The 56485-nt window shown below is 36.8% G+C and overlaps 2 protein-coding genes across 2 annotated transcripts in view; both read right to left on the reverse strand.

Moving 5' to 3' along the window:
• Positions 1 to 3774: 3774 nt before the first annotated feature.
• On the reverse strand, positions 3775 to 38970 carry LOC149778367 (peptidoglycan recognition protein 3-like). The gene is made up of 13 exons (XM_089938328.1): positions 38864 to 38970; positions 37792 to 38016; positions 37027 to 37096; positions 36267 to 36461; positions 33750 to 33863; positions 27065 to 27267; positions 19373 to 19437; positions 18849 to 18933; positions 11794 to 12018; positions 11019 to 11085; positions 10493 to 10687; positions 8144 to 8257; positions 3775 to 4066 (listed from the first exon to the last, which is right to left on the reverse strand). The coding sequence occupies exons 2-13, from the start codon at positions 38014 to 38016 to the stop codon at positions 3852 to 3854; spliced, it is 1773 nt and encodes a 590-aa protein (XP_089794454.1). The 5' UTR covers positions 38864 to 38970; the 3' UTR covers positions 3775 to 3851.
• Positions 38971 to 47041: 8071 nt separating this feature from the next.
• The window catches only part of LOC149778368 (peptidoglycan-recognition protein SC2-like), a 10884-nt gene continuing 1440 nt past the window's right edge, over positions 47042 to 56485 (reverse strand). Inside the window, exons 2-5 of the mRNA XM_089938468.1 lie at positions 52010 to 52091; positions 51430 to 51624; positions 50976 to 51089; positions 47042 to 47340 (exon numbers count right to left, since the gene is read on the reverse strand). Of these exons, the coding sequence (XP_089794594.1) occupies positions 47126 to 47340; positions 50976 to 51089; positions 51430 to 51624; positions 52010 to 52091 (606 nt within the window). The 3' untranslated portion in view covers positions 47042 to 47125. The remainder of the gene's footprint in view (positions 47341 to 50975; positions 51090 to 51429; positions 51625 to 52009; positions 52092 to 56485) is intronic.

Here is a 56485-nt window from a genome sequence, read left to right on the forward strand (position 1 = left end):
GACCCACGATTTATTCCCATGTTAAATTCCCCTTGTACGTAGAGTGGCCCACGATTTTTCTCCATGTTAAATTTCCCTTGTACGTAGAGTGGCCCAGGGGTCTCTGTAATGCTAATTCCCATTGTACGTAGGGTGGCCCCTTTCACTACTTACATAGACCCTATACAGACCCAGGGTGATTAATGTTAAATTTACATAGACCCTATACAGACCCAGGTTAAGTCTGTAATGCTAATTCCCATAGACCCTATATCGACCCACGATTTTTCTCCATGTTAAATTTACATAGACCCTATATCGACCCAGGGGTGTTTTTAATGCTAATTCCCATAGACCCTATAGTGCCCCACTTCACTACTAACCTGATTTGTATGTGATGTGGGAACGCGCATTTCCTTTGCCAGTTCTATTTCTTTTATTTTAACTTGACATTCCATCTCTTCTTTCTCTCTTTGCATTTGCATTCGTATCTCTCTTACTCCCTCTCTCTCTCTCTTCCTTATCTTATTGCATTGTTTTCTCCTCTTTTTGTAACTGCAATTGTTATTTTTGTAACTGCAATTGTTATTTTTGTAACTGCATTTTGTCTTTCGTGGTTAGAGTGTCCACGTCGGATGCGGGAGGTTGTTGGTTCGATCCCTGGCCCAGTCATACCAAAGACTTACACAAATAGTACTAACAGTTGCCTCGCTTGACGCTCAGCATTAAGAGGTTAGTGTTAGGATTGGTCGGGCTGGTGTCAGGTTAATGTGACAGGGTGGAACATCGTGCTACATGTCTGCGGCATGGTGCCCCAGTACTAGACATCATTATAAACTGCCACACTGCAGACATCGTAACGATATGACTGAAAAATTGTTAAAGCTACTTTAAAAAGTCTAAATCACACAAATATAGATACACGCACACACATTTTGTCGTTCTCTCTGTCTTTCTTCCCTATATACTTGCATTAGCATTTGTTTCTCTCTCTCCTCTTTCTCCAGTTGTAACTGCATTTGTTTCTTTTCTTTCTGTAACTGCATTTTTTTCTCTCTTTCTGAAGTTCAAGCTTTTTTAACTCCAATTCCATCTTGTACTTTAATTTTAATTCCTTTACTTTTATGTCAGAGTCTGGTACAGACTTACTAATCGAAACCAAAGCACTGTATTCTAAAACACTATTTTCTATCAAATACTGGACCAAAATATTTTTTATTTCTTGCTTCGTTACGGAAGCTTTTGCCTCAGAAAGAGCATATTATATTTTTGCAAGTTGAATCAATCTATCTTTTGAAAAACATTCCAATGGTTACTGGGTAGGATTTCAGGGAAAGATTTCCTTTTTTGCTGACGTTGTAAAAAAAAAAACTGTTGATTTCACTAAAGATTAAAAAGAATTGATAACTACTGCTTGGGATTTTGAAAAAATCAATAACTAGGGAATTGAAATTTCAGTAAACAAACGTTTCTGCAATATTTTAGCCAAAGTTCATATATCCAAAGGACGCGCAACCCAATTTTCTTTGCTACGTGTATAGGCTCTTACAAAACGCAACAACAAAATAGTGAAGACAACAAGCTTTGTAAATTTAACAAATAATTTATTTCCCTAGAAAAACAAGGTAAAAATGAGAAAATGAACTTTTTGGTCTTACGAATTATATCCAAAAATAATCCAAGAACAATCCAAGAGTTAAAAAATAGAAGTCCTAGTAATAAAACGTCCTAATAAAACTGAGTCCGAATCCCGATGAAATCTAAAATTTAAGTTGATGGCCTATTCAGTAGTCAGCGTCGTGCTGATGTGTCTACCGTTCTTTGTTGAATCTCAGAAAATATTTCCAGTGTTTGATTGCTGTGTAAATTTCGATAACTGTCCTTGTCCAAGTACTTATTTACCGCATTAGTATTTCCAAGGAAAATAATCATTTTTCTTTAAAATAAAATGAAATAAATAGCTCCCAAACTGGTCACAACATGAAGCACTTGAACTCTTCAAGTGTTAAGGCACTAATGAATATTCTTTCTCAAAACGTCAATAATAAATCTAGTTACAACGCAAGGTTTGTAGGTAGGTAGGTATGCATGTTTGCACTTGATAGAATGTAAACATCAGACAATATAAAAGTAATGTCCACCAATATCAAGGCTCACTTCGATAGCATTCATAGTTTTAATTCTATGTCGCGTCCTACAATTTGGACGTGATTTTATTTTTTTAAAGTTGGTTCTGGATCCATGAACTGTGACGCACCATCAGGGACACCGTTGCCACCTTCATCAGCTGTTTATGATATACTGAAGAATCGTTTATAGCTCAGAAAGTTTTGAGTACTATGGATCCCTCATTTGTTGATGACTGATAGAAGAAAACAAAAACAGCGTTCGGGTTGCAACTGCCAAACTGATGCTTATCACATAAAATATGAATGACCAGAGACTTTTGGTGACAAAACATGGATATTTCGAAACCCGACTAAAAAAAATAATAACATTTGGATCGGAGTAAACGAGCAGAGATCACAAATCGCGTGGCACTGTAAAGAGAGTTTTATATACAACTGTTTTCGATGCAAAAATCCAGTTCATACAGGTAAATTTGTTTCCACTATTAACAATGCGCATTTGTATGTTATTAATATGTTGTCACAACGTTATGGAACACTAGCCAACCAGATATCCGCACACCGATTCAGAGGAATCATATATTTTAAAATGTTTGAATATATTATTGTGACTTCATTCTTTCTTCAAACTGACCGATACACAGGATAACACCTGACATATCCACAGGTATGCAATTGATGTAACATATGTAAATAACATTGATGTGACAATGTCGGAAAAGGAAAACACTTCTACTTCTGTTCAATGAATAGATTGTATAATCCAACCACTTTAAGAACACACGCCGACTGATATACTTGAATAAAGTTTACGGATAAAGTCATATCACACTCTCATGATGTGGTTACACTAACCCACAGTGGACGATCCATTTTGTGGAAGACCATTGTCTCTAATTGGCAAGAGGGGGATGGTTTCTTAATGGGGGCCCTGAGTGACCGAGTGGTCTAAAGCGCTCACCGTTACGGATCATCGCCATCTCACCTCTGCCTGCGTGGGTTCCATTCTCGGGCTCGGTCAATGTGGGTACGTGAGAAAGATTGCCCGTAGCTTCTTGTGAGTGGTTGGTTCTTTCTGGGGTTTTCCCGGGTTCTTTCCTCCACCATTTACACTGGCTACCATGTATAGCCTATCTTGTGCTTAAAAATGGTGTTAAACTCTATAACAACTTCCATCATGCCATAATTTTTTGCACTGCGATAAAATGACATTACAAACTATGCCCACGAAGGAAAATAGGTACATTCTTCTACTATGTATATACCTTTTGTTTTTATGTTGAACATTGCTGCCGTGTGAAAAGTCAACGAACGTCTTCCGCTTTAGGGCATGCTCATTTAACTTTTTTTTCCTTCAGTTTATTATGGGTAATTTATATTGGGAAATTGAACACAAGTGTTATTGAATGAATCATGTTTCAACTCGTATTTTGAACGATGTGAAATCATCGAGAACAGTATAAATATGAAATGTCTGAGTTTGATATTTTAGAACGTAATGAAAATAAGACTAGGAATATTTGTCAAGATTATGTTGATGAGCTATAATACGATACCTGAAATAGTCTGCATATTCCAGAACCAGTGTTTTCGGGAACAACAATGATCTCTCTCTCTCTCTCTCTCTCTCGTAACCAAAAAGAACAATCCGTCTTATCGTACTTAGTGAATTCCTAAACTCCTTTATTCGTCATGGTCAATCTTATTAACTTTTGGACATGATTAGTTCACATCTGGCGTAAATTATGCGTTATGTTTGCTGAAGTGTGGCCAGTGCTGGATAAGGTCATACAGTTTTGTTCCCGGACATGCTGTCTGGCCCACATCACGATGCCCATGGAGAATATAGCTGCTTGAAATCTTGTGATGAGCCACGCCACATGCAATCAATTCCTTAATGACAGTTAGAGTAGCGTTGTTCGGCGCGTGATCCATGAAATTTCCTATGACGCAAATTCCTGAAATAAATTTGAAGAAGTTAGAGACCAAACTTTGCTGCTGGAATGGCAAGAACAGACGATACATGAAACATTGTAAGAAATCCGGTATAAGGGGTCATTCATTAATGGTTGATCTAAGGAATAATATATCAATATGTGATCACTCTTGCTATACTGTGATTTAATTATCATTTTAATAGTCAGGCAGACTATATTTCAGTTTCATTATGTCAATGTTGAAATGGCATACTTTTTAATTACATATTTTTCGTTAAGTCATGATTGCACTCCAGTTTGTTGCCTCCATTTACCATTCAGTTGAACTACAAATAAAGAGAGTTTAATTTCCGAGGGATGACAATGTTGCAGTAGTTTCAATTTAATCTGAATGTACCACTATAAATATTCACGTCTTGTTTTGTTTAATTATTGTGTGTTGGCTCTTATCCATGATTATATGTTATGTATATAACATATTATCATGGATAAGATATTCTGTGGTTAACTGTGGTTAGTAATCGGGTTTAGAGCCTACGTGAATAATGTCCTATTATTCTGTAAACAACATATTACATAGTTAATATGTCTCTATGATTTCAGATTATGTATTAGATTCGTTATTAATTGGAGGTAAACATTTTTACAGATGTTGAAATCAAGGTCTAGCTTTAGAACTTATGAATGTTCTAGAAGCAGGTTGTTTAGGAATTTGATTCGAAAATTACCAGCATCCTGGCTCTGTGATTGTGTCTTAGCTTACTATATTTATGTTCCTTACCTAAAAATACTCATATCTGTCCTAACATCAGTCTTTAGAGGAATCACTTTTAGTTGTGTTTCAGTTATATTTGATGGGAATTATTTTAAATTATTCGCTGGAATCTCAAAGTACTCAATATTGTCAGTCTAAAAAACTATTTGGGGCTTTATGTGAATTCATTCAAGGGCATTTTGGATTCTATAATTGTAATAATAACAAGGCAGTTGGCACATTAGCATATTCGAGGCTATTGGCACATCAGCATGTTCAATATTGAAATTTATTCGGAACACCACTGCAATTTTTTTATAACTCTGTACATTTGGATTTGTCATAGAACGGCTGTGACTATTTTAGGATATCATTCACTGTAGGTTATTTGATGAATTTGACAAAACTTGTTGGTTCTCGCTCTTTTCTTTTCCTTTCGCTAAGAGCATTAAGTCGTTAAAACACACAGATTGTTTTATATGAATATCGTTTTTAATGCAGGTTTAAAGCATCTTGACCCGGTATATGTATTACACGCAAAGTGAGCTCACTAATTTTCACAATTTGAAAGAAAACCTGAAATTTGAAAAAATTGTAAGATGAATTTTATTGATTTATTACATATTTTGCTTAGCTGGACGCAACACTAAATACAAATAAATAATTTCAAATGCACAAGATTTACATTCGTATTCGTATAATAAGTAAACGTCGCAAGAAGACTGAATTTGCTACAAATATTCAAACTAATTAAGACTTATCACTTTTCGTTAAGTGAATCACGTGATCGAGGAGAACAGAAGTTAAAATTGTATCTATTTCGTCAAATTATACTGCTAACTTACCTTGTTAAAACTGAAGGAAATCATAAAAAATTACTCTTTAGTTTTTTAAACTGCGGCAAGGCATTTGATCATTGTAATCTGCACATAAAACACCCAAATTGCCTGCTTACTCCTGACAGTCTAATATCACAGGGGATACTACCAAGAAAAGTAATTAAGTTTAATAGTACAGGGAATACTACAAAGCAAAGTAATTAAGTCTAATAACACAGGGGATACTACCAAGCAATGTAATTAAGTCAAACAGTACAGGAGATACTACTAGCCAAAGTAATTAAGTCTAAAAGCAGAGGAGATACTACTAAGCAAAGTAATTAAGTCAAACAGTACAGGAGATACTACTAGCCAAAGTAATTAAGTCTAAAAGCAGAGGAGATACTACTAGGCAAAGTGGGCCCCGAGTGGCCGAGTGGTTTAAAGCGCTCTCTGTTACAGATCACTGCCATCTCATCTCTGTCTGCGTGGGTTTGAGTCTAGGATTCGGCCAATGTGGGTAAGTGAGAAAGCTTGCCAGAAGCTCCTCGTGGGTCGGTGGTCTTTACCAGGGTTTACCCGGGTTCTTCCTCCACCATTAATACTGGCCGCCATGCATAGCCTATCGTGTGCTGAAAAATGACGTTAAACCCCACAACAACAACAACTTGTCAAAGTAATTAAGTCTAATATCACAGGGGATACTATTTGGCTAAGTAATTAAGTCTAATATCAAAAGGCATACTACTAGGCAAATTAATTAAGTCTAATATCACAAGGGATACTACCAAACAAAGTAATTAAGTCGAATAATACAGTGGATACTACCAAGCAAATGAATTAAGTCTAATATCACAGGGGATACTACCAAACAAAGTAATTAAGCCCAATAGTACAGGGGATACTATCAAGCAAAGTATTTAAGTCTAATATCACAGGGGATACTACCAAGCAAAGTAATTAAGTCTAATAATACAAGGGATACTACCAAGCAAAGTAATTAAGTCAAATAGTACAGGGGATACTACCAAGCAAATTAAGTCTAATAGTACAGGGGATACTACTACGCAAGGTAACTTTGTGTAACTGAAACCTCCTGATTTGGATTGTTTTTACTAGGACCTTTTTAATCAGACGAGTGTCGTATCCAGATATATAATAAAAATATCGTGGAAAATGTTTTAAATATTTATAAATTACATTACACTTTTGTTGCGCGGAACCCCTGCATTTTCAAGTTAAGTGATCACGATATCTTACTTTATATATTTCAAAGATAGATTCATTTTTGTACCTGCTTCAACTTGCGCGACTTCACAAGTAGGCGAGGAATGCATGTCTAACCGTTTCCCTACGACTGCTTCGTTAGTAACCCATTTGTCACAGATATGATACATATTGTAGAAATGTAATGCATGCTGTCTTCATTAGTAAACGTTATTTGGTAGCTCGTTTATTGCTGCATTTACCCGTGCCTCTGTCTAGTGGAATTTGCCTTTAGAAAGAATAATAATTTTGGCATGGACTTATGATTCCAGAGCAGTATCATGGGGTTTTTAATTTTAGACAACAAATTGAAGCTGGAAAAGGGGTAGATTAGGGGTAACAGTCAAAATTAGGTGGTTGATGAATGTGGGGAAAACATTTTCAAAAATCGATCAACTGAGGTCATAGATAAGGAATGTGAAATCTACAGTTTATGATACACAATTTATTGATTTTACCAAGGAGATATCCATTAGTCTTTAAATATTATGAAAAAGCTGTGGAAGTCGTCTTCTAAACGGATGAAAAACGAATAAAACGCTCAGCCAGTAGCATTCAAAACTTTACGAAAAACGCAGAACCAGTAGCCTTAAAAATATATGAAAAAATGCTTTGGCCAATGGTCTTCAAAACTAAGTATATATTAATCGTTTCTTTAGTTGTCATCAAACGTTTGTGACAAACGCCGAGTCAGTATACGAAAACAATCTGAGCCAGTAGCCTTCAAAAGTATATGGACAAATACGCTGGGCCAGTCGTCTTCAGAAATGATTGAACGTTGAATCAGTGGCTGGCAACAAATGATCTGTACTAATTCTAAGTCTTTGTTCATTTTGTACTGCTTTACTATTTACCTTTGCCTACTTGAAATTAAATCATACACTTTGTTTTGTCACTAATGTTATATGTCAATTTCTATGAGAAGCGTCAATGTTTATTAAAGCAACCGAAGCGTAATGACATTAATGACAAGTGTTGTAAAAAGAAAAAAAAAAACACACAAAAAAACACCTCACTTATATCACCCATTTCTTCTGGCTCAGTTAAAGTAATCAGTGTCAAATGTCTTATGAACGAAAACTAATCATGTTTCGTCTGACTAAAACTTCATCTCAGACAATAACTTAAATACCTGTACAAAAATATTATTTATGTATATTTCGTATTGTATAAAGGTTCTGCGTATAAATTGTCATGTATTCGCATCCCACTAGACTTTAGAGAAAGTCACATGCCATTCACATATAGACCAAATCTTACCTAGACCAACACTATTGTAGTTGTATGTATGTGCACCGATTTCATCCCACCCTCTGCCTTCATACACATGGGCGTCCTCCCCGACGATGAAACTGTAGCCGATATCTGACCAATCTGTAACATTCGTGCAAATTAAATATGAATAAAGGAAGCTCTTGTCTGGATGTATTGTGGTTACTAGTCAAAGTGTTCGAACACGAATCCATTCCAGAACAGCGGTCTCTTCTCCCACCTTTTGTGCGTAGAAACCTGAGATCTTGATTTCTCATAAGAGACATTAAGATTTTCCATCCATGATCTAAAGAGGATATTCTAATAATCACATCAAGTATAAGAATCATGAGTACTCAATTGCGATCATGAAATTTGTTTGCGGGTTGCTATTTGTTTTCTAAAAGTCAGATAAACCGGTTCACTTTGGATTCATCAGCATATCCTGCATTATATCTGATTATGACAAACTCAGACAGGAAAATTTGTGTTCCCAGTAAAAGAAAATACGGAAATTTGGAGGTTTAAATGTGATCATTAGAACAGAAGGGATGGGCAAAGCTCTTTAATCAAACTGCCTCTGCGCAATATAAGCCTTTCAAATTTATACTGTACCTATTGTCGGCTGGTCTAGTTTTCTAGTATCACCGGCTGCTTCCTCTCTATTGATAACACAATCGCGCAAGTAACTGAACGGTTTGTATAAAAGTGCTATGATTTCCTTGTATTAATCTGGAGTTCGCCAGTTTGACTTGTGATGTAATGTGATGTGATGTGATGTGATTTGGATTTTTAACGTAGCTTTAACAGTATTCAGTCATATCGCTACGATGTCTGCAATGTGGCTGTTTATAGTGATGTCTAGCACTGGGGCATAATGCCGCAGACATGTAGCATGATGTCCCACCCAGTCATATTATCCTGACACCAGGCCGACCAGTCCTAACACTAACCTCTTAATGCTGAGCGCCTAGCGATGAAGCTGTTAGTACAATTTTTGTAAGTCTTTGGTATGACTCGGCCGGGGATCGAACCCACGACCTCCCGCACCAAAGGCGGACGCTCTAACCACTAGGCCACCAGAGTGGTCGCCAGTTGGACATGACTCGAAGGTTAAATATTCTTACATCTACAGTTTGTCCTGTGATTGGCCGATTTCGACCATTTCGAATCAGAGGAAATTTAAAAAACACCCCGACAGAGTGTCGAACGAGGAAACTCATATAATGTAATGTTCGTGATTTAAATCGTGTACAAGACAAACTATGCAGAAAACTTTGACCAATGTAAAATTTGTATTGAAAGAAATATGATCTTCACATGAACGTGAATCGATGAAGAATTTATCCGCGGAGTTTGTCACCTTGCTCCAGCCCCAAAATTTAGTTTGAGGATCAGATGTGAAACATTCCATTTTATCGAAACAATTTATAATCATAGATGGTAACATCTGCTCCCAAAATTATGGACGAGTACTTGATAACTGTATTTGGTTTGTAATTGCTAGCCATTTACCATAAATCTTCAAATATTCTATAAGAAAATATGCTGTTAATACAATCCAAGTAGTTGAGCAGTATAAATGTGAAAATCAAACAATCAACTTAAATCTATGTGTTGACGTGCATAGGGTCCAGATTTAACATCGTCTGTGTCCGGCATTGACTCAAATGTAAAATCCACAATCAAATATAAATACTCCATTCGAAATTATACCTGGAACAGGAACTTAGAACTGTATTTACTTAACTTCGGACTATATTCAAAATCTAAATAAGCCAATCTCACAACGTGTGAAACAAGTGTTAAAATCACTGGATGCTGCCACAAAGTATTAAAACAAGTACCTTCAATTACTATACTGAAATAAGAATTTCTAATGCACTCATGTTATCATAGTAAAATTCAAAAGGTTATGTCATACATTATCCACATACGTCGCTACACTATAGCCCCATCATAGTGGACATACATTAAGAAGGAAAGAACCACCAATGTTCATTTTGACATTTGAAATTTACATTAATAAATATCTCCTGATAATTCACGTAAATCTCCAATTCTTATTTATAAAAAGTACTGAAATCGTAAAACGTGATGACACTTGCTAAAAGAACAAAAAACATATTTGGATGACCTTCGATGAATTCGTAAGAGATTCCACATATTCAATTCACTAAACACTATTATTTGTTTTCAAGCGACGTAAATTTATAAAATTTTAGTGACAAAGCTTTATATGCGATGAGGTGAAATAGCGTGAATCATAGTAGTACGGTAGAGTTATCTGAGTGAAATAACAAATGTTGATGATAAGACCTTTTTTAAAATTTGTGTCACAAACTAATTATTACTTACGGTGGCCGTCCATGTGATAATTTTGATAAGAGCGTACTTTTGCAATGCAATCAGTCTTGTTATGACAACCAGGAGAAGCCCCGTGGTGTATGAAGACGTATTTAGGGGTCGCCGGAAGGTGTCCCGAGTGGCTTGTTGGGGCCCTGGCTCCCCATTCGGCACGGGTTACGATATGTGGGCAGCCGCTCAGCTGAACTGATGTTTTGATATGTGAACAAAAGATTGCCGTTTAATAATAGAGTCAGTGATGCCCAGATATTACGATAGAAGAAAATCACTTTTTAATTTTTATCGTTTTGTTTCTTCTTTTACCTTAAACGTTTATCACAATATTTGGTTTTTAGGATTCGTATGAGATTATTTCATACGTTGGTTTTTGTCTCTTCTATATGGTATACATATTTACGACAAAGTATGTGACTCTGAAATTATATCTATTACAAAGCAATTTACTTCCACGACCTAGTACTTGTTAGTGAAAGAAAACACGGATTACTTTCAAGATTAGTTCAAGTGTTTGACTTACCTGCTCTTCTATGTTTATCTAAGTTGCAAAGTTTAATGTTCACATAGCTTTTGGAAATCCACGCTTTCTGTAACAAAACATTTACTGTTTAGAAGAGTGTTGTAAAAGCATAAACATTAAGATAGATACAACGTGGAATAAAATATAATTTTGTACATGGACAAAATGAATACATACTGATAATACCATATTTCCTACTGATACACAGAAATTTTCCAGTTTGTAATATGTTAAAAACTAAATTCCTTTATCTAAGGCGATGTTAAAGACAATGGACATCATTTTCTACGGCTTGTTGTTTAATTTAAGGCCCATACGAATCTGAAGTAAGCCAGCATGTCGACGATTCTTACGCTAACGAAGTTTAAAGCACATAAAACATTCGTGAACAATGATGGAAAAACCGGTTTAGGAGAAGAACCAAAGATGAAATTGCTAAGAGATTTATTTACATTAAAACTCGTTTCAAAGGACAGTCTACAACTAACACGCTGTTATTACTTTGTATTTACACATGAGTAGAGCATTCCTATCTGAACAAGTTACTATCTTTCACTGTCTATTCATACTTACGTGTGTGGTCATATACGAAATGGCAAAACATATGGTGCTTGATATTACGATGGAAAAGTTCATTTCTGTATGACTCAATATTGATATTTGTTTTATTACTTTTTAATTAAGTGTATAGAAATAAACAAAAATGTTTTATTTGTATTTCTATTTACATATATTTCGTTTGGCTGTTCAATCTTGACAACAATTCATCATTTACCTGTCCATTATAATCAACGCTCGCCCATGTAATTCCATCTAACCCAATCTCGTCATGATCGTGGTATGTAAGGCAGTCTCCAACTGAGAGTGATGTTAGAGCGTGACTAGTAAGACTGGGTCCAGATAAGACATTTAAAGGGATGTCGGCACATGCGCATTGTCCAGCATAAACCTCTTCCGTGCACGCGAGGAAAGCAAAACACGCCAAAAACAGTGAATTCATCTGGAAAATTAAACTATAGGCTCCTTACATTTGTATATTTTAAGACCGTTCAAATTTTCCGTCCGTCGTTTTTATGTTATCTAATATTTCATATTTCGTCTAAATTTTTAAAGTTGTGATTATCAACGTGAACCTGACATCAAGTTGGTTCTTCTACAATGATGTTATTATCAACAGAAACCGTATATAAAGTTGATTCTTCTACAATGATATTATTATCAATAGAAACCTGACATCAAGTTGGTTCTTCTACAATGATGTTATTATCAACAGAAACCGTATATCAAGTTGATTCTTCTACAATGATATTATTATCAATAGAAACCTTATATCAAGTTGGTTCTTCTACAATGATGTTATTATCAACAGAAACCTTATATCAAGTTGATTCTTCTACAGTGATGTAATTATCATCAGAAACGCAAGACATTGATCCTATATCAACAATGATGTAATTATCAACAGAATCTCATGAGCAGCTGTGCTGCAAAAAGGAGTATCATCAAACATACCTTTCGCAAATGTCCGATTTGAACAAATGGACTTGGAATTATCAGAGACAGTGTCAAACGTTAGGCATGATCATTCTGATAGAAAGGTCATACAAATGACCCATCACAACACGTCAGTCATAGGATAACATATCTCTTGACATTTAACCAGAGCTAAATGCTACGAAGCTCAATGTATTCTTACCAGATATTACGTTAAAATAAGAAAGAAGTGACAAAATGTGAACATTGTGTATATACAATAGACCAAAAAGGTAGATCGATAAATGGATGCGGTATATTATTAGTACTCTTGCAACAACAAGAACCACAACAACTACTACTACTATCAATGTAAACAGTGATGAAAAAACGATAATCATATCTTTCTTGTGAGCAGAATCGCAATTACAGAATGATAATTACAATCACGAAGGGTTATGAATTTTTGTTTTAATATATCCTGTTGGAGTCGGAACATATTCATCATATTTTGCTCACAAATGCATTGGATTGTGGTTTGGGGTAGTGAAGGAGAATATCAAAGATAAAGCTAACAGGGGTCTGGTGTGACGGGTTGTTATGCCGCCACTGTGGTTGATGTATTATGGTTGGGGTGGGGTGCTCCCAATATTTTATTTAGATTATTATAGACGTCCCACCCAGGCTCGATTTTGGTTGGAAGTTAAATTAGTGAAAGATAGATGTAAAGCTCCGAACTCCCAGTCAGCAATACCGACGGTTCAATGATTGAATATACAAAAGAGTGAAATTCAATGAATAACAATTTAATTACAATTCACTAGTCAAATGATTAAAATTTCCCAAGTACTCTCATTACGATCTACCCTGTGATAGTCTATTGCATCACCTGATCAGTAGTGTGAGATATGTTGCCACCTGTCCTTGTATTCTTCTCATTTGTGTATTCTTCTCACCTTTACCTCCAAATCCTTCTCCTCTTCCTCCCGGCTTTCTCCAAATTCTTTCTCCTCCTCGACTTCTCAATACCCCTCTTTCTTCTCCACTTTCTACTCCTCGACTCCTTTTCCGCTTTCTCGTCGACTCTCTCCACCAACTAGATTTGTCGAATCCGACTGCTCTGCTAGTCACACTTCCGTATCCCTTCTTAGAGACTCGAGGCTCAACTGAACCGGAAGTTCTGTCCCCCAAAAGCTTCCTGTGAAAATACAAGGACTGTACAATAGTTTCCTTAGCCCTCTCATCTCACACTACCCCCAGCCTATCATCAGATAACGGCTATTAACTTTCTTCAGTCACGCATTAATTCACATCGAAATGCTCATACGTTTTAGTATGGTAAATAAAATAATAATAATAAAATAATAAAAGCACGGTATCCATTACTTCTCAGACATCAATCAATAAATTGAGTCACATCATTACATATTCGTACTCCCATTATCTTAAACAATGTCACAACAATCAGACGCATTTCTGTACATTACAACTCATACAAAGTGCACAAATATTCACATATCCATGCTCTGATATATCCATACATCTATATTAACTAACCTTACACACTTCAACTATTTTCCAAATTCACAATTCAAGCATGTGTAAATTTTAACATATCACATGAATAAATGTACTAGTTGACTACGAAGTAACCTATAGCGAATGAAAAAATTAATTCTGACCACAAGTTAACGATCAACAAGATTCCCTACATAATACTCAAATACGCTTGTATATGAACGCTACAAAGGTACTTCTATGTACTAAACGATCCTAGTAATGAAGTATACATACTACACATAATTACAATTACAATGCCTTAATATTCTACAAAAATCGAACAAATAACTTACTGACCTTTATGAAGCATTGTCTTTCATTAGAATGTCCTCTCTAAGTTTTACCACCAAATTACGAGTGGCTTCCTTGGAGTAACCCTATTTTGCTCAGCATTCTTCCCAGGTGAGACTAAATTTTTGCTTGCTAGTTAGAAGTTATAAATCGGATCAAAATTGTTATCACACTTCTATCTCAATTCCTATTGGGTGTCGCTTTAACCCGATCCAATCAAACTTAGGGGACAATGCCCTTCTCGCTGTCTGTCCACGTGGGGACGGATTTAGAACACGCCCCGGTCCCTCGCAGGTTCCTCTGATCTTAGGACTAAGCTGTAACACATAGGTATGATGTCGCGCGATCCAACACCTGTGCCGATTCAAGATGTCGGGTCTTCTCTCTATTCACTGTAACCTAGCGTAAGAGATTAACTCTAGCCTGCGGCAATGTTTAGACACCAAACCATGGCTTTTCATAATACCTTAATTTATACACGACTTACGAAATGGGGCTGAGCAAAAGCGACATGCGGCAAAGTCATTTAGTTTTGAAAGGATGATTAAAAGGTACAGTTTCGGCAACTGATACTATCTACTGCTACCATGTAGACATTATTTCAGAACTAAATTAGGTTTCTAATGGAATATAAAACACCTCTGGGTATTCGCAGGTCACGTGTGAAGTTAATATTGGTCCGAAGCTATCTTATAAAAGATATTTGTTTATCTTTAATAGCGTTTCTATTTAAAGACAACAGATTTGAACCAGACTAATCCGTATCCACGGCAGGTTCTCCCTCTCTTCTCGTGGGTGTATATGTATTCTTGATATGCTATTCCTGTTGCATTCTCTGAGTAAAAAATATTTCTGCTAGTGAAATTGTTTTTCTAATTCCTTGTCAAATAAAGAAAATAATAATGCAAATCAGAAATTCATATGACACGACGAAAAAGGTTCCATTTTCTTTACGATATCTTAGTGGCATCTGGATTGTGTTTGCCCTACAAACCATCACGAAAATATCTTACTTTAAAGGTACATTCAGCTTAGAAGTCTATCGTTTATATATATATATATATATATATATATATATATATATATATATATATATATATATATATATATATATATATATATACACTTAACGGTGGTCAGCATAATAACCCCCACCCCGCTTCATCACACTCACTCTCGATCAACATCAACATTACGCTTAGAACACAACAATAATCACCGCAGCGATGGAAATGTACAACATAACTATTGGACTGAAATAGTTTACTGTGACAAAAAGACATAAATAAGGCTTACATAGTTCTTTTGTTTTCCCCAGTAGACAACGACATAGCTTGTCGCCCACATCACAATATCCATGGCGAACATAACTGCTAGTTTTTGTGATTATTTGCACGCTTTTTCGCGTTGATAATGGTGTGTTACCGCCACATTATCTACAAAATGCACACAAAAGTACATTCCTGAAAGAGATGACTGGGCAATATAAAGATTTGCGAGAATAAATCGAGAAAGAAAATGTTGACATATTTTAATAAGATTGTGTTAAATATATGCAATCATACAGTTTATTCATGTTAGCTTTGTTAATTTTGATATCGTCGAATGCTAGTTTTTATTTGTATCGTTATCATGTGTGTTGTTACACTGGAATTAAATATGGTTAAAAGGAGTATAGACAATTATATGTTGTATTGCCTTGAATCAAACTCACATCAATTGTATTTTGTCCGATCTTTATTAACAATATTGACGCAGCATGTTTTACTATAATAGTGTTTTCTTGTCCTGTGCTACCATCCACAAAATAATGACGATCCGGCAGCAGGAAGTGGTGTCGTTTTGTAATTTGGCTTGTTATTTAATATCAAATTTCATCTTTTCCGTTATGTAAATTCAGGACATAAAAAGTTACTTAATTAAATAACAATATGACCATTCATTAATAGTTGTTGACATCATTGATCCATTTTTATTCATAAATAGTTTTGTATTGGGCATTTAGAGTCGAAAAATAGTTGTATTCGCTGGAAAACGTCTATATTCAGGTACACAGTTAAGAGACACTCAGTGGAGAACACGGTCATTTAGATGTCGCCTAATGGTTGGATTCACTGAAAGATCAACATTTGTGCTTATGGTCGTTTGTGATCTTGCTAAATGGTTGTATTCACTAGGAAATATCTGGCATCAAGCAGATTATGCATTACATTTGCGGAAATGGTCATTTAGATGTTGCAGAATGGTTACATTCACTGGGCCGTCAACATTAATACCAGTTATGATCAGACATTTATATGGAGTTGCATCCTTGAACATTTAGATTCGGCCAAATGATAATATACAATGGGGAACGTAATCATTTATGGCACTGATGTATTTTCTGTAGCATTTTAGATCCGGCAAATAAAGAGGATTCGTAGGTTATTGCATTTATATGGAAGATATGAAAGATTTTCTCTGAGTAGTACTGCACGACCCTTTTATTACATACTCATTCTGTTTTTCTATCGAAGGCTTGATTATAAAAAACACTATAATAAACAAATTAATTGAATTCGTGCTGTATTCCAAAATAAGTACACAACCAAAGTGTTATCAATACACAGTAATAATTGTATTAATGAGCACCACCCAGCGTCATTTGAACTTCGTCTTAGTTTAAATTCTCGTTTTGGTCTACTTGAAATTAAAATTAAAGCCATATTGTGAATGAATGAGCATTGAAACAACTTTTCCAGCTGGTTTGGAATGGTTTTATTTTGATTTTTGTTGATCCAACGCAATGCTGCTTTTCTGCTTGTGATGGAATCGATTTACTTGGTCAATTCCGAATTATTTGCGTGTGATTTGAGCATTTAAATCATCTGCACCCGTATTTATTTTCTGTCGTTTATTGTCTAGAATCATAATGGTGGGAAAATATGTATTCTTTTAATTTGTATTGTCAAGAAATTATATTCTGAGGAAATTCAACATGCATGAAGGTAAGGATATTTATTGCCATTCTTATTACCAGCTAAAGAAGACGTATATTTATGCCCTGTCATTTGCATGCTTTTTGTTATGGAGCCCCAACTATGATCTTTATGGCTTCTATCGGTTGTCTAACCTGAAATCAAAATATTTGAACGGGGAGACTTGCAAAGCCGATGATGTGTGGCAGTCCATTTATTCAGCGGAAACAATGCTGCTTCTTCGTCTTGGCTTATGGTCCTGATAACCTCACCTTCTTAACAAAACCATGAGCTGCATTTATGTCTCTAATTTAGTGTTCTGTCTGACTTGTAAAATGGCACGTCTGTGATAGATACACCTACGTGATAGCACCTGGCCGCAATATAGGTTGCTATGCTATTCGTATTTACTCTAGAGAGCAGAGGTCATAGTCTGAATCATTCCTTTTGCAAAAAGTTATTAATATTTCAAATAAATAACTCTTTAAATGATCAGAATGGTATTTTCAATTACTGCGTCTCATATGTTTGCATTGAACATTGATAAAATTGCGTTCATACGTTTGCTCTTTTGAAAGTTCCATTTGTGGACGAAACAGCTTGTTTAGTTCATCCACAAACAACTTTAATAAATCAAATTCTAATGTATCTATTACAAGAGCTTACAATGTTTCTTGCAGAGTAGTTCCTAATGCACGGTACTATTGTTAGACAAACATGCAATGCAGTATGAATCTGAGCAGTATGGAAAAATACTGACATTTCCGACAGTGCAAAGTTAATGGAAATATAAATGAGCATAGAGTAATATTTGGTTATTGAACCTAGATAATAATTATTGTGGAATAAACATAGGCTGTGAAGATCTTAATACAGAATCATTGTTATGGGATATATGCCATTTTAAGGAAAGTAGAGACAATGATACGGAATTAGTAACTGCATGCAACATTAGCAATGTTGAAATAAATTTATGTGTATTTTCGACATGCTCAGATTACGTCGTTTATTCCATGCAACAATCAAATAATATCATAAAACCTAATTGGTACAATTACTGCCATATATACGAGATTGAAACTAGGTCTCCCAATACACGAACCAAACAAGGGACTTAACTTTTAAAAAAAAACAACTAATATTAGACCTGGTGATACAGTTGTATGATACGCTTATCAGGATAATGTAAAAACATGTACAGACTTAACTGCAAGTTTTTCTGCTGTTTAAAAACACTAACATCATCGAGGATTATGTTAAACGGAAAAATGGGCCAATGTGCTACACACATTTTGATAAATGTTTATTGATTTAAATCTTGATTTCATAATCATATAATTTATAACGACCGAGGTAGTATACCAATGATTCAGCATAATCCGCAATATATTGAGAATCCGCAGTCTCGAATATTACTTGTTTGTCTGCTCTCTATCGATTTAAATTTTAACGATTGTTTATAAGCACGAGGTTTATCTCCAAAAACGATTTTTGGCAGGCGGTTGTAATATGTACATTTACAGCTCCACTGATTACTTATATTACTGACAACATTTAGAACTGTCAGATCAAGAATCAGAGCACCAAGTCCACCAGACAACACGAAATAGTCATCATAATCATCCGAATCCCATCTGTTTAATGAAAGTAATCATCAGAACAAAATTGCGTGTGAAATGTTCTTATTAGAGAATTTATCTTTTCGTTAAGTTGTGTGGGTATGTGGTTTGGAATTTTAACTTAGTTATAATAATATTTCAGTCATATGGCTACAATGTCTGCAGTGTGGCAGTTCATAGTCATGTCCAGCACTGATGCATCATGCCGCATGCATGTGGTATCATGTCCTACCCAGTCGCATTGCCCTGATTCCAGGCCAACCAGTCCCAAAACTAACATCTTAATACTAAGCGCCAAGCTAGTACCATTTTGATAAGTTTGGTATTACTCAGCTGGGGTTCCAACAGGCAATTTACCGCATCCGAGACGGATGCTGTAACTACTTAGGCCACCGGAGCGATCGTTAAGTTTTGTTTACTCATATCTATATTTATATTTATTAAATATACAGACGTGTCACCTGTGCTAAGGTAAGCACCAACTCCACCAGTCACACCTACAAAACCATGAATGTGTTCCTAGAAAGACAAAAACCAAGGACTATCATTAAATTTAGTTTGGTTGTTACCATTGTTTAGTTTCTTACCATCAGCAACTGTTCTTGAATATTTGATTGTCACTTTGTATTTTTCTCTTTCACTTTTGAAAGTCCAATGAATAGCAAACATTGTTGGTTGACAAAAAACAAAAAAAAGCAAATGCTAATGATATTATCAATAATCGCTACACCATCTCTATAAGAATAAACAGTTTTTTATAAATGTTGTTCGAAAATGTTTGTATATTGTTTATTCTTTCATTCCTAATACAAGAAACTATTTTTGTCGGTGGTCGATTTATTATGCACTGTAGTGCTGCTCCAGTGCAAATTTATATTGATTTACATCAATGTAAAATATATATATTATTTTCAATTCTCTAAATATAACGTTTAAGCACACACTTCCTTTCAATCCTGATACTGACATTCTAAAAATGATTATCATTATCAATTGTCCATCCCATGATAGCACAATAGTATTTAAATAGTTGTCCCAATTGCATCAATAATTTTGAAAATGCCGTTTATCAACGTATTCTTGTCGCTGTTTCCTAGTTCGCATATGGATTTCCTATATTTCTTATCATATACTTTTTCATTTAAAAACCGGATGCTATAGTTATTTATCAAACAAAAGTGGTCTGCGTTTGTTTTCTCCTTTTATAACAAGAAGCCAATCTCTGTCTAGAATGGTCACATGCATAAAAATCAGTACGATTTTGAGATCACCAAATTTGACTATAAACGTATGACTTTATTTTGTAATATCACCGTAGCAAAGACTTTATGTGCTTTTTATCGTTGATTTTCAAATCCAGTCACCTATTAACGTGCCTACAGATTCTCAGAATATTTTCCGTTAACAAGTTACTAAAATCATTGAGTGCGCATGTTCATGATCTAAGATACTTGCGAGTTGATGATCCTCCATGTTGAAGTCGTCATTTTATTATCGCCTACAGGATTTTGGATTAGTCCCCTCGTCGACCACGTTTATAAAATTTATGACCACGTATGTGGTCACGTGATTAGTTGTGATAATCTCAGGATGTTATCTACTGTACGTAATTTCCGAAACATAGCTACTTATATTAACTGTTTATATAATTAATGGGAATATATGGATATATGGTTTATTGGTCTGTGATCCAGAGAAGTAAACAAACTATGAATGTTGTTAAATCGTTGTTTAAATCACTATAGTAAACATCATAAAGTAAAATCATATGAAAAGGGCAAAAATGCACCCAATTTCATTAACTAAGAAGGAGATATCAAAATTTATATTTTTTGAATAAAATCGATATATAATACGATAATTTTTAAAATCATGCCTCTTGTTGTATTGACAACAAAATATTAATAGATTATCTTTGGCTTGTTATCTAATGTTGTCCGATAACATGTTTAAAATGTTGGTTCTATCCATTTCATGAATTTGCCTTTTTTGGAGTCCAGAAAAGTTTAATTTATAATTTGAGAACCACATAGTACAATTAAACATTTCATTACTTGTTATATCTCTTAGATAATTCCTTTGTGAAATATATATGGCATTTCATTTTGTATTAACATATTACTAGATATACATACTTCGCTTGATTTTGTTACAGCTTAAAGAGAACCAAAAAGTAATAGAAAGAATGAAAAAGGTAAACTCATGCTTCAAGAGCAAATACGATAATAATAAAAAAGAAACAGAATGTTCAAGAGTAGGCTTAAAGGGGAAATTTTCTATTAATGTAGACGTAATTGACAATATTTCCAACAAATTAATGATCTTTTCCCCAAAATAAAGGCTCAAAATATTGAGTATGCATTCTAGAAACAAAAGGCCTGTGTAAACGTTACCAAGGTTAACAACAATTGTAATTCATTTAAGAATGAACGACTGCTAAATCTAACGGCTTGGTCTAATTTACTCAAACAGTGCATTATATGGCAGGAGTATGGACAATGTTTGAAATCAGGTTTCTAGTTAAATGTGCAACTGATCTGAGGCCACAGTTTAATTCGAGGAAATTTGTGTACAATGATTTGGTTGGTATCAACATTATAAAATACATTAAATAAATCAATGCCTGCCGATTTTGTCAACTTCAATATCAGAAAGCCTATATTATAATCATCTGAAAACACAATATTGTAATAATATGACTTGCACTTATGTTCCTCGTCTTTATGGTGACGTATTCATCAACATGACAAAATATTCACCTATACAATGAAAACAAGTACTCGTGCTACTCATAACAGTAAAGTGTGTGACCAATTTGACGACGATGGAGAAGGAAACATCATTTACGTGTTTGCTTCCCTCTCATAAAAATGTACGTAAAGAAAATGTCCAAAGCAACTTCTAAACTAAAACTAAATCACGACCTTGAGAAAAATTGCATTTGAAGCAAGATACGAAACAAAGGGATACAACAACCTTGGATGCATTGAACAAATAAAACACGTTCCCTTGACTGGATGGCAAAAAGCAAACAGTTGATAGTATAAGCCAATTATCACGAGGTCTCTACGAGATAGAATAACTTGATACTTAAAGCATGCATAATTTTGCACGGTATTAAGGAATTAAAGTGCGAACCAAGTCCTTTCCGAGTTCTAAACGCTTGTTTTCTTTATCATTATATTTCTAAATACAGATTGATTTGATTGTAATTCATGTTCTCTCTTGAATTGTTTCACTCTCTAATTCTTGTATTTTATCTGCAGTTTGGGTTAGTAGTGATACTATTTATTTTATTAGTCACTTCTGATAAACAATTTGGCTTGTTTATGCGTCATTTTCCCGGTAATTTTTTTTCCTGATAGTACATATTAGAGTATTATATATCTATATTGTGTTCTTGTTTAGGCGTATCACCGCAGATTACATATGAACTATAATTAGGTGTTTATAACTTTTAAAATAGTAATAATCAACATGTTGACGAGTTTGGACTCATTTCCCATTGGACGATTGAGTCAGGTTGGTTCTTTACGACAAGAGGTATTGTGAAATATGTCACGTGTTAATTTTGCGACATAGATCGAGTAGGAAAATATAGCGATGCAGAGCCATTATGGTGTGTATAAGAGCGAGAAGAGGTGGACATTTAACTCATTCCTATTTCCATAAATAAATTATGTCATGGCAGATATAGGATAAAAGATGAATCATCTTCAGTAGTTGTTGCAGGACAACGACCTGTAGGTGCAAAGTAGGATAACATTGTAGGAGTAGCAGGAGGACACGAAGGAGGAATGTTTGAAAAAAGGAGACGGATTCTTGCTAACTAGAAGATTTTAACTCTACGTGTCCTTGCAGTTCAACTACGGACTGAGAGTGTTGAAACTCAGAGGGATGAAAATGTTGCAGTAGTGTTGGAAGTAGTAGTATCAGTATTAGAAGTAGTAGTATTTGTTGATGCTGCCATTGCTGCTGTTCTTGAAGTATAATTATTATCATATCCGAAAAAGTGGCATGATAATGTTGAGGTAAGTAGTAGTACTAGTGGAAATGTGATGTTGAAGTAAGTAGTAGTACTAGTGGAAATGTGATGTTGAGGTAAGTAGTAGTACTAGTGGAAATGTGATGTTGAGGTAAGTAGTAGTACTAGTGGAAATGTGATGTTGAGGTAAGTAGTAGTACTAGTGGAAATGTGATGTTGAAGTAAGTAGTAGTATTCGTATTATGATGGTGTGGTCAGTAGAATTAGTAGTAGTAGCATTATCATGGTGAGGTATGATGCGAAGTCAGTAACAATAGTAGTAGTATGATGGTGTGGTCAGTAGAAGTTGTAGTAGTAGTATGATAGTAAAGTCAGTGGCAGTAGTGGCATTGTGCTGTTGAAGTTAGTAGCAGTAGTGGCATTATGATGGTGAAGTCAGTGGTAGTGGTGACATGATGGTGAAGTCAGTGGTAGTAGTGACATTATGATGGTGAAGTCAGTGGTAGTGGTGACATTATGATGGTGAAGTCAGTGGTAGGGGTGACATTATGATGGTGAAGTCAGTGGTAGTGGTGACATTATGATGGTGAAGTCAGTGGTAGTGGTGACATTATGATGGTGAAGTCAGTGGTAGTGGTGACATTATGATGGTGAAGTCAGTGGTAGTGGTGATATTATGATGGTGAAGTCAGTGGTAGTGGTGACATTATGATGGTGAAGTCAGTGGTAGTGGTGACATTATGATGGTGAAGTCAGTGGTAGTAGTGACATTATGATGGTGAAGTCAGTGGTAATAGTGACATTATGATGGTGAAGTCAGTAGTAGTAGTTGCGTTATGATTATGAAGAAAGTAGTAGTAGTTGCATTATGATGGTGAAGTAAGTAGTAATAGTGACATTATGATGGTGAAGTCAGTAATAATAGTGGAATAAAGATGGTGTAGTAGTAGTGGAATTATGACGGTGAAGCTTTTAGTAGTAGTTGCATTATGTTGGTGAATTTAGTAGTAGTAATGACATTATATTGCTAAATTCAGTAGTAGTGGTGGCATTATTTTGGTGAATTCAGTAGAGTAGTCGAATTGTGATGGTTAATTCAGTACTAATGATTGAATTACATTGATGAGTTTAGTATTAATGGTGGCATTATGTTGGTGAAATCAGTGGTTGTAGTGGCATTGTGTTGGTGAAGTCAGTAGTGGTAGTGGCATTGTGTTGGTGAAGTCAGTAGTGGTAGTGGCATTGTGTTGGTGAAGTCAGTAGTGGTAGTGACATTGTGTTGGTGAAGTCAGTAGTGGTAGTGGCATTGTGTTGGTGAAGTCAGTAGTGGTAGTGGCATTGTGTTGGTGAAGTCAGTAGTGGTAGTGGCATTGTGTTGGTGAAGTCAGTAGTGGTAGTGGCATTGTGTTGGTGAAGTCAGTAGTGGTAGTGGCATTGTGTTGGTGAAGTCAGTAGTGGTAGTGACATTGTGTTGGTGAAGTCAGTAGTGGTAGTGGCATTGTGTTGGTGAAGTCAGTAGTGGTAGTGACATTGTGTTGGTGAAGTCAGTAGTGGTAGTGGCATTGTGTTGGTGAAGTCAGTAGTGGTAGTGGCATTGTGTTGGTGAAGTCAGTAGTGGTAGTGGCATTGTGTTGGTGAAGTCAGTAGTGGTAGTGGCATTGTGTTGGTGAAATCAATAGTGGTAGTGGCATTGTGTTGGTGAAGTCATTAGTGGTAGTGACATTGTGTTGGTGAAGTCAGTAGTGGTAGTGGCATTGTGTTAATGAAGTAAGTAGTGGTAGTGACATTGTGTTGGTGAAGTCAGTAGTGGTAGTGACATTGTGTTGGTGAAGTCAGTAGTGGTAGTGACATTGTGTTGGTGAAGTCAGTAGTGGTAGTGGCATTGTGTTAATGAAGTCAGTAGTGGTAGTGACATTGTGTTGGTGAAGTCAGTAGTGGTAGTGGCATTGTGTTAATGAAGTCAGTAGTGGTAGTGACATTGTGTTGGTGAAGTCAGTAGTGGTAGTGGCATTGTGTTGGTGAAGTCAGTAGTGGTAGTGACATTGTGTTGGTGAAGTCAGTAGTGGTAGTGACATTGTGTTGGTGAAGTCAGTAGTGGTAGTGGCATTGTGTTAATGAAGTCAGTAGTGGTAGTGACATTGTGTTGGTGAAGTCAGTAGTGGTAGTGGCATTGTGTTAATGAAGTCAGTAGTGGTAGTGACATTGTGTTGGTGAAGTCAGTAGTGGTAGTGGCATTGTGTTGGTGAAGTCAGTAGTGGTAGTGACATTGTGTTGGTGAAGTCAGTAGTGGTAGTGACATTGTGTTGGTGAAGTCAGTAGTGGTAGTGGCATTGTGTTAATGAAGTCAGTAGTGGTAGTGACATTGTGTTGGTGAAGTCAGTAGTGGTAGTGGCATTGTGTTAATGAAGTCAGTAGTGGTAGTGACATTGTGTTGGTGAAGTCAGTAGTGGTAGTGGCATTGTGTTGGTGAAGTCAGTAGTGGTAGTGACATTGTGTTGGTGAAGTCAGTGGCATTGTGTTGGTGAAGTCAGTAGTGGTAGTGGCATTGTGTTGGTGAAGTCAGTAGTGGTAGTGGCATTGTGTTGGTGAAGTCAGTAGTGGTAGTGGCATTGTGTTGGTGAAGTCAGTAGTGGTAGTGGCATTGTGTTGGTGAAGTCAGTAGTGGTAGTGGCATTGTGTTGGTGAAGTCAGTAGTGGTAGTGGCATTGTGTTGGTGAAATCAGTAGTGGTAGTGACATTGTGTTAGTGAAATCAGTAGTGGTAGTGGCATTGTGTTGGTGAAATCAGTAGTGGTAGTGTTATTGTGTTGGTGAAATCAGTAGTGGTAGTGGCATTGTGTTGGTGAAATCAATAGTGGTAGTGGCATTGTGTTGGTGAAGTCAGTAGTGGTAGTGGCATTGTGTTGGTGAAGTCAGTAGTGGTAGTGGCATTGTGTTGGTGAAGTCAGTAGTGGTAGTGGCATTGTGTTAATGAAGTCAGTAGTGGTAGTGACATTGTGTTGGTGAAGTCAGTAGTGGTAGTGGCATTGTGTTGGTGAAGTCAGTAGTGGTAGTGACATTGTGTTGGTGAAGTCAGTGGCATTGTGTTGGTGAAGTCAGTAGTGGTAGTGGCATTGTGTTGGTGAAGTCAGTAGTGGTAGTGGCATTGTGTTGGTGAAGTCAGTAGTGGTAGTGGCATTGTGTTGGTGAAGTCAGTAGTGGTAGTGGCATTGTGTTGGTGAAGTCAGTAGTGGTAGTGGCATTGTGTTGGTGAAATCAGTAGTGGTAGTGACATTGTGTTGGTGAAATCAGTAGTGGTAGTGGCATTGTGTTGGTGAAATCAGTAGTGGTAGTGTTATTGTGTTGGTGAAATCAGTAGTGGTAGTGGCATTGTGTTGGTGAAATCAATAGTGGTAGTGGCATTGTGTTGGTGAAGTCAGTAGTGGTAGTGGCATTGTGTTGGTGAAGTCAGTAGTGGTAGTGGCATTGTGTTGGTGAAGTCAGTAGTGGTAGTGGCATTGTGTTGGTGAAGTCAGTAGTGGTAGTGGCATTGTGTTGGTGAAATCAGTAGTGGTAGTGGCATTGTGTTGGTGAAATCAGTAGTGGTAGTGGCATTGTGTTGGTGAAGTCAGTAGTGGTAGTGGCATTGTGTTAATGAAGTCAGTACTGGTTGTGTTATTGTGTTGGTGAAGTCAGTAGTGGTAGTGGCATTGTGTTGTGAAGAACATTGCTTGACTAATATTACATCTACTTCTAAATTATTATTATTATTATTATCATCATCATCATCATCATAACCACCATCATCATTATTATTATTATTATTAACATTATTATTATTATTATTATTAATACGAAAAAAACTACATACTAGGTCAGGCACAGTTTAATATCTTATAAATAAAGGTAGAACTACTTACATTTAATCTTTAATTAAAATTTTGTGCCGAAGATTTTTCATATTATTCTTGTAGCAAATTAAGAGCATAGCAGATTTATCCATTCACTCCTTAGTAGGGAGCAGTGGACCCCAATAACCCCCCCCCCCCCAATGTGACTGCAAAGTACAATCCATTTTATTATATTGCATGCAGGTCTTGGCCCACTTTATTGGATAGTCATTTTAAATTTTGATTACTTCTGATCATAATTAATGAGATTCCAGCAAGACTTATCCTTGATGTCTGCTGTAGTGGGGCCATGCCTGGATGAGGTCATACAGCTTGTTACCAGGACATTCTGTCTGGCCTACGTCACGATGACCATGGAGAATATAGGTGCTAGAGATTTTGTGATTGGCCACACCACATGCAATCAGCTGCTTCACTGCATTTAGAGCAGCGTCATTTGGCACGTGATCCATGAAGTTTCCGATCATGCAAAATCCTGAAAGAGATATCCAGAAGTAGGTTTATGCTCAAATCAGAAGTAGGGTGGGACAGAAATATTCCAGGCTATCAGTCTGACCTAATAATAATTCAACAACACGTTGCTACTATTGAGAGTCTGAGGTTATTTTTCCCTAAAAATAATGTCGATCTTGCATTTTAGCGGCGCGTGATTTGATTTGATTTATCATTCTGTTTAGTCTGTTAATAGTTAATCTTGCTTTGCAGAAACCAAGCGGTTAAGGTTGTGAGAGAATAATTCATCTCGTGTTAACTTTATATGGTAAAACAGCATCTATTATTAGGCAGAAAATTGTGAAGTGGTTAAATTAAACTGGAATAATTTTCATTAAACATATTCATGATTAATACTCAACCACCGCATATTAATTATAATTATCATCCTCAGTTGATTGCATAAAAATAAGTTTTTGAACCCAGGATCTCAGCTGATGTTTCGTCCTTTGTGCAAAAGAGCAGCCCCTTTTTACGTCTGAATCAAAGGCACCAGCGTCGAGTGCCCCTTTTCACGTTCTCGGGGATCACGTTCTTGTCCACGTCGTCAAGGATCAGCATTTACTCTTCTTCAGATATGTCTTTGTCGAGTAGCATCTGGTGGGGGGGGGGGGGGCATAATTATGTTGAGCTTGACCCCAGCCGCGACACAGATTTTGATTTTTCTCGTTGATTTTGGCCTTTACGAGCAACCGGCTGGCATCCAAGTTGTTTAGAGAAAACGAGCAGCAGCCATAAGTAATTATTTTGATACAATACCGGTGGAGAAAATGACGTCCTCACCCATCTCCAAGGACACAGCTGTAACGGCGCCATTTTGTTTATCGACCTAACAAGTACTTCTGTAGATATCCTGGTTCGTTTAGCCGTCCCTCGCAGAGCGTCCTCTACCTCCAAGATTCTTTACAGTCGAGGTGCGCGTACGAGTCATAGGTATACGATGAGCAGCGTGGACTGGAGTTTTAATGGCTTGGCGAAGGGGGGCGTTTTGTTGATTCTGTGGCAGCGCACATAGCACTTCTAGCCCTCGATGCTTTCATTGACAGTTATCGCCCCAGCTATTACAGGGTTGCTTAAACCATCAAGCCGTCTAACTTAGGCCTTATCAATTGAGCTTTTGTAGCGAGACATACGAGGAATCTTTTGATGCGTGAATGCGTAATTATTCTCACGTGACATTGGCTAGCCTTCATGTGATCGAGAAGGCCCCCTGACCGATGTCTATCTGGCCCGAGGCCTCATCTCGCCCCAGCTGACTCCGAATTATCGAACGAATCTTCAGTTTTGTTGGGGCTGCGCGGGTTCTGATTGTGTTGGCTAAATGTAGTTTATGCCACGAAGGCGCGTATACGTTTAGTCTTCCATACCCTTACCCTTCTTACCCTGCGTCGAATATCGACGCCTAGCTGGTTTTGAAGCTTTCGGGTTGGGTCCGCATACCTCCATCCACCCACAGCGAGTTCGCCGCCCACAGCTCTTTAGTCGTAGCGCCCGGGAGTTGGTCTGAACAGAAGCAGACGCCGCGACTATGCTAGTGTTGAAGATGCAACAGTTCGGTGTTGGAGTTAGCGATAAAATCCCAAATAGTTTTAGCATCGTAGATCCACAGATAAATAAGATCCAAAATGCTTCTACAATGATGAATTATTCAGATAGGGTACTAACACGGGAATTAGAATGCAATTTGCATTAAGACAAAGTATTACATAAGATACGACACTGGAAATGTTAGGTGTTAGTCTACTGATTTCTATACTAACTGGTTACAATTTTACGACACCTGAAGATGTCAGCAAAAATGACCAATATATTGGTCTTTTCATTTCATAAAATTGCAGTTTATTTACTTAACTAACTATCGTCTTACCGCTAGTAAAACCCAAACTGACTTTCAGCAAAAGCATGTAGCTTATTTACTTTTGATTGCTGATCTTAACCGGCAATATAATGTAAACGGAATACTGCTACATATTTACCCATTTAAAATGTTTTTCTTCCTCTTTAACTTTGGCTTACCTCTTTATGTCCGTCGTACATAAAAACTTGCAGAAATGCAGCAAGCTCTATTTGCTGTATTTCCGTTTATGGCGGTTGCAGCCTCAACAAATTATGTATTATACTCTGTCTCGTTGTTCAATATCTTAACAGGTTTAATTTATAGACTTTGTCAAAATACATGTTATGATGTAAATACATAGCACATTTTTGGTTCACTAATATCATTTATGTTGAATACAGAGTCAGGAAAGTGGCCAGTATCAAGCACAACGTTTGTCTTTGCTTTAATTATTTACCCATACTCTTTGACTTTGTAATATTTGCACGACTGATCTAAGGAATTCTGTCTTTTCACTCTCTAGCTTCCTTTCGACTCTATTGATGTCGGAAAGAGTGGGCTGGTGTATGCACATTTAATTTTACAATCTCATCAAACAACGTAATAATAAAAAAAACCAGTGTTTTCATTCCCTTTCTTTCTGATAATTGTTTTTTTGTTGTTGTTGTTGTTTTAGAGTTTAACGCGATTTTTCAGCACACGATAGGCTATACATAGTGGCCAGTCTTAATGGTGGAGGAAGAACCCGGAAAAACACCGGAAAGAACCACCGACCCACGAGAAGCTAATGGCAAGCTTTCTCACAAATTCCAATATTAGCCGAATCAGAGACTCTAACCCACGCAGGCAGAGGTGAGATGACAGTGATCCGTAACGGAGAGCGCTTTAGACCAATCGGACAATCGCCCCCCCCCCCCCCCCCGATAATAACTTGTACCTAACTTCTACATGTGTAAGAACACATCACATACAACGATTTACGCTCGCGTAAGGACATTTATGGGAGATATGATTGGGTGTACAATTTCCCACCAGATTTTTTTGTGTATTGCGCTGTCAAGGGCCAATATATTTAAAGTTTTTAAAAACATGTTCTGCCCAGCCAGCCGAAATGTTTTCGCACAAGCTGCGCGCGGATGAATTCTCTGCTAGGGACTTTGGCATCAGTTGAGCCAAGTTCCTTCTGGGGTGCAGAGAAACGATTTTGACAAAGTTATCTGTATCCACAGCAGTACCTGTAAGTGATGCTGTGGTTTCCACAATGGCGCGAGCGGCCATGAATGCTGCTAGAGTAATGTCTGCTGCTACGGAGGGTGCAAGTTGAAACCCAGTGTATGGACTTTTTCGGTGAATGCCCTGAGTATAGCTACCAGCTGATCAAATTTGTTATGGATCTCATGTGTCACATGGGTGGTAAGCCTGTCGGTTACCTCTTGGGTAATAACATTAAGAAGATGGAAGTCCATCCAAGCCCCTTCGCTGGATGTTCCAGGTTGAGGGTTGGCAGCCGCTGGTGATGACAATGGTGCCTTTTTTCTGGGCCTCTTCACCGCCTCTTGGATTTTGGACCTTGATGGTCTTGCTCTCTTCGCAGCCATTTGCGACGGAATGCCACAAAAAGTTAATAATTACATAAATTTCAGTGTATTACTATGTAGCGGTCATTGCAAATGCGTACCCTTATTGTAATATCACGAACGTCACTGTTCACTATAGTGAGATGAGGCACGAACTCTGTAGTAGTAAGAAAGAAAATGAAAAAAGAAAAAAACATATTGATCATTATGAAAATCATGGGTCATTGTTTTGAGGTGCGGAATGCAACATAAAACCAGTACCAACAGAACAATTACAGGTTAGTGAGCCTAAACGAGCTGGGCAATAGCCCATTGACATGGAGCAAAGTGGTGGAAGCAGAAAGCAGTAAACACACCGGCCAGTGATACAGAATCAACTGGTGATAATAAAATCCAGTGGTACGGAACCACAGCGATACGGAGTCAACTGGTAATAATGAAATCAAGTGGTACGGAACCAACTGGTAACACACTGGCCAGTGATACGGAATCAACTGGTAATCATAAAGTCAAATGGTACGGAACCAAATGGTAAACACAAAGTCCAGTAGCACGGAACAAAGTAGCAAATGGACAGTCCAGAAGTACGGAACCAACTGGTAAAACACACAGGCCAGTGATACGGAATCAACTGGTAATCATAAATCCCAGTAGTACGGAACCAATTGGGAAACAGAAGGTTAACATAAAATCCAGTGGTACGGAACCAGCTGGAAAACACAAACTAGTGGTACGGAACCAACTAAAAGAAAACAAACATGAAGTCGTTTGCAAATCCTGTTTGAAAGTGTTTTAACAGTGTAACAAGGACAAGAGATGGACAAATTGATGAAATGAATCTATGCAAGTGACGACGGGAAGTATATCTAATATAGCTTTATGGTTTTCTGGTTTAATTTTGCGTACGACAGAGAGATTGAGCCTGATAAATGTGTCGACTATCCTGCACCCAACCCAATTGATATAAATTTTAAAATAACGCCGAATAGTAAAATCGGGATGCCATGATCGTCTATTTCTTTTACAGATGAATGACCCAGTACGAGTGTGACATAATATACAACAAAAGAAAGGTTAGCAGAATGTAGAATGGAAACAAGTTAATATAAACTCCAGGAAACGAGGAGGTCTAACAGCGTGAACCGATAACAATGAAACAAAATTTCTACAAAAAAAAAAAAAAAAAACCGTCCGTACCCCAACAAGTAAATTGGCTCAAAGTACCTAGCAGAGAGAATACCTTCAAATATATTTGCCCTTGACAGCGCGTTACACGACAAATCTGGCGGGAAATTGTAGACCCAATCACACCTTCCATAAATGTCCTTGCGCGAGTGTAAATCGTTATATATATATATATATATATATATATATATATATATATATATATATATTGATAGAGAGAGAGAGTAACACACTCGTCCCGATCATCGGTTTTTGGCAAGAACTTGCTTGATGTCAACGATCAAGTCATGTGATATAGGTATATATATTTGCTCTCCAGTTTGCTATCAATCACTAATTCTGTTTAGCTCAGGATCATATTTAGCCGATTTGAAAGGAACGATTGGCTAAAATAGTACAATAATTTATTAAACTACATGTAATAAGTTTCAATAAATACATCGATTTTAATAAATATTGATGGTTTAAGCTTTGCTGGAATTTTCCTGGCAATACCGTTCCTCCTTTAACAGCTCATTTGTGACAACTCAAGGGTACACACAGTAATACGTTAACCTCGGTAATAGCAATATAAAATTGTGAAAAGATATTTTGTTCCAGTACGAGTTTCATGGCACATATTCATCGCGCTCGAATTAAACCAAAACGCATAATTCAGCCGAGGGAAACGTACTGTGTAAAAATCATATTCTACTGCTTTTTGATAGGCTTTAGATACTTTGATCTTAATTATTAATTGCTTTGTATATGAAAATTTGTGTTGCAATGTAGCATGTCGACTTCATTCTCATAAACGTTTCTAAGATTTTCATCAAGTTATGGCTGAAGGAAGTAACTGGATATGAATAAGATGCAATACTCATCAATGTTCTATATTTACAACTCTTATCAGGAGCAGTAACTAATAAGCTTCGGAGATTTTGCGTTTACGCCAAAATTGTTTCCTACAAAATTCTTCTTGCCCAATTCAATATCAATATAAAATGCTTTTATATGTGCCTTCCTACGTTTAACAATCCTCTAAAAATAAGAGCTGATCCTTCCTTTTCTCGGGTATGCATACTCTTTAAAACTATATATATATATATATATATATATATATATATATATATATATATATATATATATATATATATATCTTATGAGGATTTCTATTTGAAATAACACTGTATATCATCGCTTTTTCATTTCATTCGACTCAGTTCAAATCTGCTACTGTTAAACTGTTTTTATATTCACTGTCATCCCTTTCGTATAGCAGTTGTGTCTCCTGTCTAAGAACCGTCGAATTCAATATATTAGTTTCTGTTAACTTTACCGCTTTCAGGATTTCCGAGCTTTAGAGAATATGAATTGCACTGCAAATAATCCCACCAAACAATAGTCTGAATGTACGGGTGAGAATCGACTTTTTATTTTAATGCTGTTATATCCTTACACATGAAGCTTAGCTTGTGGAGCCACCGCTTTTGAATTTAGGAATCTTTATTATGTTGTTATACCCTGCACGATTGGGCTGATGTCGTTGTATACATTTCAAAATGTATTATACATGATTAATTTTCTTTTAAAACCTCTAATAAATCATCGATTCGTCTCTTTTGTCACTATTAGTTCTTGCAAATCAGGAAATTAATCTTTGCCCTTGAAACAACATATAGCTTTTACCGACTATAACTTCATTGTTTACAACATTTTAAATGCTTGCTAAAAATCATTGTTTTGTATTGTGAAAAGTAGCTATATATTAATGTCCAAATGTTCGCATTCATTTGATCAACCTATTACAAATTAGAGAAAATAGTATGCGATTGACTAATATAAATAATTTCATAAACTATACACTAGTAATGGATGGCAACTTACCTAGACCAACACTATTGTAGTTCAAAGTATGTGCACCAATTTCATCCCAACCTCTACCTTCATACACGTTACCGTCTTCACCGATGATGAAACTGTAGCCTATATCTGACCAATCTGGAAAAGTCAATCAAGCTAAATGTAAGGAACTACTGATCATATATGTTTTACTTTCTTGTTGAAAATATAAAATTTTTGAATAGGCATATAATCCAGAATTGCGGTTTCCTAACACAATGTTGCGTGTATCAATCTAAAAACTAAAATTTATGAATTTCCCATCCAGCATGAGACAATTCGAAAAATCAGTTGAGCGTCGGACAATAAAGGTGCTCAATAGTGACAGTACATTATATTTCGAAAGATCCGATATCTTTTATTAAAATATGTGATCCAAAATTTATTTCGGATCCATCAACGTATATTTGGTTACTGTTGCCTGAGCTAATTTCTGAATAGCATATATAAATTTCCCAGATTACGTTTCATACTTAGGAGAAAGGTGTGAAATACATTATAACCTGTAACCAGGATAATTGTAGTTCCCAGGGAAAAGCACAGCTTAGTACCAACACGTGAAAGGTTGATTTGCGTTAAGTATCTTCTTAAAGCTCTTCAAACGATTTCAACGTAAGCTCTAAAAACCGCAAATACTTAATTTGCGATGAATCGGAAGTTATGGTAATAAATCACAACCTGATTGACGCAGATTCAAATTATATTATGGGTTCAGACGATATCTTCTACTTATGGTTCCCCAGGCAATATACTAAACTTGCCTTGCAAACCCTCCAATTACTTCTATGGCATGCGCAAATTAAAAAAACATGCAGGATTTCCATATTTTTTGCTGATTAGATTTCGAGTAACATCGTATGCTTCGTCGCTGGTGAACAATGACACAATCCTATAAGAAATATAGCAATGTGTCCAAAATGCCATATTTTCTTTGTATAGATGGAAAGGATGTACAATCAGATATAGTCCAAAAATTATATATTTCTAAATCAAACAGTTTGCAATGTGATTGGCTGTTTTGGGGGGAAAGAGAAAATGTGGAACATGTGGTGGGGAATAGTCATTACACGTAGTATTCGTGATTTAAGGTGGGTGAAAACAAAATAGCAGAACTTTGGTCAGTAAACAGTTTTACATATGTCAGTTCTTTGACTTCTTTATTGTTGATGGTCTCATATATTTCTTGTGATCAATCAACATGATAAATCATGGAGCATGGTGTAGACACAAGCGTCATTGAATTGTATATAATCATTGGAATCATGTGATAATCATTGACTACAATACACATGATAAATCATGTAGCATGGTGTAGAGACAAGCGTCATTGAAGTGTATATAATCATTGGAATCATGTGATAATCAATGACTACAATAAACATGATACTGATATTGAAAACTTAACAAGATTGTCGTATTTTAGAGTAGGAGAAAACTGTACTCCGTAGACTTTGTTACCTTTCGTCTCCCATACAACTAGCGTAATGATTGGGGATGTGTAGCATTCCATGGTATCAAGAATGACTGTAATCAATGATGGATAGGACGAATGTCCACAATTACTCTGAAGTACTTGACACCGGTATCTACCCTGTAACTGAACGTCATTTCCCACACATCGTCAAATATTCCTTGATGACGACAATACACCTGTCCACAGACTCAGCGTAGTTAAAAGCACAAATGTAAAATCAACATAAATGTATATATTGAATATGTTTTGCATAATTTCAAAACGTATATTGCATACTTATGTCGAAAGTCTGAGAACAAGAGTTGGAATAGGCAATAAGAAATGGGTGGATGCTTCTGGATTGTATTCCGAATCTATGTAACTAAACCTCACAACTCCTCCGGTAAGTGCTAAGTTCAAAATCTTATATCACTTAACGGAAGTACTTTCAAATTTTCAAATATTTTAATGAACAAGAATTTCCAACGCACTTATAGTATCACAGTACACAAAAAAAAAAAAAACCAAAAAAAAAAAAAACGTTATAACCTCGACGCTTTCTATATGCCAGTAAGCTGTATCTCCATTATAGAAGACATGAACTTATGCATACAATATATCTCGATAATCAGGTTACAATAAATAAAGTTTAAACATCACCAATAGTTCTTGTAAACTTCCGATTCCTAGTGACAAAATATTTCATGTGTAAAACTTATTTTTCTGTGGAAACGTCCACTAATGACAAGTTAAGGGTTTCAAAGGTTATGCAAGAAATACCTCGTACTTAGCTTACAAAAAAGTTACTACGTACGGTATGTTTTCAAGAGATATGAAGTTAAAAGGTTGTAATGGTATAAGTTTATATGTGATGAGATGAAATCATGGGCATTCTAGCAGCAAGTCAACCCAGAAGAATACTGTGTAGAGTTATCTAAATAAAAGAATAAAATTTGATGTGAAGACTTTTCATGAGATATGAAAATATCAAGAGCGATTATTCCTCACGACCATATTCATGTCTCATTTTACAACTAATCATTGCTTACGGTGGCTGTCCATATGATAATTTTGGTATGACTTCACTGTTGAAATGCATTGAGCTTTGGTATGACAAGCGGCCGAGGCGCCATGGTGTATAAAGGCATATTTTGGCGTCGCTGGAAGGTGTCCTGGGTGGGTAGTAGGGGCCCTCGCTCCCCATTCCGAACGGGTAACGATATGGGGACATCCGCTCAGCTGAACTGTTGTTTTGATATGTCAACGAAAGTTTGCCGTTAAATAATAGTTTTAATGATGCAAACAATTATTGCAAAAGAAGAATAGAAGATTAAGTTTTCGGTTTTCATGTCGTTAATTTAAATTCTGTTCGAGACAAATGAACGGGTTAATACACAAAGTTATCTTTGTATAAGGGTATTTCATACACTGGCGTTTCTGTCTATTTAGTACATTTGCTTATAATCTGTGACTCCTTAAAAACTACTCTTACATACTAGACATTTTAACTTTCATGACCTAAGTCATGTCGGAGTAAAACTAAGTCACTTCAGTATTTAAAGTCTTTTTCGTTCACTCAATGTCAATAATTGTTCAAAAATATAAATTCATTACCTAAGATTGTTTTATATCTGAACGCCAAAAAAGTCTGATTGAGGACAGAAATTTGAAGTGCTAATCCCTGTCATTCAAACCATCGTACAGCAATCATGGCATTAAACATAATTTCAAATCAATAATAGTGACATTTTCCTATTTCATGAAACCTACTGTCTGTTATATCCGTTTTAAATTGATTTCAACTGTTACCTGCTCTTTTGCTTTGTTTATCTAAGCTACAAACTTCAATGTCGACGTAGTGTTTGGCAATCCAGGCTTTCTGTAACAAAGCGTTTAGTGTAAATAAAAGCTTGTAATCAGTCATAGACACAATAAACATAAAAATCATACCTCGAAAAATGCAAATAAACTAATGATCAGTAATTGTTCTAATGAAATGTAGAAACGTTCTAACAGGAAATATGTTGTAAACTCAACTGATCTGCATGAAACAGTATTAATAATATTGTAATGAAATATAATGTTCACTCGTTGTTTAATGTCAGAGCTCGGCACATGCTAAACCATGTTACAAAAAATGATCTGAAAACAAAATTAGAGATTCATACGGAAAGATAGAAGACACAGGTTAAGGAATATACGCAATAATTAAATTGTTTTTTTGATTTCTTTGCCTTTAAACTCCATCATAGGAGAGTCTGGAACTGTATATTTCAATACGCTCTATTGACTTCATGTGAAATCATACTCATCAGAATGGTTACTAATTTTATCTGTTTACATTTATACGTGTGTTTATATCAGAAAAGGCAGAGTACATGTTATTTCATGCTACAATGACGAAGGTTTCTTTTGAAGATGACTAGAACTTAATATTTTCTTTAGTTTTGATAATATTTTCTTTAGTTTTGATCTTGACTTTTCTTTCGAGATTATCTAAGTCAAAGAAAATATTGATCATGTCTCTATCATATCTACATTTCTTTCTTTATTCTAGAGAATACGTGTATGTACATGTCCTTTGTAGTTAACGTTCGCCCATGTAATTCCATCTTGTCCAGTCTCGTCATGCTCATTGTACGCCAAGCAGTCTTCACCAGAAAGTAACGTCAGAATGCGACTGGTATGAGTAGGTTCTTCTTGGACATTGATGGGAATTTTAGCGCATGCACATTGTTCAGCAAAAGCGAAATTCGTGCATGCTAGTAAAGCAAAACATGCCAAAAAGGGTGAAATCATCTGGAAAAAATATAAGGTCCTAGCATTAACATACCATGCGGCCTTCAGTTGAAGTTTACCCATGCTCTTTGTTATATAGCTGCCATATATATATATATATATATATATATATATATATATATATACATACACACACACACACATACACACACACACACATATATATACATACATATACATACTCACACAAACACACACACACACACACACATATATATATATATATATATATACACACACACACACACACACACACATATATATATATGACAGTTATATAACAAAGAGCATATAAGTTTTTAAAGCTGTAATTTATTTTGTTTTCCTCGCGATGCTTCATTCTGATCCACCGTCGCTTTAATTTTTCGCTTATATCAAAGGATAAACAATTATATGAAAGAACATTTTAGTTGCCGTTTTTTACTGCATGGGTTCGATATCTGCTTATAATATTTATTAAATTTTACCAAAAACTGGGTACATTTTCAGTGTTACTTTTGGTTTACATGCATCACATTGCAAGACGCAGTGTGCGTCATGTACAATTATGTTAATATAATGCTTAGAATATTTGCATGCTTAATTGTAGTTAGGCTGTCCATACTAATTAAGCTAAGTCAAAAATGCCTTAACATAATCCTAGTGGTCTATCTATTATGAGAACTCTTGCGCTCAACTGAGATAACGTTGTTGATAATAACTTAAATGCAAACATGCAAAATGGTTTAAGAAAAGCAAGCAGAAAAAACAACTTTCAAGTTAATGATGCTTCTTCTAAGACTATATAATTACGAACAGAATCAGAAGAAAAATTTTTCTGCCAGGAAAATTAAGTCGTCGATCTTACCTTTGCAACAGAACCAATCTAAATACATAACGTTGAAAATGTTGGACAGGTTATCAAAATTTAGGTCTCTTCCTTTTGATAAGAAATGTCATGAGATTGGCCCATCACAGCACGACAATAGTATGATATGATATCTCTCGGCCACTAACCAGAGCGGTTCAAGGTTGATTTTCCAGAACCAATGCAAAACAAAAAATTAAAACAATGCCTAAGTAAACGCTGTACCATTTGCTTTAAACCGCGATGGAAAGATGAACACTGAAGATAGACATTTAAACAGGTAAACAGATGAACAAAAAGATGAGACTACTACCGCTACTGCTATTATTCCTAGTACTGCTGCTACTACTATTTCTACTACAACTACTACTACTACTACTACCATTTCTAAATATTTGTAAAATTATGAATGAAAGGAAAATAGTTATCTTCATTTTCTTTTCATCTCTTTATCATGACGATGACGATAATTATGATGACGATGATAATCTATCTTAATTATTATATTGCATGATGTATTATAGTCACGTCTACATCCTGTACTATTGTTACGCCTCTGTCATGCATGAAAGTCAATCCGGCATCTTGTTACATTTTCAATTCCGCGTCATGTACTATTGTTCCACCTGCATCGTGTATCATTGTCACGCCTGTATCGTTCCATTCGTCCTGATTATTTTCTTCGACAATTTGAATGTGATAAGGACCAACATATCTTGCTTAAATTAACATTATAAGTTGCCCGCAAATATCTAGTGAAGGCCAATGACAAAGATGAAGGTCACAGACAGAAATTACTTTAAAGTTTGTTGAGGATACACGAGCAACATTTCTGCATCTGGCAGTATCTACTGTGCTATGGATAAATTGTTTTACATCCCAAATAAATGTGTTGTCTGTACATGGAGTTAGAACACTGAGGGCTGTGGGAAAGTTGAAAGAACTTACACACGAGCTGGAGAAAAATAATTGGAACATTATTGGTCTCTGCAATGTGCACTGGAAAAAAGCTGGCGAAATAACAACAGGTGAAGGGCATAAGCTCTACTTCAGCGGAAAAAGGGATAAACACGATCATGGCGTTGGATGTCTTGTTCACAAGGGCTTTGTGAACATTATTATGGGTGCTCGCCCAGTCTCAAGCAGGTTCATTTCCATCCGCCTGAGGGCGACACCCTTTAACATCACAATCATACAGGCCTATGCTCTCTCTCTCTCTCTCTCTCTGGCAATCTAAATATGATGACAACAAACTTGAGAATTTGTACAACCAACTGCAAGAGGTCATTGACAACTCACACAAGAAGGACATTATGTTAGTACAAGGTGACTGGAATGCAACGGTGGGAGTTGATTCAGGGACAAACTCGCAAAGCACATGTGGACCATTCTGCGATGCAGAAACAAATGAAAGAGGACTCAGGTTCTTGAAGTTTGCTGCCTATAACACGCTTATGCTAGCCAGCACGTTCGGCCCTCAAAAAGCATCTAGAAGATGAACCTAGCACAGTCAAGATGGACAACATCACACCCATATTGACTACATCTTGGTGAAGACACGATTTAGCACAAGACTGAATATCGCTAAAACACGAAGTTTTCCAGGAGCATATGTTGGAAGTTACCATAATTTATTAATGACAACGTTTCGCCTCCACCTAAAGATGATCAAAAAGCCTAACCAACCAAGAATAAAGTTAGACTTTGAACAATTGAAAGATCCAAACGTCGCAGAAGCATTCCAAGCACTGAAAGGTGGTAAATTTGCACCTTTGAAAACCCAGGACAGCCAAGACACTGACGTCGAGTCTTTAACAACCATATTCAACACAGCTGTGACTAGCACATCTAGCGAAATCATTGGCAAATATCGTCAAACGAAGAAACATTGGATCACAACAGATGTCCTTGAAATATGCGACAAAGGAAGAGAACAGAAAAAGGGAAAAAGAGATCACGAAGGAGTTGGAAAATACAGAGAGATAAACAACACGATGAGGAAAAGCATGGAAAAGGCAAGGTAATCCTGGATAGAAAGACAATGCTGACAAATTTAAAACAAATCTCAGTAGAAATGATAACAAAATGACATATCAACTGGTGAATGATCTCACAACCCATAAACAAGGAAAAACTACCACCACCCAAGACAAATCAGAAAAATGCCACGCAGAAAATCAAAAGACCCTCAAGCGATCGATAGAATATTGCTCTGAATTGTACAATCATACGACCCAATGAGTACTAAACTGGCCTCAGGCAGAAGAAATTGATAATAACCCCATTATTAATGAAGAGGTAGAAATTGCAGATAGGTCACTAAAGAAAGGAAAGTCAGTTTTCCTTGACAACATACGAGCAGAGCTGATTCAAGCAGTTGGAGAAGAGATAGTCATAGTCATGACAACAATCTGCAACACTATATCGCAGACAGGAGAGTGGCCCACCACATGGAGTTAATCTCTGGCCATCGTGCTCCTCAAGAAAGGAAACAGCTGTGCAAACATTACAGAACCATCGGTCTGATCAGTCACCCGAGCAAAATCGTGCTGAAGATAATTCTCAGCGGACTAAAGCCTCAAGTTTTGAAATTATTGATGTAGAGCAGTAATGATTTTGAGCAGGAAGGAGTACCACAGATCAAATCTTCAATCTCAGACCCGTTGCGAGAAATACCGTCAGCATCAGCAGAATCCATACCACGTCTTTATAGATATCAAAAAGGCCTTTGATAGGGTATGGCATGCGACTTTATGGGTAACTATGAGGAAGTATAACGTCAGTTCAAACATGGTCAGGCTTTTGAGTACCTCTGTGATAAAGCTACCAGTGCTGTCCTCATCAATGCTATCAGAGGAGATTGCTTTCGAACAACTGTTGGAGTAAGACAGGGATTTATACTGTCACCTACACTTTTCAACATGTTCATAGAAAGGATCATAGAAGATGCCTTGCATGACCAAAAGGTCACTGTCATCATCGAATGAAAGAACAATCACCAACCTTCGCTTCGCAGATGATATTGATGGTTTAGCAGGAAATAAAAAAGAACTAGCTGACTTTGTTGAGCGCATCGATAAAACCGCCACAGCATGCAGTATCAAGATTAGCACCGAAACATCCAAACTGATGACAATTAACACCAACGTCATCAGTTCATATATAAAAGTCAGTGGAGAGAAGTTGTAAAGAGTCACAAGCTTTAAGCATTTCGGGATCAATTATCACAAATGATGGCTCTAAACATGACCTACTTTACATGATTGCTCAGAAAACAGCAGCAATAACGAGGTTGAGACCAATATAGGCTGATATGCTCGATTGTCATGTCGAACCTTCTGTATGCTTGTGAAACATGGACACTCACTCATATCATATATACAAATAAGGATTCAAAACTTCGAAATGCGATGCTACCGCAGGATCTTGGGAATCTCATACATTGACCATATAACCAACGATGAAGTCCTCAATAGGATTCAAAGAGCCATCAGATCCTATGAAGACATCTTGAACACTGTAAAAAAAGCGTAAACTGAAGTCATGTCTCAAGATCATCTGGACTGGAAACAAAAACAATCTTGCAAGGCACAGTGCAAGGGTGCAGAAAAAGAGGCAGACAGAAAAAGATGTGGGAAGACAACATTAAGAAGTGGACAGGCATGGGATTTGGAGATTACCAAATATCAGTAGATAACAGTGAAAGATGGAGAGAATTGGTTGTACTGTCAACCGTGGTGCCAAAGAATACCTCCTGGGTTAAGGGTTTGATGATGATGACAATGATGATGGAAACCTTGAAACTGGACTTACCCCCAGTAACTTACACGGTATGTGTACACTTTCCTTGGGATTCATCTACATTCTTTATATAATCAACGATACAAAATTTCAAACCTTGTCGACATTATAAGGTAAATTTCTCGGTTACGTGGTACAAATACTGTGATTTAGTCAACCTTTCTTCTTGTTGTTCTTCGTAAAGCGATTATAATGTTCTAAAACAATTATTGATTAAATATGAAAATGCCCAACGGCTGTTCTCTCTCTCTGGACCATCGTATCAAGATAAGATCAAACATCTATAAAAAGAAGAGCCTGTGTTGCCCCAGGTTGTCTCTATTCATATGACTCACGGTAAAAGTTAAGTCGAGTCGACCAAAGGATGAGAGAGAGAGAGAGAGAGAGAGAGAGAGAGAGAGAGAGAGAGAGAATTTTAAAGTCAAAATGACCAAAGGGGGAAGAGATAGTTTCATGATCGGTATTACTGTTATTAAAGCAGAATAATGACTTAGATCAACTGTAAATATATTTAACTATGTTAATAAGATCTTGTTGGGTCGTCGTTTGGCTTAGTTTCTATCCACATTAATTCCCATTCGCCGGTACGTGCACATCTTAACGTTCATGTAAATGGCCAGCTAAGCAGGGTTTCTAGTGCTCTACTTTCTTCATTAAAACTATCTTTCGTGTTTAAATCAAAAGTGTGTATTATATTCATTTAATCAATGTGAAGAACAATAAAGCTAAAAAGGGAAAATAATCAATTTATTAATATGCAAAGGTAATTGTTAATATTTACAAAAGGTACAGAACTACATTTCGTAGCGTACATTCAGGGATGTGAGGGGTTCATTCAATCGACCAATACACATCTGCTGTAGTAAATAATAACTCCATTTAAATTGCAAACATATGTATTTGTATGTGATATAAATAAAATATATGTACGTTGTATCAATGGTATACTTCTCGTTGTATAAATACTTCATTTAAAGAAAATTCGGCAAGCCTCGTTACCTTTAAATGAAAACGTTATATTTATCGTGGTATAACATTGATACAGCGTACATACTATACATATTTTCCCTCTCGCTCTCTCTCTTATATATATATATATATATATATATATATATATATATATATATATATATATATATATATATATATATATATATGTGTGTGTGTGTGTGTGTGTGTGTGTGTGTGTGTGTGTTAGGTGCATTACCACATCTGTGAAAAGAGTGATATTAAGTCGGAATGTGGCAGTTTTATAGTGATGTCTAGCACTGTGGCATAATGCCGCATATATGTATGACAATGCCCCACCAAGTCACATTATCCTGAAACTTAGCTGAACTCTCATAACGCTAACCTCTTATTGATGAGGATCGAATCCGGGTCCTCTCACAGCCGAGGCGGACGCTCTAATCACTTAGGCCGTCTGAGCTGTCTTCGATAAAAAGAAGATCCTATCAAGTAAATATCATGCTTCAAATTGTGTATTTTGTCGAAATAATAATTGTATTCAAATGAGAAATGAAGACATTGTTATATTTGTATTCGAATGAGAAATGAAGACATTGTTATATTTGTTAACACGTTTCCTGCCCAGATTGATACTATTGGGAAGGCAAAACTAGGAACAAAGCATAGCGGATGTGTCTGACAGACTTCGATGTATAACAAAAGTTTTTAATTATTGTGACTTTATTTGTAAGGATTTTCGTCTTTTATTTCGTCCGTTCTACATCCAAACGTGACTTTTTGTGTGGCCTTGGCAAGCATATGGTCTATTCCTGTAGTAGACACAGTGTCCAATTTATCATTTACTTTCGCTTTTTTCTTCAAGCCTGATTTTATACATCATTTTCAATCACAATTGTAACGCAAGTTAAAATTGTTACTTAAAACATGTTTTACTTTATTTAATTTCGTGGGTTTTGTTCCTGAAAAATGTTATCCGTTTGTCGCAGAGTATTACATGCAAACAATACTGTATGGGTTACACATAAAAACAGGTCATGTAAATTCGTGTATTAAACTAATTATTGAAATGTTAATACTTGAAGTCTACGTTTGCTGTTTGGAGTTCGTTTTTAAGTATTTTTTGATGGCACATCGTTGCCTGCATAAATATATGCTTGAGGGTGTGACACATTTTAAGGTCTGGACATTCTGATATGCTGGGAAAGAGGAGATAAACATGTAAACAAATGGACGAAGGACGGTCAGAAAGTGCTAGCGAAGGAGGTGAAGCCTGGTAAATTTCATCATACTTTATTCTGGATGTTTATGTTAAAAAAAAATTGAAATTGAGTGTCGCGGAATTATGTGTACTAAATTATAATGTTTTATACATGAACGAAAATGCATTACCGTGTACAGCGTAACACGTGCGTGAGTTATTTGTGTCTTTGGCTATTTCAAAGTACTGAGTTTGGTTCACCCAATGCTGCACGAGTAAAATGCGTACAATGAAAAAGCCAAATACCTTAAGGACTCTTGATGTTAGTGTCTTTATAACCAAGCTGCCTAAAGATTAATGAAAGAACTCGTTATCACAACAAGATGGAGAGCTTCCTGACCAACTAAAAGCCTGTAAGGCGTAATACTTTACAGCGGGCTCTGCCCAGACAAAACATATATTGATTGAGCTTGAAAAATACATATACTAATAATCTTACGGATGACGTCTTTAACAAAACAAAAGTCCTGTAAGGCAAAATATCTTACAGCGGGCTCCGCCGAACCAAACCGGTGCTGATTGTGTTAAAATACATACACCAGTAACCTTACGGACGGGTTCCAGAACAAACGAAAAGCATGAAAGGCGAAATATCTTACAGCTGCTTCTGCCCAAGTAAATCAGGTATTGACTATGTTTTGAAAAAGGCATACATGAATAAATTTTAAAAGAGCAATATTCAGCTGAAGAGCTATGTGAACTATAAAGCATATTCTTTTTTCACTATCTGTGGTTTGTGATATAATGCTTTGATAAATTGGAAAATCCAGCATTAAGTCTAAATTTTACTGCCGGTCAGACATATATCACATCATTCCATGATATTAGATAGACTATAGTCGTTTCAAGTTAATCATTTTTATAACTGAACAGACGCAATGACTTCATTTGTATTTTGCATGCATCAAAGGAAAGGGAAATGTTCATTGAGATTATTCTTGGCTGCTATAGATTCTTGTACAAACCTAGATATAATAATAGTAGTAGTAGTAATAATAATAATAATAATAATAATCTCTTACTGTGATTCTCATGAAATTATTTAATTTACGAAGCGAATTGATGTGCGATCATGCTTAACGCATATATTTGCATTCGTGCTTGACTACACGGCTGTAGTCATTGTATTTGTGTTCGCTGATTTTGAATGGGAGTCGAAAAACTCTTTGGGGTTGCGTATAAACCTTTATGCTGCAATCGGCGGTGACGTTGGCTCGGAGGACGGCATTGGCTTTCTTGCAGTGAGCAACCAATGCTTCGGGGCCAACGGTCTGTGGCGAATAAGGGGATTCTTCAAACATCCTTAGGCAGACTCGGTGGGGCTAGCCATGAGTGGTGGTACCTTAACCATTCGACGAGAGTTGTGGGATTAAAGTCAACTGGAGTTACGCATGTTTGATTGTTGAATTAACATTCAGTATCAATAGGAGTCAAACGTATATGTATATATCGTATCTGTGAATCAAACATTATTCATTTTTTGGTACATATTCTATGACATTATCTCTCTTGGTGATATATAAAACAATGTTTATTGTTAAGGTTAAAATCTAATCCATTGTTGGACTTTATGCGCAAGACTTTGATGTTGGATTAATTCATTGTTAACTGCATTATCAATAAACACCTCGTTTACGAATAGCTTTCAGTGTCTTTGATAAAATATAATCCCGTTTCGGCTTCATCTTGCAACATGTAGACAGTATCATTCCAATTATGTGTGTCTCTTTCATCCATCTGGTCTAACATCTGAGAAAAATAAACGTTTTGATAAAGGTATACGCACAAGAGAAGAACAGAAAGTATTCGGCTCTATGACATGTTAACTTAAGTCAACTAAGTAAATTGAATGTATATTAGGAACATTGTACATAATTAGTGATTTATGAATGAATAATGTTTAGTCTTATTTTGGACGATGTAACATCTTCGAAAAGAAAACGTACAGAATAGAAAATTGTTGCTGTAACATCGACTTATCACGTTATGAATGTGGCGCATATATATTTTGAATGATTGTGTGAGTAAATTAAAATATAAAATTAAAATAGACAAAAAGCCTATTTATTCCTGCACGATGTTTTCAGCAAATATCAGCGATCTCTCTCTCTCACAAACCATCGATCAAACAACGAAGAAAGAATCTGCAATGATCTAATAATAGCACACTTTATTTGATAGACGTTGTTAATCTTAATAATTTTTGCACATAATCATTGAGCTTCTTTTGTGAATTATCCTTGATGTCTGCTGTAGTGCGGCCACGACTGGATGAGATCATACAGCTTGTTACCAGGACAGTCGGTTTGGCCCACGTCTCGATGCCCATGAAGAATATAGCTGGCTGTGATTTTGTGATTGGACACACCACATGCGATCAGCTGCTTCACTGCGTTTAGAGCAGCGTCATTTGGCACGTGATCCATGAAGTTTCCGATCATGCAAAATCCTGAAATAAGTGTCCAGGAATTAGAATCAAAACTTCACTAGCGGAATGGCAAGATCAGATAGCTGGTGGTACAGATAATGGAAATATGTTTCAAGGAAAAGGTTATTAACGACTGACCGAATGAATATTATATCATTATCTTGACATATATGAGGATCTTCAATTATATTTCCCTATACAAAATTCAAACATTAATGTTACAACGATCTATTTTGGACATCGCTCAAAATCTACTTAATGGTTTTATTTATTTATTTATTTATTTATTTATTTATTTATTTATTTAATTCGACTACGAAGTCATCGAGCATAAGCCTTACTCACAATCTAGACTTAGCTGAAATCAAAAAAATAAATAAGTGTTGTAACAGTAGTGTATAGATCATAAAATGGAATAAAAGTGGGGTCAAAAAGTTAATGGTGGAGGTGTAAAATTGTAACAACATGAAGCCAAGATAAGCTACAAATGGCTGAACTGAGGAATAAAATATCAACATGTTGACACTCTTGAGAATTTATGATTACATTTCCATTCATGGAAAACTCAAACATTATCGCCAAAGCGGTCTCTCTTTTAATATCGCTCTACCATTGTAATGTTGGCAAATTTTACTTATTGATTTATTTATGTATTCATTTCTTTTTTTCTTTTTTTGTTTATTTATTTATTTGTTTATTTAGGACTGAATCAGGATTATTAAAGTGGAATCAACTTTAGCAGTTGTGGTATCAGAAAAGTCAAAAGGGTAAAGGATGTATTAAGAGGTGGGAAGAATGAGCGATCCTGCTAACGAGAAGACAATGCTCTCAAGAAGATGGCAACAGTAAAATCTAAAACATTTTTCAAGTACGTTAAGACTTTTCCTGTCAATAATATTTTATTTAAATATCTCAGAATAGTGTCAAGAAATAAATTTGACCTTAACGTCGGTCAGCGACGTCTAACCAAGAGCTCCATGCACTTTGAAGAAAAGTTACACAACGTTCCTGATAAGAGACATCTTCGAATGAAACGCTTAATAGTGACGTGGCTTTTATTACCTAAAACATCAGTTACCCATAACGTACTCTCGATACTTTGTAAATGTATATCACTGTGAAGAGTATATAATTCCGTGTATTATTGCGAAATAACATCCCTCTGTATTGCCGTTTCTTGTCGTTGAAACTTGTTTAATCAGCAAACAACCGCATTATCTTCATAACTGTTTAGGAAAATGGTTCTATGTTTATCCCTTGAGTTGGAAAAGGGAACGTTTTTTGTATTTTGTTTCATCTAGCAATTCTCTTCCTTTTCTCCTCAAATTAATCATATGTACTGTAAGATGGGTACTTGATTTTACATCATCCATCTGGTTAAAAAAAAAAAACTTCCAAAATCGATTGGTTTTCAAATTAATTTTACTATAATATATTTGTAACATTTTTTAAATTTTCCCATTTCTGTGGTCAAATCTGAGGCAACCTATGTATGTACCAAGACATCATTTGCCATTTCTGAGGTTAAATCTGATGCCACTCCTGTATGTCCATTTCGGTAGTGAAATCTGATGCCACTGCTGTATGTACCAAGACATCATTTGCCATTTCGGTGGTGAAATCTGATGCCACTCCTGTATGCACCTAGACATCATTTGCCATTTCGGTGGTGAAATGTGATGCCACTCCTGTATGTACCAAGACGTCATTTGCCATTTCGGTGGTGAAATCTGATGCCACTCCTGTATGTACCAAGACATCATTTGCCATTTTGGTGGTGAAATCTGATGCCATCCCTGTATGTACCAAGACATCATTTGCCATTTCGGTGGTGAAATCTGATGCCACTCCTGTATGCACCAATACATCATTTGCCATTTCGGTGGTGAAATGTGATGCCACTCCTGTATGTACCAAGACATCATTTGCCATTTCGGTGGTGAAATCTGATGCCACTCCTGTATGTACCAAGACATCATTTGCCATTTCTGTGGTTAAATCTGATGCCACTCCTGTATGCACCAAGACATCATTTGCCATTTCGGTGGTGAAATCTGATACCACTCCGGTATGTACTAAGACATCATTTGCCATTTTGGTGGTGAAATGTGATGCCACTCCTGTATGTACCAAGACATCATTTGCCATTGCAGTGGTGAAATCTGATGCCATTCCTGTATGTACCAAGACATCATTTGCCATTTCTGTGGTTAAATCTGATGTCACTCTTGTATGCACCAAGACATCATTTGCCATTGCGATGGTGAAATCTGATGCCACTCCTGTATGCACCAAGACATCATTTGCCATTTCGGTGGTGAATCTGATCCCACTCCTGTATGTACCAAGACATCATTTGCCACTTCGCTGGTGAAATCTGATGCCACTCCTGTATGTACCAAGACATCATTTGCCATTTATGTGGTGAAATCTGATGCCACTCCTGTATGTACCAAAACATCATTTGCCATTTCGGTGGTGAATCTGATCCCACTTCTGTATGTACCAAGACATCATTTGCCATTTCGGTGGTGAAATCTGACGCCACTCCTGTATGCACCAAGACATCATTTGCCATTTTGGTGGTGAAATGTGATGCCACTCCTGTATGTACCAAGACATCATTTGCCATTGCGGTGGTGAAATCTGATGCCACTCCTGTATGTACCAAGACATCATTTGTCATTTCTGTGGTTAAATCTGATGCCACTCTTGTATGTACCAAGACATCATTTGCCATTGCGGTGGTGAAATCTGATGCCACTGCTGTATGTACCAAGACATCATTTGCCATTTCTGTGGTTAAATCTGATGTCACTCTTGTATGCACCAAGACATCATTTGCCATTGCGATGGTGAAATCTGACGCCACTCCTGTATGCACCAAGACATCATTTGCCATTTCGGTGGTGAATCTGATCCCACTCCTGTATGTACCAAGACATCATTTGCCACTTCGCTGGTGAAATCTGATGCCACTCCTGTATGTACCAAAACATCATTTGCCATTTCGGTGGTGAATCTGATCCCACTTCTGTATGTACCAAGACATCATTTGCCATTTTGGTGGTGAAATGTGATGCCACTCCTGTATGTACCAAGACATCATTTGCCATTGCGGTGGTGAAATCTGATGCCACTCCTGTATGTACCAAGACATCATTTGTCATTTCTGTGGTTAAATCTGATGCCACTCTTGTATGTACCAAGACATCATTTGCCATTGCGGTGGTTAAATCTGATGCCACTCCTGTATGTACCAAGACATCATTTGCCATTTATGTGGTTAAATCTGATGCCACTCCTGTATATATATATATATATATATATATATATATATATAACAAATTTAGGAGGAAAAAAAATTAGACAAAACTTTAAACACGATTTTCTCTCTATATTAACGTTTGATTCTTATGTTTTATCTTCCTTATCGTCTTCTAACTTCATCTCCCTTAACAAATAAAGCCCGCTGAAAAACTTTCCCGGAATGTTTTTTGCTGTGTCAAGTTTAGATGTGTAAATGGTTGATTGTTCACACTCCGTAAGTGCACTGGTGAGGCTTTAGAAAAAGTGTCATGTGACTGACTGTTATCAAGAATTTGTTATATTGATACAAATAGACCACCTAGTTTCTGTAATGGATGGAACCGTACCTAGACCGACGCTGTTGTAGTTCAATGTATGTGCACCAATTGCATCCCAGCCTCTACCTTCATATACGTTGCCGTCCTCCCCGATAAGGAAACTGTAGCCGATATCTGACCAATCTACGACATTAAAAACAAACTATGTAGTTACAGAGTACATGTTCTAATATATTTCATTATGTTGTGGTAAGATCAACTATATATAATCAACTTTATAAAAAAAATACGCTAATGTTCGCTGCGCACTTTCAAATGAAATAAATTTATAAATTTGTATGTGTGATAAGGTGAAATGATAGCCATTATGCTAGCAAATTAACTAATAAGAATGGACGGTAGAGTTATCTGAGTGAAAGAACACAAATTACAGGGAACACCTTACACCATATATGACAATTTTTATCAAGCGTTTAACTAGTCACTATTTTGACTTTCATTGCAGTAACTAAGCATTACTTACGGTGAGTGTCCATATGATAATTTTGGTAGGACTTTATTCTTGCAATGCATTCAGCCTTGGTGTGGCAAGCGGCCGATTCCCCATGATGTATGAAGGCGTATTTTACAGCTGCCGGAAGGTGTCCTGCCGTACTAGTAGGGGCCCTCGCTCCCCATTCAGAACGGGTTACGATATGGGGACAGCCGGCCAGCTGAACTAATGTTTTGATTTGTGAACAAAAGATTGAATAGCGGTGTTAATAAAGTCCCAAAGTATGCTAAAAGATGAATACGTTTTTGGTTCTAATGTCCTTAAGATCACAATTTTCTCATAAGTATTGAATGGATTCATTAACACACAGATAACGTTTAAGTGTACTTCATTCATTGGCATTTCTCTCTATTGACACATTTGCGGTCGGCATGTGACCGTTAAAATCTTGAATAATGCAACGAACACCTAAAATGCATATAGGTCTACTACAATCACGCATGTTTGAAGTAATGTATTAGATACAGTTGTGTCATTTTCAGTTTTGATGAACTCGTTGTTTAATGCAACATGTATCAGCTTTAAAGAAAGCTTAAAGTCTTTGACTTACCTGCTCTTTTGCTTTGATTATCAGCAAATGCCTTTTGCGTCCATGCGACTAAAGCAAAACACACTAAAAGCCGCGAAAACATCTGAAATATAAAGTATAAAGGGAACTTGCACTGACACACGCTGCTGAAAAGATTGCTTATTAATACGTTTTCCGTCCTCAGTTAGTATGTTATTTTCCATACGTGTTATAACAGCCATACAGCAACAACCATTTTAATTTCATCGTAGCTAAAGTACATGATGCTACCATATACGTTCATTGGGTAATTATGTGAATGGCTTGCTTCGCAGGTAATAGTTTCTAACATTCTGTATTTCCCTAACGAACAAAACTTCCAAGCAAGCAAAATTTCAATTAGCAAGCATTAACAATATTTTGCTAATATTATATATGATCGTTTTCTTTATAAAATGTTTATATTTTGATTATCCTCTGAATTCTTGTTCTTCCACGGCATATCTCATATATGTGAGATTTTATCCCATAATGCGTATTTACCGGGGCCTGGAAAGCTTACAAGTCAGTTGAAAAGTGATCGTCTTTTTATTTTATTGGCAATATTTTTCTGGTAATATCTAAACAGAGGTGAATACTTCTAAGCCATTATGTGGGTACTAAGCAATAATGTAGGTACTAAGCCATAATGTCGGTACTAAGCCATAACATGGGTACTAAGCCATAATGTCGGTACTAAGCCATACTATCGGTACTAAGCCATAATGTCGGTACTAAGCCATAGTGCCGGTACTAAGCCATCCAGTCTGTACTAAGCCATAATGTCGGTATTAAGCCATAATGTCGGTATTAAGTCGTAATGTCGGTACTAAGCTCAGCCTCGTATATAGGTTAGGTAGTTTAAAACTCCGTGTAATGTTTCAACCTGATATTGCAACTTATTGCATGCCTTCAAGGTAATTCAGTGGTAAAATGTATACCAATGTCTAAATTTTTCATCCTTGAGGAATTAAGAATAAGACGGTTCCTCACAAATGCCAAGGGACAGATTTCCGCCCATTCCAATGGTGTACTAACAATGCGGCGGTGACACAGTTGGTGTTACGTCGTTCCGACTGGGAGCAGCGGCAGTATAAGAAAAGCTTTCTTTTTCAGATGGTTCAAAAGAAAAGTAATAGGAACACATGCATTTCCGAGAGCTATTATTTCGTTTATGTGCAGCTTGGTCCATTGTAACCGAAATGCATGTCTATTGAGATATTACACGTACATCATTGTCATAATTGTAAGAATTTGCCGACTTTCATCCAGGATAAGTTTAAACTCTTTTTGGAGATTTCGTTGTCGCATAGCGCCTTAGATATGTGGTCTGCGTTTATGTTAGGGACGGTATGATGGTTGACAATGGTCCACTCCCCACCACACTTGTTTCCATAGGTATAGCATGGTGTCAATACCGTCCACCATGTTTAATGCATGCTTGTAATTTCGAGCGCCGCTATTCAGCCTCTGAAATAATCTCGTGGGTTTTGTGATTTTGGATATACTGATATTGTAATTCCTTCATGGGCAGCGGGATATGAAACTTTCATTGCTTTGGAGGGAATGTGGATCTCTAAGCGCCACTAATGATTCGTGTTTCTTGTTTATGTTTGGCAGATTATCAATGGATAAACCTTTATTCATCTTTCATCTTTAAGCTATGTATATCCAGATGTCTACACCACAAAACACATATGACCTCAGAAACCACCTTTATCACGTTGCCGTACTCGTTTTCATTCAAGCTGGCTATTCGATGGTTACTAAATGAGTCTTAAAAATAAAAACGGCAGACTTTGGCAATCCTGACTTAAAAGACGCAGCAAAGTCCTCCACCAAAACAGCGCTGAGCCTTTGGACACAATGCTAAGTAACTAAGGCATCATTCATGTTAATACCATCATGTCTGTATTATGGCCATAGTTGCTCTCGGGACCGGCAGAGCAATTGTTAAAACACTGGTGTTTACCGATTCAAACTACCTATTTTCTTTTTTAAACCCAAAAGATGCCGACACCGAGTGGAGCTTCGTCGTCTTCTGCATTTTGCTTCTAAATATTTATATCATTTGAGCAGTGGCCTAGTCTCGACAATCTATTCACCGGGGTTTGTTTACCCCAATCTGTAGAGGCGCTGAAAAAGGCTGTATGCTTTCCAGGAATACTTGCCATCTTTCAATGACACGGGCTATTTATCTGAAAGCTGAAACAGCAACCACTGAAGCTAGAGCTGTTATATTGCAGCTCAGCAGCGGCTAGCAAGGCAAATTGCTAAACCACGCAACACGATTGATACTACAGCGGCTAGCAAGGCAAATTGCTAAACCACCCAACACGATTGATACTACAGCGGCTAGCAAGGCAAATTGCTAAACCACCTAACACGATTGATACTACAGCAGATAGCAAGGGAAATTGCTAAATCACCCAACACGATTGATACTACAGCTGCTAGCAAGGCAAATTGCTAAATCACCCAACACGATTGATACTACAGCGGCTAGCAAGGCAAATTGCTAAAGCACCTAACACGATTGATACTACAGCGGATAGCAAGGCAAATTACTAAATCACCCAACACGATTGATACTACAGCTGCTAGCAAGGCAAATTGCTCAATCACCCAACACGATTGATACTACAGCGGCTAGCAAGGCAAATTGCTAAACCACCCAACACGATTGATACTACAGCGGCTAGCAAGGCAAATTGCTAAACCACCCAACACTCTTCATACTACAGCAGATAGCAAGGCAAATCGCTAAATCACCCAACACGATTGATACTACAGCGGCTAGCAAGGCAAATTGCTAAAGCACCTAACACGATTGATGCTACAGCAGTTAGCAAGGCAAATTGCTAAACCACCCAACACAATTCATACTACAACGGATAGCAAGGCAAATTGCTAAATCACCCAACACAATTCATACCACAACGGATAGCAAGGCAAATTGCTAAACCACCCAACACGATTGATACTACAGCGGCTAGCAAGGCAAATTGCTAAAGCAGCTAACAAGATTGATGCTACAGCAGTTAGCAAGGCAAATTGCTAAACCACCCAACACGAGTGATACTACAGCGACTAGCAAGGCAAATTGCTAAATCACCCAACACAATTCATACTACAACGGCTAGCAAGGCAAATTGCTAAACCACCCAACACGATTGATACTACAGCGGCTAGCAAGGCAAATTGCTAAAGCAGCTAACAAGATTGATGCTACAGCAGTTAGCAAGGCAAATTGCTAAACCACCCAACACGAGTGATACTACAGCGGCTAGCAAGGCAAATTGCTAAATCACCCAACACAATTCATACTACAACGGCTAGCAAGGCAAATTGCTAAACCACCCAACACGATTGATACTACAGCGGCTAGCAAGGCAAACTGCTAAACCACCCAACACGATTGATACTAAGTTTGCGGTATCACAACTCTTGGCCTAACACGGCATACGTGTGAGTCTGGGCGAGGCCGGGGAGGTGAGGAGACAGGTTTTTGCTAAACCACCCAACACGATTGATACTACAGCGGCTAGCAAGGCAAATTGCTAAACCAACCAACACTCTTGATACTACAGCAGATAGCAAGGCAAATTGCTAAATCACCCAACATGATTGATAATACAGCGGCTAGCAAGGCAAATTGCTAAAGCACCTAACACGATTGATGCTACAGCAGTTAGCAAGGCAAATTGCTAAACCACCCAACACTATTGATACTACAGCGGCTAGCAAGGCAAATTGCTAAATCACCTAACATGATTGATACTTCAGCGGCTAGCAAGGCAAATTGCTAAACCACCCAACACGATTGATACTAAGTTTGCGGTATCACAACTCTTGGCCTAACACGGCATACGTGTGAGTCTGGGCGAGGCCGGGGAGGTGAGGAGACAGGTTTTTGCTAAACCACCCAACACGATTGATACTACAGCGGCTAGCAAGGCAAATTGCTAAACCACCCAACACGATTGATACTACAGCGGCTAGCAAGGCAAATTGCTAAACCACCTAACACGATTGATACTACAGCAGATAGCAAGGCAAATTGCTAAATCACCCAACACTATTGATACTACAGCGGATAGCAAGGCAAATTACTAAATCACCCAACACGAATGATACTACAGCGGCTAGCAAGGCAAATTGCTCAATCACCCAACACGATTGATACTACAGCGGCTAGCAAGGCAAATTGCTAAACCACCCAACACGATTGATACTACAGCGGCTAGCAAGGCAAATTGCTGAACCACTCAACACGATTGATACTACAGCAGATAGCAAGGCAAATTGCTAAATCACCCAACACGATTGATACTACAGCGGCTAGCAAGGCAAATTGCTAAAGCACCTAACACGATTGATACTACAGCAGTTAGCAAGGCAAATTGCTAAACCACCCAACACGAGTGATACTACAGCGGCTAGCAAGGCAAATTGCTAAATCACCCAACACAATTCATA

The sequence above is a fragment of the Sinohyriopsis cumingii genome, chromosome 17, assembly GCF_028554795.1.
Source record: "Sinohyriopsis cumingii isolate HCF-2022 chromosome 17, ASM2855479v2, whole genome shotgun sequence".
Lineage (NCBI taxonomy): Eukaryota > Metazoa > Mollusca > Bivalvia > Unionida > Unionidae > Sinohyriopsis > Sinohyriopsis cumingii.

What these genes read in the sequence shown, in the direction of transcription:
- LOC149778367 (XM_089938328.1), bottom strand. Translation starts at nt 38,016, where the DNA reads ATGATTTCACCCTTTTTGGCATGTTTTGCTTTACTAGCATGCACGAAT. An exon ending in ACGTTAACTACAAAGGACAT is followed by an intron (nt 37,097 to 37,791) that starts GTACATACACGT and finishes GCTTTGTTACAG; the next exon opens with AAAGCCTGGATTGCCAAACA. An exon ending in GCGTTGATTATAATGGACAG is followed by an intron (nt 11,086 to 11,793) that starts GTAAATGATGAA and finishes GTTTTGTTACAG; the next exon opens with AAAGCGTGGATTTCCAAAAG.